This window comes from Melospiza melodia, chromosome 2 (assembly GCF_035770615.1).
Source record: "Melospiza melodia melodia isolate bMelMel2 chromosome 2, bMelMel2.pri, whole genome shotgun sequence".
Classification (NCBI taxonomy): Eukaryota; Metazoa; Chordata; class Aves; order Passeriformes; family Passerellidae; genus Melospiza; species Melospiza melodia.
The window spans coordinates 62755610-62817257 of record NC_086195.1 but is presented as its reverse complement, the minus strand read 5'-3'; the positions used below and the strand labels follow the sequence as shown (position 1 = coordinate 62817257).

Below are 61648 nucleotides of genomic sequence, written 5' to 3'. Positions count from 1 at the left end.
CATTAGGGAATGGAAGGAGGCAATAGGGCTGAACAGAGATCAGGGATATATTTCCCTTTCAGACACGCCCTGTACACTGACCCCCTGTGTGATCCCTGACTCAGGGATCACCTTCAGCATCTGACCCAGACCTCCAGCCTTTGCCCAGGTCTCAGAGGGAAGGCTGGACACCAATCTCTGTGCTGTTGCCCCATCTCTGACAGATGTGCTGCTGGGCGAATTGAGAGCCCGGCAGTCATGTTCCCTGGGGGCAGCCAGGCTTCCAGCACCAGCGAGGTGAAAGGCAGCTGCCATTCGTCCCAGCACCAGCTGGAGAAGCCACAGCAATGTGCAGAGTGCCAGCAGTGGGAGCCTCGGGGGAGAAGAGGGAAAGAAACGACGTCACTGTAATGGAACCCTTCTCTGACTGACTGTCTGTCTGTCTGTCAGCAAGGATTTCTGAGTCAATAAATACCAGTCAAAATGCACAATTCTGGCTGACCTGCAGTCCTCCCTTCATCTCTGGAGAAAATAAACATGGGCTCTGGGTGCTGAGCTCCTCTGTTTTCTTCAGAGCCTCCATTGTACTTGTGTTTGCAACATTTCAGCCAGCAGCGCTGGGCAAGGTTCACTCGGTACTCCCAGGAACTTGGAGGAACTCCCTGGTTATTATGAGATTACCCTTCACTGCAAAACAAACAGTTCCTTAAAGATACCCTCTCAGGGGTGTTCCCTTACAGATGTCTAGGAGTCAGGAGGGGTCAAGACAGGAGGGATTTGACATGGTGTATAAATCCTCTCGGTGCAAGCTGCAACCCCCAGAACAATGCCATTCACTGTCCAAAACATCCACAGGAACAGGAGCTGCTTCTGGAAAGCCTAAAGGAGGCACCCTGTCTCACACCTCAGCCCACAGCAGCACCTTACATGTCTGCAGGCAGCTCAAAATCAGATGCAGAAGGGAGCTCCTGATCACTCACCTCTCAACAGAAACACCAGTTGCCATATCCCAGTTTTCCCTCTTCCTAGGGGATATCCTGGGTTTGGGATTCTCTTATTCTCTTATTCCACATCTTCATTTTCCTTGCTATTAGTCAATGTTCACAGTGTAGTTGTCAAACTACTGATTCTAAAACAGAAGGCCCAGCATCCCTCCTGTTTGCTTTTCTTTTGAGGATGAAGGATGGGACAGAAATGTCTTTGCTTCTCATTGCAAGCAGAAGCAGCAGCTTGCCATTTCATATCTGGCCTGGCCATTAAAGGAAGTGAGGTGTACTTCATCTGTGGACTTCACAGTCCTGATGACTGTGTCCTGATGACAGGACATCACACCTGATGACAACTGAGTGATTCAAATGCTCTCTGCATTATGTTCCCCATACTCCAAACTGAACCCTGGTGCTTATAGGTCCCTCCAGACATATTCTCCAGGACCATGATGCTACTTGCTACTAGCTTCATCCTACTCCCAATTTCCAATTCCAGAATTTCTTTACCCTTTGTTTGACACTGTAAGAACACTAAGGAAATTACTATTTTACATACAGCTGCAACATTTAGTATTGTACATATACCTGGAAAACATCTGACACATCAAGACACTCCATCAGCAATTCAAACACTTGGAAAAGAAAAAGATTTAAAGATATTTAAATCTGTCAAGGAAGGTGTAGGCTTATTTGTTGCTTTGAAATAAAAAGAAGAGATCATATCACTCAATTTTTGACTACAGAGAAAAAGAGAGGATATTCTTCAGCAAAACCAGACTGTATAAACATTCTAACATGTTTCAGGTCACTTATGTCCTGAGCTAATGGGTCATTCTGAAAGCCAAGGCTGGTTGACAGTGTGCAGAAGCTGCTTTCTGGTTTTTCACCTTGAGCACTGTGGTTAACAATGCAGTCCTATAAGCCTGAGAACCCCTCCAAACACCACACCACAGCCCTGAGCAGGCAGCAAAGTGAGCCATGCTTCACCTAACATTAGACAAAAGACTGGCCCAACAGGACACAAGGGTGGAGAATTTATCTCACAGGGGGCATACACAACCATGTGTGGCATAAGGCGTTCAACAGAAATGTCCCAGAGGAAAAGGCAGAACAGCAATAATCCTGTGTGGTGTGAGCTGCTCTGGGGGCACAGCCTGCTCTGCTGCACACTCAGAGACTCTGCTTCCCAAGCTCTGCAGCCATGGACAACCCACCTACCATAAACCATGCTCTAGAAATTGTAGCTTTGATTTTAAGAAAAAACCTCTGACTATTGTAGTTACAGAAATAACTGTGAGAACCTGAACCAGGGGCAAACCATTGCAGCAGCACAGAGCTGCCTTGGAGCTGGAAACAACAGTTCTCTCCTCACCTTCTGGAAGCATTGCCACATTTACTCCACAGCAATGGAATCTGGCACATTCCTCTAACTCATAAACACAGAATTTTACCAATATCTGTAGTAAGGTACCCAACGTGAGTTTCTGGCCAGTTTGCAAACCAAATGCATGCAAAGCCAGGGCAAAACAGGTCACAGGTCTTTGTGGCAAGGGAAGCAGTTGGCACATGGCAGCAGCAAGGCTGAGGACTGTGATCTGATACACTGCTTAAGCCATCTACAAATTAACTCCTTCCCAGGCACATACCAGGAAAAAAAAAAGTCCTGGGCTATGCTTCTTGAAACAATACTTCACAAAACAAGGCCCTGACAATGGAGATAGATTGCCTGGAGACATTGTGAGGCCAAGAAAAGATAAAAGCTTTCTTAAAAGAATGGTTGAAAATATTCATTGCCATATTGTGGTGATGACTATTTTCAGCAGATATGGGCCACAGCTGCACATGTTTGTGTGAAGAAAGGAAGACAAGAATGAAAGGATTTTTTTATATCATTACCATTTGGTCCGATCTCATTGCAGAAAACACAGAATCTGGCTGTGCAAAGGATGTGTTCTTTTGAATCCTTGCAGCTTGAGACCAGAGCTAAGGTAGTTAATTAATTTAATTTAAGCTGTTAATGAGATAAAGAACCTAACTCACTTTGCAGCAGTGAGTTCCTAGCCTACAGGCTATACCAGGTCAATGTACTTTATGAATAATAATGTGCTGATAAACTATTAATGTTGCAAAGTCAAACACTCAGATGTCAAGGATCAAGCTTGACCTTATGTCAGCTCTATCTGTGAGCTACCTTACCATGTTCGATTCCATAACCACACAATTTTCCATTGGACCACAGCTGAAGATTCTGGGTATTCAAAGTCTTCTTTTATACTCATTGTTCAATATGTGCCTCATGTCTTACTCTGCATATTATCCAAAAACTGCTCTGAAGCCTGAACCATTAATTTTCTAGTTCTAGTTCTGGGTGGGTTTTCCCCTCTTATATTGATGAAATTCCAACATGTGGAAATTTCTGTTCTGTTTCCAGAGCCAAGTATCTGAGGTCCATGCCTCTCCCTCATCACGCTGTAAGCCTCCCACCCCTTTCTCAGAACATCAAGGCATTGAGCTCAGCAGCTTTTTGTCCCAATGCCTTCATTCACAGTGCTTCAGCCCCAGGTCCCTACCTTTTGCAGTCTTGTCAGGAAGGTTCCTTCTCTTCTCCCAGGGTCTGTCAGACAAACATTGAAAGCACAGTGGAGGGAGCAGCGCTGTTCATCTCCCCTGACCTGAGACAGCATGGGCACAGCATGTAGCCCGCTGCTCAGCTGGGAGAGAAGATTGCCATCCACCTCTGGGGCTGAGAACAGGCCAAAATCCTTCCAATCCTTCCTTCCTTGCATTTCTAATGTCTTTGTGTGAAGTGGGACTTCCTGAGGCTCACAACTTGACTAAATGTGGGATTTTTTTTGTGGAAATGGGCAAGAATACATTCCTGACATCAGAGGGACCTTCCACACCATCTACTGATCAAAAGACAACTCTTTCATCCAAATTAGGTAGGGATTATTAATTGTTACCGGCATCCCTTTCATGTTTTTGCAGCATATGTGAAAATAGTCTCCTAAAATATTTTCTGAAAACTCAGTTATTTATTTTTCCTCCATTTTTCACAGAAGGGGGAAAAGAAGGATGCAAGATACAGAGATTAATCCCTGATATGGGAAATGTCACTCCAGTTATTTCAAATGCAGCAAAGATGATACAAAACAGAAAACAAGGTGTTACAGTGATGTGGCATAAATTTTCCACATGCATTATTAGAAACATTTCTTTATATGTTGGTTATACCAATGAGTTTTCAGGACTATTACTGTTAAATTCAATACAAAAATCTGGTTGGATTAAAACATGTCTCATATGGATAAAAAGGTGTCCTAAGATCTTGCAAATCTCAATTCAAAAACTCATTAGTAGCCCTTCCAACATTGTATTGAAAATTTTTGGTTCGGTCTGAGCAATCTCTTCAACTCCATTCCCACAGCCAACCCACAGACATCATAATCCAGAATTTTACTTTCCTGTACACAAGACATGGATGAAAACAGAGCATTGCAGCAGGGTGTCCAACAGAGATCATTAAGGACTCTGAACTACCAGCCTGGGGACTCGCCTTCCTCTTTTTCTGCCAGTAGTCCACCTGCCTTCCCAAATCCCACGGCCATTTTCCTTTAACTCTTTGTCCCTCCACTAACACACCTTGACTCTACCTGGGGTGGACATTTGTTCACAGCCCATGCTATGCAGGTCACATGGAAAATAGTCTGGAGAACAAAAGGAAACCATTTCTTGTGCTAAAGAGTGCAGAAATCAGAAGCAGGCCAGCAAAATGCTTGTGCCCCTCATTCCTGTGACACTGTGGTCAGAGTGAGCTCCAGCTCAGTTTTTTATCACTCTTAGCATCAGGGTTGAGTACTGATTAGAAAATTGAATTGCCTTCTTTCCACAAAGGCCAGAGGAGAAGGCAATTTTTCTGAAAGGGGATCCCCATGAACACTAGTAGGGGAGCCAGCAGCTCTGCTGCTTCAGTGGTACCCGTTTTGTGGACAAACAAATTACTTCAGTTTCCAATGCTGTCAATCTGGAATACCTCATCATCACCAAATTAATAAAAATGTCTTTAAAAAGTGAATAAAAAGCATGTAAAAAGCGCTAAGTAGCCAGTTGTCTGGCGCTTGAAGGCCAAGATTGGATGCTAGTGAGGGAGCAGGGGGTCTCTTTCTCACCTAGGTAATGATTATACGAGCCCCATAAGGACATAGTTAAATCAAGTATTAAGAAGACTGCACTTAAGAGGGGGAAAATATGTCAATCACACTTCGCCTTTGACAAAAGGAAATTCCTTGAAACTGAGAATGGGGAGAGAGCGGGAGGGAGAGTGTCTCGTCATGTGGGTGGCCAGGAAACTGGAGGCCAGAAAAGTACGAGTGAGAGAAGGAGTAAGAGACGGGGGCGGGGGGGAAACCCACCAGACTGAATTCTAATCCAAATGCTGTGAGGCGTTCACACCAGGCCTTGTGAGAATATTAACAAGGTTACAGGAGAGGGGCCTTTAGCCTCGGGAATTATTAGTGAATATGGAATTATATTTGCGCAAACACAACCAGATGCAAGCAGCTAAATGCTCTGCAGATGTGAAAGGAGACAGAGTCTGTTCCAAATGGGCAGCAGCTTCATTTTTTTTAGCCCTCCATCATGATGCCTGGCTGCCTGTCAGGCAGAGAAGGCTGCTTTTCTGAAATAGCAAAAGGGTGGGAGGCACAGGCTCTTTTTTATCATAAATTTGAACATGGGTGCACTTTAGGGTTTACTCTTTCCCCCAGACATTAGCATCTCTTGGTTGACTGACTATCATGCTGGAGATTACATCCTGACTTCATTCTTTTATATCTCTGTGCCCTTGGTTAATTTCCTGCAAGTTTTCATTTCTCCCACTTTGGCATGCCTTTTTCTAAAATCTCCCTCTGTCTCTTTCCCTGTTTTTCTTCATTGTTTGCCCTTTCTGATTTTAGTGTCTAACTCCATCATGGCCTGAGCAGTTCGCCTGCATGCACAATATAGCAGGCTGTTTCCATTAGAATGAGAAATTGGTTACAAGAGCCAGGTATTTCTTTGAAGTAATCTTGTTTTGCTACAAAAAAAGTCCCACTTCTTGAAATAACTATAAGATTGAACAAGAATGTGTTGCTTTGCTCATGATCCCAGATCTGCTTGCCGTCAGGGCTCTGCTCAAAAAACTCGTTTCCTTGGCGTTCTTTCAAGGCCATTGTGCATTCACTTCATTTCTTGTATCACGATTTTTGGGTTTGCTCCCTTCCTGCTTCCTCCAGCTTTCCATTGTTTCAATCACTCTCATCGATCCTCCGACCCTGCATTCAATGCCTATGTTGGGGTAACAGATTCAATTTTTTAAGCTTTTGCTAAACACTCTCTTAGTCAGTGTGGAAGGCAAGCAGCACACCTAGCACCCTGAGTGGGATTTGTGGTGATTCAAAACCAAAACTCTGCCTTTCAGCTCCCAAAGTCACATTAATAATTGTACAGTACCAGTAAATACTTACTGTCTCTGTTGAGAATGTGGCTTCTTCACAATTCTAGAACAATTGCTACTTTCAAAATAAAATTACTGTCCCTATTTTGCAGAGCAGAGAGCATATGCTAAACCTTTACAGATCAACTGAATTACAAGGACACTCAGATGGCCACGGGCGATAATCATAAAGCATCACTCTGTGGCAGGGTTAAGACTTCTGCTCAAGAAGAAAATTTAAGCTACAAAGAATAATGGCAGCAAGTGACTGTTCATCCTACAGAACTGTAAATGTACAAGAATGGAGATCTGGAGGCTTATGTACAAGGCATTTTAACAGATTATAGTTTGACTTGGTTGAGTATGCTAATTGTGATTTTAATTATCTGAACAGTTTGAATTCCTGTTAAGAGAGGTCTTCCAATTTCTTTCCGTCACTCACAATGCTTATTTTCAAAAATAATCACAACGTTCCTACAGTATGGTTTGTGCAAAATTGTTGATGATGTTTGCTCTCAAATTTTTCATATTTTGAAATATTTTCTCTCACTAAATTCATGTGTCAGAGGCAACAAAATATTCTAGAGTTAGATAGAATTTTCAGACTCAGGCATGCTTTCTGGATTCCTTACTCTCCGTTAAAAAGATGCAATGTACTCTCCTTAGCAGCACAATGCATACAGTTTGGTTACATATTTTACAGTGACTTGAAAGACATATTTGAATATATTGATTTACTTAGAGATTGAAAATGAACCACCCATTATTTGACCTTTCTTTATCTCCAATCTTGTTTAGAAAATAATACATAGTCCATAGAGCCAAGAGTTTATGAGGAAGAAGGCTGTCCAGTGAAAAGGGAGTAAGGGTGGAAAAATATAATATTTTCATAGACAAAATGCTTATTATTCTGTGACAAAAATTGTTGCCTATTAAAACTGTCAAATGAGAATTTTGTTCACTTAGTTTTTAAGAGAGAGTTAAGGCAATCAAAAGAGAAAGCGGCAAAAAGAATTTCAACCTCCCCTACAAAACTGGCGAAGAGCTCTGCTAGCTCACACAGAAGTAGAACTCTTTGTAACCTTGCACAAGGACTTTATTTCACTTGCTTCTTGTAATTAAGCTGGTTTGGTTTGGATGTTTTTCCTGTTGCATGTAATCTAATTTTCCCTCAGGCAGGGCCAAGAGGAGGCTCCGTGGTGGACAGCTGCCTCCCCTCAGCGTGGCTGCTGCTCCCCAGGGCCCAGCATGGGCCTCAGCTGGTGGCCACGTTGAGAAGGCTTTTCCCCATTGTTCCCAACGGGATCTGTGTTTTATGATGCCTCACAGTATAGGCAGCCACCATCTCCCCCGAGGGCAAAGGCAGTTTCTGTTTCATGGAGAACAATGGATGATGGTGGCCAGTACAAAAGGGAACAACTCTGCATGGGGGGAAAAACAACAACAACAACAACAACCAAACAACTTTTAGTTACAAAAACCAACAGCAAGTATGGCCATTCATATGAAGCCTCTGGGAGGAAAGCACCTATTGTGCCAGGCCCTCTTTTCAGGCAGGCTGAGAGGAAGGTGGGAGGCACCATGCTTGTCTTCTGCACCAAAGGGGAAACCAGGAGCCCTCTCCCCGGAGGAGTGATGAAGAGGAAAGTGGACATGTGCATTCTCTGCACAAGATAAGAAGGTGGCAGAGCAGGGAGGTTTTGCTATCACCCCTAACAAATCTAGTGCCCTCAGCAGCTGGTCACTCCACCAGAATTAAGTACCAGTTTGGCATACAAGGGGAGAAGAATCATGTGAGCCAGGGGAATTCCTAATATTTGCAGATAAAGCCAAGATAAGGGAATGCAAACAAGGAGGTATGAAGAATAATTGATGATGAGGGGTGACAAATCAGGAAGGATTTGGAGTTCAGAAAGGAAAGGGTGCTAGAATCTCTTTCAGCAGCCTTTCATTGCTCTGATGAAACAAAGCAGCTGCATACCCAGTCAAAGTGTCCCATAAACCATAGGTGGTTTGTGTTCCCCAGAAGGGAACACAATAGTCAGAGCATAGCCACAAAAGTGCGTATAAAAGGTAAAATAAGAACCAGAACAAGTTTGAAAAACTTTGTCTAGGAATGCTATTAAATATTCACATGACAGTGATCTTTTTAGAGATAATTATAACAACTCTGCATTTTACGTACTTCATTCTTTCTAGAAATACACTTGGCTGTGCCATAGCTACATTTTTTGAGAAGAGTTTATTTTGGTACTTCATTATAGCCTTATTTTTTAGATTAATATGAAATAATCAATAAAGTGTATATGGAACTATACATTAGCTGGATGTTAAATCTTTACCAGGTCTACAGGTGTTAAGCTTCTGATCTCATTTTAGCAATCTGCATTTTTATTAACCACAAGGGAAAAAACAGGAAAGTGCTGCTAATAAAGTTTGCAGATGATACACAGCTTAGTGGAATGATAAACTGCATTGTGCTAGTTATACACAGCTGGATTATTTGGTAGGAAGAGGAACTCATTAAAGCAATGAGTCTGAAGACACATAAATGGGGAAGGTCACACACCTGGAAATTAAAATACCTGTCACCCTTACAAATTGAGGGATTGTGGAAAACAATGACACTGAAATTGGCAGATATCAGATTTAAAAAACTGAGCTCAGTTCGGTGCAGCAGCTAACCTTATTCTCAAACACATAAATGCTATTTATTGTTCTATCAATCTGTGCATCATCTGCAAACTTTCTCAGTAAAGCTTCTATTTTTATTTTTTTCTTAGCATATTGTTGAGAAGAAGCAGATGAATGATAATGAAAATAGCAATAGTATTGCAGCACATTTTGGTGCTAACTGTGAACAGAAGAGCTTAAAAAGCTGAAAAGATGAAGGAGTCACAATTGCATTTTAAAATATGTAAAACCTATTTTACAACAGTTGTGGGAGGGGAAAAAGAAGTCTGTGCTGTTTCTTTAAGAAACAAAAGTAAAAACATTCTTTGATTATAAAGGGAGAAGATTTCTTAAACTAAAAAGTGTTTTAGCTTAAAAGGCAATGAGGTTACACAATCTAAAATTGGAAAGCAGACTAATTTATATTGGAAATAGGGTATATTTAACAGAAACTGGAACTATTTATAAAAATAAGTAATAGGGTTTACATCAATGTCTTTACATAAGTGTCTGGTGCCTAACGACCCCCAATTTAAATGCATATTAGACAAGCAGATCTCCCTGTACCCTCCTCTCACATCTTAAGGATCCTTATTCCAACAAGCAGGATGAAGGATTCACTTCCATATTCTTTCTAGATTGTCTTCTGAGTATCTTGGATAACCATGTAAGTCATGGGCAGATGTTCACACTGTAATATATCCTCTAGAGAAGGTGAGAGAGATGTCATATTAATTACCACTGTAAACAGCCAACTGCCAGTTCTCTTACTAAACTAAACAACCAGAGTTACAAAGCACAGATTCAGACTGTGAATTCCTATCCATTCCCGAATTTTCCAAATCTGTTGGCTTACAAGAATTTTCTAACAAGTTCTTAACTTCGCCGACCTGGTTTTGAAACTTTAAAGCTTTACATTTTCTTTGTTTTTTTCAATTAATTCTAATATTGATATTTGAAGCCTTGAGTTTTGATTATGTTCACAGATATGGAAATATCACCATCAGTTGTGTATACATGAAGGAGATTTGGCAGATGAGGGAAATAATTAGGAGACAGAAGACCATCCTCACTAGTAATGTTGCCCAAAGTGAAACTGTTACTTGAAGATGTGCTTCCACTTTGGAAAGGAAAAAAATCACAGCTGCATACCAGCACAAGACTCCTCACTGCCCGAGACAATTACAAATTAAGAACCAACCCAGATGATGATTCTATTAAATTGTGTCCCAAATTTGTTCCAGTTTTGCAAACAACAGATCTCTGGGTTCAAAGGGGTGAGGGAGTACATTAATCTAGTGCAATATATTTTGGGTGATATTTGTACTGATGGATGTTCGTATATTGAAGTTTTAAAAGGAGGGCATTTATGTAGGGGATAGGAAGGTCTCAGTGTCGCTTCTAAACAAATAAATTTCCTCCTTTCCAGGGCTAAATTCCTGTAAGAATACCAAAAAGTATGAGAAAGTACCAAATATCTGGTCCCAAGTGTTTCTTACATCTTTTCTCTCATTTTCCAGTCTTGTGTTATTTAAAAGGAGAAGATATGGACGATACATCAGCGTCATTTTTTTTTCTTTTTGAAGTCTTTTGACACTGTAGTTTTGGGCTTCTTTTTAGATTTCATTGACTTCCATGGAGTATGTCCATTCACCATTTCTAATGACACTCCCTAACACTTATCTGGACAACCATATTTGCATATAAAATGCAGTTTCAGATACAAAAGACGGGAGTTATTAAAAGCATTGCTCATGTCACACCCAAAAAATTGTCAACCATTTTAAAGATAGACAATAAGATAGCTCTCTGCTGGGAATAATTCAAGGTCTCTTCAGACATCCAGGCTGTATTACTCACCGGAAATACAGAAATGGGTTTTCTATTTACTGTAGTAAAGCAACCTTGTCTATAAACTCCTTATTGCTGCAAACCAAAGGTGTGTGTCTGGGGAGGGCAAGGTTTTCCCCTTGATGTTCCAGGACATGGAAATACAATCCTTTTTCAGAAACAGATGTTTGCAATAGAAAACTTTCACTCCACTGTCTTCTGTTTTTAATCTGCTCATGACAGGAAACACAGATTCAAAATGAATGTAAAAGAACACAGTCACCATAGCTGATGATAATACAAAAGAACACGTAGGAAAGATTTCTTTTTCCCAGCATATTATAGGAAGAAAAGGTTTACAGATTTCAGAGAAATTTACGTATTTTTATTTCTCAGTGGCTACCAACACTGTTTTTCCATTAACTTCAGAGGATACAGCTCTCAGCAATGCTTTGATACTACCAACAGTTTCAGCATACAAGAGACAGTACAACTCCTCTTCCTGCTCTCTGCCACATCTTCAGCACTTCCAAGTGACTGCCCTCCTAAAGCTTCACTGAACAGACAGATGTATAAAAGTGGCCAAAAGATTCTTCCATAGCATGTGTAAAATACAAAATGAAACAGGTAAGAGTAATTGATTCACCCTCTTCAGCCAGTCTTGCTGCTAACCTCTAGGCTCTCAAGCATTTGAAGATGTGCTTTTTAAACGACACCAAACTACACATCTCAAGTGAAGTTCTTTATGTATGACAGTGTGAAGGGTTTGACTGGGCTCTTTCCCATGCTGTTTGGCTGCCTGTTCAAACTTCTCCTCTCACTTTTCTTCACATCACAGCCTCCCTGGTCTCCCTTCTCCAGCTTGCCTAAATCTCCTTTCCTTGCTCTTTCATTCAAGTATTACCTTGCTAATGACAACCTTCACTTGAAAAACAACAATATTTGTATATTGATTTCTGCAAATTCATTTACCACTCTGTGTGTCATGCACTCTTTGATCTGTGTTCACTTTTTTTTAACTGAGAGATATTTGGGGCAGGGGCTGTCATCTGGTGTGTGCTTGAGTAATGCACAGCACAAAGGCATCCTATTTTAGACAGTATTTGAGAAATGATGTAGCAAACAATAAAAACAATTATAATTACCCCTCCCACAAGCTACATTAAAATACATGATCACTCAGATATTGAGAAATGACAGCAACAATCCCGTGACGTAATTTAATTAATTTCCCTCTCTTCTTTTGTGTATGATGATACTGTGTCTAGCTATATCATAGTATACTACTTTTTCTGCAAATGTCTTGCTTCATTGAGTTTAATTTTTTAAAATATTTTTTTTATCCAAAATGGTGCCCAAATCTTTCTTACCATAGGATTTCCTGTCATAATCTCTTCATTGAGTAGAAAGTTACTAATTTTCTTCTATATTTTTTTGTTATTTTTATCAGAGGATGTGAATGATTCAAGAGTATTAGTGAAATTATTTTGGCAATGCTGACTTGAAGACTTGTCATTCTATCTTAAAGATGGGAGATAAAGTAAGCAGATAGAGTAAGCATAAAACATAAATCATACATGTTAAATTAACAAGATATCTTCCAATATTTTATATTGTTTCATGTTTCTAGCATATGGTACATTGGAAGCATAGTGACCAAAAAAAAAGCTTTTAGCTTGGAGTGCATAGAATTTCTGATATTTTTTCAGGTGAGGAACAAAAAATACTTTAGCACACATGATATTTCACAGCGGAAAGAAACAAAGCCAATTTTTCAAAATTTATTCAGCTTCTTGAACAATTCTTCCATTTTACACTCTGCTGTTAAACTTCTATGTTAGGTAAGACAAGAAGGCTGTGCATAAAATCTCTCTACACAGCCCTAGCTGATCCCCAGAAGCCTGTTCACATCACAGAATGTTACACGCTCCTATGTAAAGCACTGTCTCTTGAAGGTTTCATGAAAATAAAAGTTTTGTGGGCTGTAGCCCAGCCACAGAGGTCTTCCTACCTGGAAAAAAGGAATCAGTCTTTCTGTTCTGCTTCTAGGACTTCCTGTATCTTCACTAATTATTCAACTGTGTATGTACCTAGTGTTTTCTTAAATAATTTTACAGCTATCATGTGTAGTTATTTCCCTGATTTTGCAAATATCTTTTTTTAGGCATGGAAACCCAAAGTGGACTTAGCAATTTCTAACTGGTACCCCAGTACTAAAAACTGGACTATATGAGCTACAGGGCAGCATTAGAAATAGATTTACTTGTCCAACAAAATCTCTAGGTCTCTTGCAAAATCACCATGTCCCACGAGACACACATTGATCTGGAAGACTTTGTATAAAACTCTTGTTTTTAAGCCCACTGTCAGTCTGGTAGTATTAAAACCAGCAAAATGCACTGGTGATATTTTGACTGAGTTCTGGTCTACCAAATTTTCCTAATTTGAGCTCTGTAGCAAATTCCTCACATCTCAACAGTCATGAATGTCTTCATAACGTGCATTGGGGTAATAAGGGTAGGGGGAAAGTGTTTAGGAACGATACATGAGAGAGGCCAGAGGTGTTTTAGCAGCAGTGGGAGATTTCAGAGGACAATAAACACTAGCAGGGAATCCTTCTCGCCTAACCTGACTATCTCTCAGGATGCAAGCTGTCATCTCCTCTGGGATTCTCAAGCCAACCTCGTCCTCATCTCACCTGCCTTACACGTTCACACCACTCTCCCTCTCTGCCTGCACCAAGAACATCCCATGCTTATTCTTCTACCCCTGCCTAGATTTCTGCCATAGCAGTGGGCTCTTCTTGTGTTAAAGAGCTGTTGTAAATATTGTATTGATTTTTTTTTTGTTTGGGTTAAATAAAGAACTAAAAGTAATAACACAGGCTCAGTTCTTGTTAAAGAAAAAAATCCAACTTTAATTCAACCTATTACTTCAGCTTCAATTTGATTTCAGAACACGCTTTGCTTTAATAGATTTTTATTATCTGTTTGATCATGGTGTTTTTAGTGTTATTTACAAGTCTGTCAATATTTGTGACAACAGCACATTTCAACATAAATTATTCAGAATCTATTTCCAGATTTCCAGCAGCAGTACTGAGCAGGAAAAAGCACAGCTCACCATACAACTCTACTATAACAGGTAAAAAGACTTGTCATCTAATCAGCCCTTAGCCACTTCATGTATGTTTATCAGAATTCTCTGCGATACTAAGTCAAAGGCATTACAAAAGTCTCAAAAACTTCACCTTTTATTGTTCCATTTATTAACTCAAATTCCAATAACCTTGAAAATCAGCACTAATGCTTTTTTTGAAGTATTAACTTCATCTTCATTCTTTAGGTTTTTATTGCTGAATTCTACATAGCTTTTTTCTTCATCATTTTGACTCAAACCAATGCTTAACTTACGGTTTTATAACCACATTGTAATATTGATATTCATTAGATGCTGAAAGCTTTCTCCCTGGTAAATATACTGGAAAAGATTTTTGGTTTGAATTATCTGCAACTGAAAATTTGTCTTAATGTTTTCTTATCACATTACATCAATTTTCTTCACAACTTTTTGAAGGTAAGTTTACATTCCATTTGTCTCATCGTGCTCTTCATGGCATCAGTTTAAGACAGCTCTACCTGCTCCATTTAGTCTCCAAAAGGGAATAGTTCTAGTTGGGAGACGGGGTAGGGCAGCTGCCCACCCCTCCCACTATCAGGGATACTGCCTAATGCTCCACTCAGATCATATCTTCAGTCTCACATTAGTGGAGCAGCAATGGGCTTTTGTCCCATCATTTTTTGGTCTTAGAACTAGAAAATTTCAAAACATTTGATTTTTCAGCTTCTTCCCTAATAACTTCACTGAGTTTCACATCATTTTTGTCTAGTTATGTTCTCAAAAAACGCTGACACATTTTTGCTGAAACACTGAATAAAAACTTCAAAGATGAACATCACACACAGAAGCTTTCAGCTCGAATTATGCAAAATATTTAGTGATGATGCAAATTATTTTAAAAAATTATTTATACAATTTCTGCATTCAAATAAAAGTTCGTAAAAACCAAAGTCAATATTTTACAATTTGTATCAGAGCAGTGCCTGGGAAAGTACATGAAGATTATGCTCTTATGTACTAAGCACTCTTCACATAGGGTTTTAAAATATAAAAATTGTCACTAACCAATGCATCAAAGTGAAAATAAATAAACAGTTATGTAAATTTACAGAGGTTTAACTACTAAACCCAGATTTTAGAGTTGGGAATTTTCCATAATAATATCCCCAGTGACAGGGCTGGAGTGGGCTACTGGAAATAATCACCAGTCCAATGCACGGTGCCACTGAAAACCTACACGTGCACTTTCCTGATGGCTGGTTTGCTTTCCCAGAGCCTGCAATACATTCCCACTGTCCCACATGTTTGCAGACTGCAGAAGAGCTTGGGTTCACATCACCCGGACACTGGCAACAAGCCTTTTGTTGCTCCCCAGCGTGGGCATTGAACGGGGGAGAAATGCACTGAGGAGAAACCAGGCACCTTTTGCACAGGAGCTGACAGGAGGGGTTGATGCACAACTTCTTCAGGAGCTTTCGAAACCTCATTAGTAATTTCGGTGCTTCTCTCTTTGGTTACCGGGCACAATGGAAGTGACATGGCACAATGACTGGATCTGGGGACACGCTGCTCGGCTTTCGGGCAGAGCAGAGCAGACTGAGGGCAGAAAGCAGCTTTCGGGGGGTTTCTGCGGGGGCTGACTTTAGTTAGTTTGACAGGACAGGCACGGCCGCGCACTTTCCAGCAGCGGCCTGGCTGCGAATCTCTCCGTGGAAGAGCGGCCGTGGGCAAGGCCAGGCAGCCGGAGGGATGCAGGGATGGAGGAGGCCTCGGACCGGGCGCGCTGTTGAGAGGAGCCGTTCCAAGGGCACCCCGCAGGTGAGGCAGGAGCCATGGAAACCGGAAAGCGATGACCTTCACTCCCACACGGGCCCGTGCCCACGTCGCTGCCAGCGCCGCCCCTTCCCGGTAACCGCGCCCCGCCAGGGGCCGCTCCCGCACCGCGCCTGCGGGACATGCGCGGACCCTGCCCGGCTCCTGCCCCGTGTCCCTCCCCCCCGCCTCTTCCTTCCCGCCTTTGCCATGGCGACACCGAGTGGCCTGATCCGGGCCCTACACCGCGGGACCCTCGGCCAGGTAACCGGCCTGGGGCATCTCCCCCGCCGCCTCCCGGTGTGCCCGGCCTGGGACGAGCCCCGCGCTCCGGCCGCGGCCGCCATCCCGCCCCGTGCCGCGGGCCGGCCCCGCGCATGCGCAGAGCGGGGGGCGCGGGGCGGGGCCGGGCCGGCTCTGCCGCCCCTCAGGGTGCCGCGCTCCCCGCCGGCATTCCCGGTTGTCTGTCTGTCCCTCCCGTTCCTCGGCTCGTCCCTCCCGCTTCCCGGCTGGTTCTCGCTGGCTCCGCTCAGCCGCAGGGCCTTTGACTCCGCGGGGCGCTCGGGGAGCGGGAGAGAGGGAGGCCTGAGCCGGCAAGAGCCGGCGTTGTGGGGGTCGCTCAAGCGCTGAGGTGCTGCTGGGGTTGTGCGCGGTTTCAGCCTTGGTCTTTGCTTCTTGCCTTTCGGTTTTAAATGCACCTACTGGCTACAAACTCCTGTCTTCTGCAGCAGAAAACTTCATAAGTTTTTGAATGGATTGAATTTCTTTAATACATTTGGGATTTTCATTGTAACCCATAAGGAGCCTCCCCTCTTCTCATTTCCCCACATTCTGTTAGAAAATTTAAATAAATGGGCGGCTGATTGCTTTGATTGTGTTTTGTAAGATAACTCCAAGCAATCAGCCAGGTCTGGTAAGTATATATTCAGTGTCATCTTTGTAGGCAGCCTCCTTCATAGTTTTACATCTATGAATGGCTTGCCTTAGAAATCTAAATTTTTCTGTAGCTTGTAGCCTTGTTTTTAAAATAAGCGGAAGAATGCGATGACAGTAATACTAACATTGCATCATTTTAGAGAATGTTTCCCCTAGTTGGACAACTGGCTTTTTCATTAAAATCTTGCTTTTGGCACGCCATCCAAATCCTGAATGGTATGGTATGTTTCAATAATGGAACACATTATTCAGAATGGTTGTCAGGGTAGATATGTCTCATGTTACTTGTGAGAAGAAATAGGGTAAGCAGAAGATCAAAGTTTCCTTTCTGTTTCATGGTGTAATCTGTACTGTCTGTGATTTTGCAGCAAATGGGTTCTGTGACTCTCAGCCATGGAGTTGATATTTTGAGCACATCAAGCTGTAACACGCACTAATGCACAAAAAGTTGGTGTATATGGTAGTGAACGGGGTAAACTACACATTTGCAGGACTATTTCAGAACTAGGATTCTTAAAATTAAAAAGTCAAGGCATATTTCATTATGTTCTAGAACAGGTGATGACCTTGATTCTGCCCTTTCTATTGAGGAGGTAGAGTGAAAGCAAAAGAGGAAGAACCTGTTATGCCATATGAAGCTCTGATAACTGATATTTCACTTAGCAGCTGTGTTCTTCCTATTAGTTGTTAGTGTGAGGCAGAAGTAAGGTTTCTGCTTAAATGAATTCTGAACCAAAAAATATATGTTTAAGACTGTGTTGAATTGTAGCAATATAGAAGAGCTAAAGAATCTCAATGTGGCATCCTCAATAAGCTTGTTGGGTGTTTGCATGTCTTGAGGTGCTTTGATTTAATTTCATTTACATGTGCCTAAATCTTCTTCGGTTTCTCACACTTAAAATTTGAGTAGTTACTCTGCCCCTATAATATGCAAAGCAGGTCTGCCAAAGATACCTCAAACCACTCATTATTTTTAGAACTCAAAAGTTCCTTGAAAAATATTGAAGGGATTTGAATATACTTATCTTTCCTGATGCAAATGGTGACTCTTTTGGCTCTGTTCAGTATCACAACAGATGCCCTCCCCTGCTTTCATTCCTCCAGCAAAGAAATCTCAATTGTCTTGCATAATAAAGAAATCTGCTCTGAGTGAATACAGCTCATGTTGTATTTTAATATTTACTCTGATGTGCATTTCTTTGCCACCTCTGAGTCACCTATAAGGTCTAGATTACTTACCAGGTGCTTTATGGCCTGGTTGCTGTTGCCATGATGTCTTAAAGGTGTGATGGGTCTGAGAATGTAACTCCTTCCTGTTATTCTTAAAATGTTTAAATGTAAAATTAAAAAAAAAAAAAAAAAAAAAAAAAAAAAAAAAAAAAAAAAAACCACAAAGTTAGTGTTGGCTCACAGATTCACGGAATATTCTGGGTTGGAAGGGACCCACATGGATCATCCAGTTCAGCTCTTAGGTAAAACCCCACGTGGGGATTGAGGCTACAACCCTGGTGTTATTTGCACAGTGTTCTGACCAATTTTGTGTAGCTCAGGTCACCCACACTCAAGTAACAGCAGTAATTTAAGTTGTTCCTTTGGTGCTAAATTTGCAAGTCCAGTGTGCCGTGGGATTTTGTCCCTTTTCTCTCTCGCTTGAAGTGCCCTCTTATGTCTATCTGGAAAGAATTGTACTGGACTTGAACTAGTACTTACACTGCATCTTCTAAAGAATTGAGGAGGAAAAATGGCTTCCTTATTTGTGCTGTTCCTGTTGCCAGGTTGGACTCAGGAGTGGTTCAGCTACTACGGTAGACACTTTGGAACAGATCATGTATTTGCTGCCTGCTGATGAGGAATATTCAAATTTCAAGCTGGAAAAGTGTTTGCCTTCAAGCTTGAGCAGTGTGTCTACTGTCACCCTTATAGTTTGATGTTTAAGTGTTCAATAATGCAGTCATAGTCACCAGAAGACATAATTTATGTGGCTTCAGCTTTGTTTCACTGTAGTGCACAGTTCATCCCTGTGCTGGATTTACCATGCTGTGGAAAAGTTGCTGTGTACATTTTGTTTTACATATCTCTAGCACACAAATATGTATGCATAATAAATGTGGCTAAGAAGAAAGTAATGTTTTCCTGGGGAGATTAATTACATTTGGGGTATCTTATTATTGTTGCTAAGCTGTACATTTTGATGCCCTACAACCTTCATCTCTTGTCAACTTTCACAAGAGTGATGCATCAGAAAGTGGATTCTCTGTTAGCATTATGTGGTACAGAACTGCATCTTCCAGCCATAAGGGTTGATGTTTTTTAACATCAAAATCCTTTCCTCTTTGGTGCTATAATTTAGTCTTTTTTTTTTTTTTTTCTGGCACTCCAAGTTGGATTTGCTGTAATGAAACTCAGGACACTGACTCTAGTGCATGCAGGTCGTATAAAGAGAAAATTGGTTTGAGTCCCACTCTTCCAAGGATGTTGTTTCTACCTTTTGGTGAGTGTTGCACAGAAAATATCTCTGGTGAATGTTTAGTCAGGACCGCTACAAGTGCAGGATCTTCAAATCCAAGGAAGCCAATATAGTGGTAGTCTTAGCAGCTCATTTAGGAATGTATCTGCTCCTTTACCTGGGTCAATATCTATTAAAAAATACCACAGTATAGATCCCTGAATGTAGTTTCTCTGGTTTGCTTTACCGTTCATGACCAAAGGTGGTGCTAAAATCAAGAGGCCTTTACTGCGTTTTCCCCTGCTGTGGCAGCCTAATGAGTCTCAAGGCCAGTTAGACTAATCTGGCATGCCTTGCTCCTAACAAATCCACATTTGCTGTTCTTTTTCTCTAGTTATCTTCTAGGAAATTGCAAAAGATGGATTGTGTTCACTGAGTATTGATGCTAAGCAGACTACTTCACGGACTGCTCCTCTTTTCCTGTGTTTTTGAGGATGGGAATGCCATTTTTCCTTTTTTGGTTTTCTGATACTTTGCTGGGCTTCTGTGAACCTCAGTGATTCTGGCCAGTACTGTCAGTAGTTTAAGAGGAGATCTTCAGATTGTTTGGGTCTGGTGAAATTTGATTTACTTTTTTTGAGGAAGTGTTGTTCCTTCTGTATTCAGGTCACCTGATCACTGTTACTGTGCTAGTCATGTTAATGACTGGTCACGTTTCATATTTTTTAACAAAGATGGCTGTGAAAAAGGCAGTTAGGTAAAACTTGAAGGGTTGTTTTGGAGAAGACCATTAAAATGCTTTTTTCCCAGATTGCAAATAAAATCTTCAAAATTTTTAGCTATGGTTACCATATGGGGCTCCAGAGAAAGGAAGTAACTGAAATTACCATACCCTAATCCTTAAGGATTTCAAAGATTGTAGTTAAAACTACAGTGGGAGAGAGAGCTCAGTTTTCAGAATCGTTCAGGTGTGTTATGAATGAAATGCAAACAATTTAAATGCATCCCTGTTCCCATATTGAATTTGTTGCTGTCACATAGGGGTCACTTTGTTAACCATTAATGAAATGGGTCCCCAGGTGCATGTAACAAGCTGCACACATACACAGGTTACTGCAGCAGGTCAACTTCAGAATGCCTGTCCAGATACTTGTAGGCTGAAATTGATGGATGAACAGGCAGATTTTTAAGTGCTTGCTCTGGATTTATGATTGTGACAATCCCCTGTGTTACATCTCTTTCTTCTAGAGAGCATTAAGGTTGGAAGTAGCAAAATGCTTTTGACTGAGGGGAAAAAAGCTGGAAATGGAAATACCCTGATGTCTCCTGGTGTCCAGTATGGACTAGTTAAATATATTGTAATATACAGGAGCTTTAGGAAAGATCTAAGTGATTTGAGAAATTCTTTCCAAGTAAAGTAGCCTCTATGTGGATTCATTTGTAGAAATTGGTGCCTTTTATTTTTTATTTCCTATTTTCCTGAATTTTAACAGTTTTTACTATTGTTATTGGGCACAGATACTAAAAGATATTTAGTTACTCAGATCCTTATGAAATCAACTAGATTTAGCAACATATTCCAGCCTTTGTATTAGAACTCTGGTGTCTTCTGTTCGGTTTGGAGTGGAAGTTTTCCCTAATCAGTCATTTGTTTTTATTCTAATCACTAATAAGCTAAATAAATAAATAGGTAAACAATAGCTAAATAATATAAAAATATTTAATCCTCTAGGGAGACTGGCTTGACTTTCAGATAAAGCAGTGGAATAGTTCTTTATGCAAGAATGAAATCATGAGCTTTTGTATAATTTTCAGAATGGAAGGCAAGTTAGTATACAGTGGCAATATACGTTTCTTGTATTTTCACTGAATTTGAGATATCTCAGGTTTCCACACAGATTTATTAGACTTGCAGCTGTAGAGACACTTCTTGTGATCTGCCTTGCTTAGTGCCTTGTCAATACTGGATTTTGACCGCTGTTGTAGCTGCACAGAGAGAGCCCCACTGTAAACAGACATGAAGGATCTTTGAGGCGTGAACGGGTCCTATTCATTTCAGAATGCAGTTCTAACAATAAAGTCTGGCAAATATAGATTGTTTTAGCAGGAAACAGCCCTTTATTCTGGCATCTTGTCAGGGCTTGGGTAGAGTCCCTCCATTCTTTCCCCCTCTGGCCCTTGCTTTTAGTGTCTTGACTAAGCCTGTTCTTTCTCTTGAGGAACTTCTGAGTTTATTAACATGTTTTTGTACAGGGAGTTTAATGAAAGATGCTACTCTGGCCATTGTGGATGTTGAAGTTTGGTGTGAATTTCTCCAGTGCATATGCTGAAAAATCATTGTGAATCAGTCTGCAGCAGATCACCTCTGTCTCTAGACAGCAGACTGGGGTCCCATTTTAATGCTGGCTCATTGGCAGATAGAATTTCCATTTGCTAGTACAGCAAGTGCTATTCTAGACACTTAACAATTACTTTTTCCATGACACAAGTTGTGGTTTATGCTGTGACTCTAGGGTTAGATGAACAAACATTTTGTGGAGTTGACTCAAATTGCAGCAGGATCAGAAGCTGAAGTGAAGAAAAACCCCAAGTCAGTTAAGTCACCTTAGATCATATTTTTTTTTAGTTTTGCTGTGTTTGTACTCAGTGAATTGAAATTGTTTTCCATTTGATTATTTGAGCCCTTGACTAGCAGTATCATTCTTGGAAGCCCCAACTCAGAAAAATCACATAGCAGATTTTATCATTTTCTGCTGTATCGGGCAAATCTATATATCTACTGGATCGGATTAAATATATTTTTGCCCCTGAGATAGATACCCACCTTGAGAGTGCACTGAAATTCTTGCTGCATGGGAGAGGAAATAGATACATATTTGTATATATGTATATATACATATACATATGTATACACGCAAAAATAGATGATAAAATATATATACTTACTTTTTCATTTCCCTCATTCTTGTGCTGAAATGTGATGATTGCTACCAGAAATGAAATATCTGCTTTTACTTTTAACTTCAAGTTCTTTGAATTATGCTAGGGCCTGCATCTGTTCCTTGGAGCTGGCTGAAGCAATAGAGTGGTGAAGTTTACCCAATTGCTTCAGTGATGTCTGCACAATAACTGAATGAAGAATAAGTGTTGTGTGAAGTTTAAAAATAAGGGTTTCCTCAGTTTTCATGGTGTTGCATGTAGTTCATGTTATAAGCCCTTCTATGCTTCATTTGTATTTGGATTACACTTTCATAACTCTTCAGACTAGGAATTTATTTTTGTTTAGACTACCTGTATTGTTTATGGATAAGTGGTTTGGAGCTTTACAGTACAGATTAGAGGGTGAATTAAATGTTTCTTATTGGTATTACAAAGTGTGGTAAACCCATCTCATTCACTTACATAGGTGGGTGTCAATATTTACATTTCTTTGCAGAAAGATCCTAGGGTTGGATAGGGCTATATTTCCATTTTTGAAGTGCAGATTTTCTGTAAGATTCTTCCAATTCCCAAAAGTATTCGGAAGCTGAAAGGAGATGAAATTGCATGCATTCTCCATTCTGACAGATGGAACATGTGTTGTTCTGAATCCCATCATTGTTGTTTCTGATTGCATACACTCTGTGACAATTAATTATTGTATATTGGTCTGCATAGTGTTGTCCTCAGTCTGGCTGACCTGTTAATCTCATTTGAAGGTTGTTGGAGAGCATTAAAAAAGAAAGTAAACTGCAAAAGTCTTCACAACTTCCTAGTCTCACCATCATCTTTTCCTTTTGCCAGGTGCATAGTTCTGACTTTGAAATCTGCTTGTGATAGCTGTGCCTTGGGGAAGATATAGTAGTGTTTCCATGTTAATAAAAGATTCCAGGCTTCCTGATGATCTCACCTAAGATTCACATAGCAACTGTTGCTGTCATTTGCTTTCACACTTGTGGATGCTCCAATGTCCTTTGGCAGTGAGATTGCTAAATGGCTTGTTTTGTCTTTATACATTAGTTGGGGGCAGTTCTTTTCAGAGATTCTGCCTTAATCCTATGTCTCATGGACATTCACTTCTCTGCTTACCAGCATTGCTTTTTACATGAAGAACAGCAAAGGAATACAGGGAGGTACAAACTTGTAACAACAGAACCACGTTATGCTATCCTTCCTAAATATAATCTTTTTATAGCCACATCAAAGTTACTTTCAAAGGTGGTCTTTGACTTGTCCTTGAATTGGGTTATCCATTTGCAAATATTTTTCTTGAAATCACATACTTGCCAAGATGTGGAAAGACTTTACTTAATAGGCATCCATAGGGTGCTTTCCGTTTGCATGGAAGAACAAAACAGTTTCAAACATTTCAAAGCCTCTTTGTTGCTTATGTAAAGGGAATGAGAGGTCCAGCCCTCTGAATTCCTGACTGAATCTCATTTTGCATCTCTGCTGGCAACAAATTAGCCCATGTAATTTCTGCAGTCAAGTTCACATTCTGCTCTTCATGCACTGGAGTGTTTTGTTGGGTACTTTTTTTACGATATCTACATTTTAGATCTTTGCAGAGTTAAAGCAATGTCAGCACTCTGACTCTTGTTCATCAAGCATTAAGCCAGGTCACAACAGCCAGAGGTGCTGTCACTCCCTCCAGAGGGATGTTTTCACAGTTGACCATGAAACATTGTAAGTCTCCAGTATTCAGAATGCTTGCCAGTACCCAAAGAAAATGAAGTATTGTACATCTCTGGGATACTAACAGTAAAAGCAATTGGGTTTTTTGACACTGATTTACTCCATGGGATGCATCCAAACTGGGAGTTGGTGATTTTCCTGGCTTTCTGTGGGCCAGTTTGAATAATACAGGTAAGTTAGCAAGGAACATATCTCATCTCATCTCATCTCATCTCATCTCATCTCATCTCATCTCATCTCATCTCATCTCATCTCATCTCATCTCATCTCATCTCATCTCATCATCTCCTCTTTAGGACCAGCAAAACAGTGAGTGTCACACACTAACTAGGGAACTTTTCATTTGATGTTTCTAGCCTCAAGCTGTCTAATAAGCGAGTCACAGCTTGATGTCACCATTCTCATGTCACTTGGCTACATTCTCTTGACCTGAGCACAGATGAACCATTGTACCCCTCATCCATTGCTCATCTGATGTTTGTCCTTTCTGTGGAAACAGCCCAGCCTGATGATTTCAGGACCAACCTGTGCTGTTAACAACAGTTTAAATGTAGTCTGTGAGTATTGTCTAGCTCCAGAAAACGTTTTTTAAATTCTCTAGAAGTCCCTTATGCAAGTGTGATTATTGTCTAAAAAACTTAAATTCATGGAATTCTCTCCAGCATAGACAAGGAGGATCAGCTGTAGCATTTTCTTGGTGCATGTGTGCTTCATTTGGGAATTTACTGGGATTTCCACATTCTAAGGCCTCTCAACATCCATCAGGTGGTTTTAAAACTTTTCTATTCACCTGAGATAAATTTCATGCTGTGACCACGAGGTGAAAGTTTTTGAACAGCTGTGTTAATTTTGGCCCCATGTGAAACAAAGCCAACTTTTCCGTGCTACAGGAAATTGCCAAATAAAATAATGGAGAGGAAATGAACTACTCTTTGAGTTTCTAGGACAATATTCTGAAGAAACATAGTAATTCCAAACAAAAAGTATTTTTTAAAAAATATCCTTCTAGATGTAAGTTGATATTCTTTGTTTATGTCCCACAGGGCAATCTTAGTAGCAAGCTGACTCCTCACTTAAAGAAAATATATTAAAAAATGCAATAAAATCTCTTTCAGCTAGAGGTCAGAGAAAGAGCAAGAGCAATCAGATGATTTTAAGAGATTTGGATACTACTGTGATCAAAAACATAAAACTTCTCTAATTTCTCTGTGAGGGAAGTATTTAGTTGGGGGGGCATTCTTTAGCCTTTGTTTTGCTTCAAGATTGTTAACGTTTTGGTACTTAGAAGAGTGTAATATATTAAAATCACAGCAACCTTTCATATATCAATTAGTCTATAATTTATAAATATATTACACTTTTCACTGCATTTTGATAGTTCCACATGTATTTTGTAGCAAAATAAATGCTAATTGTTCACTTGTTGCTATTACATTTATTCTGTTGAGCAATGTATACTTCTAATTGTGGCCATGTACCAGTTTACAGGTGTTAAATGTTAACTTGTATTTCCCATCTTTCAACAACATGGAATGGTTTTTCAAAGCTTGTCAGTGTTCAGCAGCCGTCAGTGTTCAGCTGCTATCGGTGAAAAGGCCTCAATTCTTGCATTTTTGTTGAATGCAGTTAGAAGGACTTGAAATGCCATGAGATCTAATCTATCTAAATAAAATTCCAATTCCTTTTCCATCCTTTTTGATCATCTCACTTTGACTTTAATCATGCCTATGTAACATTATGGGCTCAGAGGGCTAGAACAGACCCTGTTTGGGGTGATCTGGTGTTTCCCCTGGCCCAAAATAAAAATTAAGTGCCCATACATCTTTATCAACATACAACATATTTATTTATTTATTTATTTATAACAAAAAACCTCTCTAAGCATTCATCTGAAATGCTTTGTTTTTTCTTACTCTTGGAAACTTTTTTTACATTTGGTCTGAATCTTTCTTACTTCATCTTAAGCTCATTGTTTAATACCTTTTACTTTCACGGTCTTCCTTCCACTAGACTAAAAACACTTTGGACTTTCCTCTGTAGTCTTTTTTATTCAGGTCATTCATTGGACTTGATTGAACTTCTGTGGCCTCTTTTTACCACTCTTTTGAAGACAGGACCTAAAACTATCCAACTTCTGCGTCTTGAGGCCATCCTCATCCTGAGTAAAATGAGCAAATTGTTTTCTGTCTCCTGGATTTTCATCCTATTCATATATTCCTGTGCAATTTTTGGTGTAGTTTATAAATGTGGTGGTTTTGCAGCTGCATGATATTGATTCATGCTCACCTTTTAAAATATTACAAACCTCAGACCCTGTTCTGTAGTTGCCTTGACAGCTGTTCTCCTTCCTCTGTTTGTGTGGTTGAGTAGACTTTTCTGTATAAATCTGTGAACTTTTGCCTGGTAAATAGCATACTGTTTTTTCAGACCATTTCTTTGCTTTGTAAAGATTATTTTGAGCCCTTATCATCCTTCTAATTTTGTTTTGTCTGCAAATTTAATGAATGCTCCATTTCATCATCTAGATTTTGTATTTTGAGATACAAAGATATCAAATTTACCAGCACAAAACCCTGAAAAACTGTATTTGATATATCTTTCCCCAACCACTGTAAGCCATCCATAGGTGCTGTTTTCAGGATATTTTTTTCTCCCCAGTTTCACTCCCAGCACATAATATTGTATTCAAGGTGCTATTTCTCTATCTTGTTGGAAACTGAGATAGTATTGGAATTAAATGAAAAGTAGGATATAACCTTTAGTATTTCATTTCCATTCTAGCATCTCTTGTGCTGTTGCAGGCTATCAGTGTTTTTGAGAGGCACCAGTTCTTGAGAAATACCACTGTCTTCTGTTATTTCTGTAATTTCTTCGCAGTTCATTATTTGTTCCTGTATCTTTCCAGGGACTGAAGTTGAGCTGACTGATACAGAGTAACTCCATGAGGTTGCAGAGTGGAACACGAGGTTCTCTGTGAGCTCCCAGGCCTGGTGCTTCCATGCCAGTGTGCTGTGTGGGGCTGTATATGGATCAGAAAAATACCAGACCTGATGGGTGCTTTGAGCAGCTGTTTCCAGGAAGCACCTGTGCCTGAAAACTTTAGTTGTTACTGGTTCAACCACATTGTTCAATGAACTTTTTATATGGATTTGTATTTTAAGGGTGTTCTTCACTGTGTAGCAAAGGTAGGCCTGCTTATCCCTTTCCTTTTCCCTGGCACCATCTCTTCCAAGCAATGCCTGCAGTACTGGAACTGTCAAATTTTCAGCTTTTGAGCATTGAGTGTATCATCTGATGGTTTTGGAAGCAGCATGTATCAATCTGACCTTACTTTCCTGCCTTGCCTGTCTGGCCAGAATGTTCCTGCTGATGGTTCAGGCTAAGCTCCTGCTGCAGCTTCCTGTCAGTGAGGCACTAATTACCTTCCTTATGTCATAATTGTTAATAAATATTATTATAAATTCTTTTAGCCTTTCACCTACCCTAGGTGAAATGAACTCATAAGATCTGCAGTTAATGTCTATGTTTAGATAGTTTGATTGAAGAAACTTCATTGCTCCAGCTTTAAAAAGGCAAGTAAATGGTTTGAGAATCATCAATCAGGGTTAAGGTTGCATCAGGCACCATGTGAGGCCATTAATTGGAGTTCTGTGCACACCCTTGAAACCCAGGAGGTGCAGAAGTAGTGCATGTTTCAGTGTGTGTTGGACCTGCTCTGTAGCTGGGTTATGGCTCAGCTCTGAACAGGAGCTCTAACATGCTGTCCTTCAAGTTGATGCGGAGAACTGTAAGGAGCGCAGCAGGAAAAATGAAAACCACCAGGCTGTGTCCTTGCTCAGGAAGGCATTGTGGTTTAGGGTAAGGTTGGTGGCCACTGTTGGCTGCGTGCAGACCCAGTGCTTGGTTCCTCCACCAGCTCTGCACGAATGTTAGCACAGGTTCTTGTCCCAGCCCCTGCAGAGCACTGGAGCCAGCTCTTCTGAGCCAGGAGGCTGCTGGCTGCCTCCAGGCCCCTCACCAGAGGTTATTCCCTGTTCCACTCCCCACGGTGGGGAGGGTCCGTGGCTGCCTCAGGTCTGGAGGAGCCCTGTGGTGTGTGGCGGCAGAGCCGTGGCAGCCTGGCTGTAGATAATGCTGGGGTCTGTCAGTGCAGCTGTCATTAGCACCCCGAGTGGCGCGTGGGGCTCATAAAGCAAATGAGAGAATCCACTTGCGGGATGCAGCGAGCCACATGAAAGGAGCCATTTGCTGAGTCATCTGTACCAAGGCAGCGTGAGAGGGCAGCCTAACCCAGCCGCAGCTTCGTTGAGTTCTTTTGCTAGCCCTAGAGGGCAGAGTTAAATTTATAGGGTGGGGCTAGTATGTGCTGTAAATGTTCCTCCTTCCAATGTGTTTTTCATTTGAAATATAAATATTAAAGTCCTACTGAAGTTTGAGTGCATTTGACATTCAAGAAAGGGATACTAGGCAGTTCTGTTTAAATCTTAATTTAGTTCAGTTTCTGGGCAATGGGTTAATCTTTACTCAGAAGCTATTTACCTGAAAACTTGCTCTGGTATAAATATGTTCCTTTCTAATTTAATGTTAGATCTTTAGTCTCTCATTTTAAGAATTAAGCGTGTTGAAATAGCATTTGCACCAGATGAATTTGACATATTAAATTATCAGATCAAAATAAGCATGTTTAAAAGTTTCTACAGCAAGTTTGCAGAGAAGTAATTGCATTAAAAACAATAAAGGAAACAAAGTATGTAATACATATGCTGCTCCTAAGTTTCCCTTTTCCTTCATGTTTTCTTCTTTCTGTAACAACATTAATACTTAAATTGTCCCAATTAGGCTTTAAAATTTATGCTTTAGCTTGTAAAATGTGACTCGTCTGGCTTCCCTTCATTTTGCTGCTTAATAACTGTCTCAAGACATGTTTTGCTAAGCCAGTGTTAACAGATGAGCATATTATTTTAGCAACCAGAGCTTTGAAGTTGCAAAGTATTAATAAGGGAAATAAAAAAATTGTAGACAGATGCAAAAGATGCAGTAGTTGGTGACTTTTGTCAGCCAAAGAATTTCTTTTGTCTCTGAGGCTGGAGCAAGGTTTTGGTTGTGTTGTTTTCGTTTTATTTTTCTTCCCTTTTTGATGCCTGTTGAGAGGATCTTCATGTTAGAATTTTCAAATTTTCCAGTTTTTGTGTTCTATGCATGTCTGTGTTTGCTTATGCTGCTCTTTCTTCCCTTTGACTTCCACATTTTCTTTTCATCTGGCAAATTTGAACTCGCTTCAGCTTGGGACAGCTGGGGCAAAATGAATCCCCACGAATAAAATTATAACAAGAAGAGCAAAGTCTGTGAATGATCCTTTGCTGTTTCCTGAGCCATTCCAGCGTCATTAATCAGCGCTGGTGCTGTGGAGCCTTGTGATGTGTTATGTCGCCAGCACAGCAGCTTCTCCGTCCCTTTCCCCCACCCCCTGCGTGCCTACACAGTGGGGAAAACTAGAGAGGGAAGCCATCAATCTTCCCTGTCCTACATGTCAGCAGTGATTCTCCTGTCGACTTCCTGCTCTCTCTGTCGTGCCCACCACCTGTGTTTAGAATTAGCTCTGATGCTGTGGATCTCACTTGGCTCTTCACCTGTTCTGCCCCGAGTAAATGGCTGTTCAAATAAAGCAGAGCAGCTAAATGCTGTGGCATGTGAATGTAACCATCGCTGTGGCTTGGGAGGTGATTTCTGTTGCAGCTGCTCTTGTAGTACTGTCATAATTTTCTGTAACATTGTGAGGTTTGGGTCTAAAATCTCCTGCTTTTGTTTCAGCCCAGGGTGAGTTTGTGAGTCAGTATTATATAGAAATTAAAATATTTATAAGTTATATTATAGATGGAGGCATAAGCCTATCTCTCATCTGTTAGGCTGCTGATATAAAGTCATTAACAAAGTCCAAAGAAACTAGTTAGTCCAAAGCTTTGTCCTCACCTTCAGGCACTCCAAGGATATAATTGGCAAAAGCCTCCTTTGAATTTGATTTTGAAGATGTGTCTGTCTCCCTATGACTGGGTAGATGGAGAAGCTGACAGGCACCGCCTCTGTATTTCTAGAGCAGGATTAATATGATCATTTAATGGTTTGTTGTGTTAAACAATAGGTCTTAACTAGACTCCAACCAGCCACATTTTTATGTATGCTTTTATGTAATTTTATAACATGCCCGTGCCAAAATAAAAAGAGAAAACAATCCTGAGAATTGTTTGTTTACTGGCAGCTTTCTCATACCTCCTTGAATGGGCGCTACATTTCTCTGGTTTTAAAACCCAAAAGAGACTAAAGCATAGGCATAAGGTTACCCTATAATTGTAGCTTGTCTGCTGTCATTTCAAGTGTGTGATGGCAATATTTATGTGGAGTTGTAAAGAAGAGAGATTCTGAAAACCTAAGTTTTGTGAATGCTTTCACTTGATTTTATTTCTGTAACTCTTTGTGAAGGGGGAACTATTTTACAACTCATTTTACTACATATTTGAGATGCAGTTTTTTCTTGACTGTACCAGGCAAGTATGTGTATCCAACAGGTAAATAAATTCTTGTGTTCAGCAGTGTCAGAATTCGTAAAGCTAAACATGAAATGTATAGCCAGGATACCAAGAATTGTCTGTAACATGGGATGGTTGGATCTGCATGGATGTTTTCCTTTATCAGCTTCGGTGTATCTTCCAGTTCTGGCACATCTATCTCATGAGAGGGAATTATTGTGGTTTTGACTGCTGAATTGAGTCCTTGACAGTTGTAGCTCACCTTCCATACAGAGAAAAACTCTGCTTTGGTCCAAGAGAGCAGAATTGGACTTTTGGAAGCTGTCATCTTTTTTGTTTTGCATTGAAAATGGCTATCGCCATGCTACAGGATGGCAGGATGAGACTTTAGCCATCCTACTCTGGGATAAGGATGAAATGCTTATTCCTGATTATTTGTGAGCATTTGGATGTTGATATCTTTTCAGTACAAGGAATGGCAGTTGTTGATCTCATGACAAAAGGAAGGTTAGGTGAGAGAACACCTGAATCTTAACAGGTTTGGGACCAAGCTTCATTCGGTAATGCAGCTGAGAAATACACTGTGGTGTTTAGAACTGCCCTGCAGAGGTCTTTTAGAGAGAAAACAAAAGTAGTAGGTGCTAAGTCACCTGTCAGATGCAACACTCGTAGCAGGCATGAGAATTAACGTGCAGCACTGCTGGTGTAGGTGCACACACCACACAGAGTTAAACATACGAACAGCAGGCTCACACTCTGCTTACTACAGATGTCTGAATGAGTGAGTGCCTGTGGGCTGGAGCTGCATGTCTTGTGGCTTTCACTCTGCTCCATTGGGAAGTCTTCACTCCTTTTGTTTTTATCCTTTTCCAGCTCCAGTACTTTGGAGCACACAGCTCCCATCCCCTGACCTAACAGCTCCATTGAAGTGCATTCCAGCCCCATGATTTCATGGTACCAGGCAGAAGTCCCCTGCCACGCTGCTATGCTGCCCGCTGCTTCTCACGGAGTGAACAAACAGGGAACATAAACTCTCTCCAAAGGAGCAATGTTCTTTGTATATTTTTAGTGCAAGAAATCCAAGATTCATTTGAGGGTGTTTTGTGTGGGCTTTTTTTAATATAGACTTTTGCTAACACAATGGAATATTTCATGCCACCCTGTTTGCTGTAACTTCTCGTGCTTTATGTTGTTAAATGGAATCAAAGGAGTTAAAGATGAAAGACTCCTAGTCAACTGGTCCCTCAGCTGGGAGCCAGAATGGGTTTGTTCTTTGTAATGGATTTGCTAATGCTTTACTCAGGTTCAGCATAGCTCAGTTTTCATTATTGGAGTTACTTATTTCTGTGAATTCTCTACTTCAGGTTAAGTAATTGCTGTGCTTAAACTGAATATAATACTGCTACTGTTTGCTTCTAATGTTTCACTTGCTATTTATTGACCTTATACTGAACAAACCTTTTGTATTTGTTTACCATTTGAACGTACAAAGCACCATTAAAGATATCATGCTTGCCTTCACAGGTATTCTCTTTAATGGATAGAGAACTTGATTCTTTCTTTATATGAAACTGTGTCCATTTGACATTGTACATTGTGTATTTTCTTTTCAACACGTAGTGTGTCACCAGATGCTAACTTATGTAGTACTGCAACAAACCTACCTTTCATTAGCTCATTGTTAGCCTTTGAATATTTGGAGTAAGTACAGTATTTGAACATACAGTTTATGCTGAGACACTGATGTCTTATATTTTCTTGGTGAAAGACATTCTCAGACTGCCTGTTTAAATGTCACTATTGCATTTTTATGTATTGAGTGTATTATACTCACATTAAGGGACACAATTTTGCCAATACATCCAATATGCTCATAATAACATTATCTACAAACTGGACAGTGATCTGAGAAGTTGAAAAGGCAGATAATGAACCTATTATGGGACACATCCAAAGCAAGCACTGCAGCTGCAAGGGAACTGAGTCTGCCTGACTTGGGGACCAATAAAATTTCTAGACAGAACTGTTCTCCAAGGGCTCAGGGTGTTGGCACTTCTTGGGTCAAGGTACCGGCATATGAGCTGATCTCTGCTGAGTGCACAGAAATTCCTGTGCCCTGGTATGACACACAGTTACCCCAGGGGGTAGAGCTGCTCCTGCACTGAAGTAGCACCAGCTTCGAGTCCCAGGGAAAAGAAGCAGTAACATCAGGAGACATGACATGTCAGGTGATGCTGTCTTTTACTAGACTGAAGTTGGAAGATGTGCAAGTTTCTGTACTATGTTTTAATTTATCATCCTAAGATACTGTAATTGATGTGGGTCTGTAGTGGATTTCTGGCACGATGACATTTCTTAGCTTTTATAACTGTGCAGGTAGAAAACATATTTTGTATGAAGTGACTGGAGTCAAGGCAGTAATAGCTTAATTAGTAATAATAGTAATCATCTTAACATGGCATTCTCTGTGCCTTCTTACAGTAAGAGCTGTATATCAAGAGCTGTATATAAGAGCTCTTTGGGGAAGCAAGGGGTGTAAAGCACAAGTGGAGGAAGAAATGAATGCAGGAGGGATGAAATAAGAAAATGGAGAGACGGGCTCTAAGAATTATGGTCTGTGAAGAAGAGTGTTGTTAAACAAGCATATAAATGGGCACCAGAAAACAACCAGTTCTGTGGGGAGAAGTGATTATGGGAAGGAGCATCAGGATTTGAACTTAGTGAGCGGAGATACAGACGTGAAGGAAGGTTATGTGCTCTGACAAACAACCAACTGTTCTGGGACCCCAGCAGGGGTAGAACACCATGTTGCTGGTCAACTATTTCCTCCCTGACTTCTTATTATCTTAGTTAAGAAACATAGGAAGCAAAAAACAAATGTTATGCCTGTGAAGTACCCATTGCGTTTCCTAGCAGCTGCTCTGGGCCTGTAGTAATAGAAGTACAGCTCTGAAGTCTAGTGAATCCCAAGTTTCTATAAGACTTCATCTCATTTATACACATTGGAATGTTGAATGCCTCCTTCTGCAAGAGAGCACCTGGCCCTTCTCAGTGTTAACAGGAAGCTGGCTGCAGTCCTGGGCCAGGTAGTGGCTTAGTGGGAGGCGAGTGGATTCTGTGAGGGATGAGAAGTTCTCTGATATAGGTTCCTAGGAAAACAAGGAATCAAATGCCAAGTGAGAGATTGAGTATCATAACTCCATTTTTGTGTAATGAAGAAAATAAACATATGGGTGGGTGGTCAAGGACTGAAACACAAGGACTGGAAGCTGGAATTGCTGTTGGAAGAAGTGGTGTGCTTTTCGTTGCTTCAAGTGACTACCTTGAAGCTCCTGTGCTGGAGCTTCAAAATACTTAAAAACTGAGTCAAGAATATACTGGAAGTCAAGAAGATATTTGGGATTGGGTGAAGGGTTGCTATCAAGACTTAAATGTGTAGGCATTTATGTGAGCAGAGGAAGTTAGCATGACAGCTAGCCCAAAGCTGCTCTTGGTATGTCAGCACAAACACTTAAACATTGGGTAAGAAAATTGTTTTGATTTGAAAAACAAGCTTACTTTAGAAGAAAAGAGATTTTTCCAGCAAATTTAGAAAGAAATAGTCTAGGCTTTTCTGAGCGATACATCATGCTTAAAATTGGAAAAGTCCTATTCCACTTGGAAATACTTTCTCATTAATATTTCTCAAGTCTGAGTCAAAATGAATTAAGTCAATTCAAAGTCCTTTTTTTAATAGTTAAAAGTAATGGTACTTGGTCTTGACTTTTACTGCCATTTTGTGTGGTTTAATAGTTGTGTGACTTTTTTTTGTCCCACACATTTGTAAGAGATTCACAGAAAAGAAAACAGACTACATCAGTAAATAAATGCTTCCTGCTAAGTTATAGATGTTGCTCATAAAACTTAGCAGGAAAAAAAACGTGCAGCCACAGGCACAATGAAGTTGATGATCCTGCCACACAACTGAGTCTGAGGATTTGTATTGTATTTGCTGTGATGGGGAGGGACCCGCATTTATAAATTGAGCGGTCTTGCACGCTCTTGCAACTTGGCATGTTGCAAGCATTTTCACATAAAACATTGCTGAGCTACTTCTGAATATGGTGGAATTCTTTGGGAAGGTCAGGGAGGTAATTGATCATATGCTGACAGCTCAGGGCTCTGAGAAAATGGTCAGATGGAGGGCTGGGATGCAGGAAAACAAACTTTCTAAGATGGTAACTGTCACTTAGCCAAGCTATACATGTTTCAAGCCTTTTAATCTTTGCTCACAACCTCAGCTTCTTAGTCTTTTTTTTGTTTTTGCTGTTTCTCTGTGAACTCTTTTCCAGTGTTGGTCCTGATGCATGAACAGTATTCCAAGTGCAATCTTGAGCTGTAGCCGTGTTTCTTTGTAGAGATCTTTTAGAAATTCTATTGCTACCAAAATGGGGAGTTTCAGAACTTTGATGATCTCTTTCATTATTCTTTGACCTTTGGGTCAAGAAGTAGGTTTCTTTCAGGAGCTGCTCAAAATGTTCTTTGCAGCTAGAAAAATAAGACTTCAATATTCATGGGAGTTAAGATGGCAATCTACTGGGACATTGCATGAGTTTACAACACAAGTATTTGAATTTCTCTGCTCTGTGACCCTAAGTTTCTGTATCAGAGTGGATATAGAAACTGAAGTGTGGATATAGAAACTAAAGAGAAACATACAGCTTTGGTGCAAAAGAAATGGAAGAATCTACCTCTTGCTTTCTGAGACCAGCTTTTCACTAATCTTGTTTACAGCTGTTTTTTTTTTTTTTTTTGCATATGCAATCTGACAGATTAAAATTGTGGTAGTTGTTAATCTCTTTGCTGTAAGATAGAGTATTTAACTGACTTACTGCAATTATTGATTGTGAGGTCATTTATACATTAATACACTGAGAGGTGGGGAGAAGAGACAGGCATAAATGAGGCTTTTAAAATTACTTTAAAATACAAAAGAATCTGTCAAAAAAATGTGTGTGGTAATCTTGCCAATGCTTTGTCACAGAACATGGTCATGGATCGGATTTTCTCTGGTATCCAGCCGACTGGGACCCCTCATCTGGGTAACTACCTTGGAGCCATTCAGAACTGGGTGAATCTGCAGGAAGAGTGCAGCTCAGTGCTCTATAGCATTATGGACATGCACTCTTTCACCATGCCCAAGGAGCCAGCTGTCCTGCGCCAGAACATCCTGGACACCACTGCTGCCATCCTTGCCTGTGGGATTGACCCCAACAAGTGTCTCCTCTTCCGGCAGTCACTGGTGAGTGCTCCTGTTGTGTTGGATTTGTTTCTGATTAAGTGGCTTTCCACAGGTCTTAATGAATGAGTGTAGGATTGCTGAACTCCTTAATCATGTTTGTGTTGGTGGACCTAGAAAATGTTAGCAGTGTTGGATTTTAAAGTTATCCCTTGCTGCAGTTTTGAAATTGTGAATGCTGCAACCGTGACTGAGAAGCCCATTTAGGGATAAGTACACTAAATTTCTGAAGCAGAGCTAGGAGTTTGTACAGATTATGAGTAATATACTTCAAAGACCTCTTAGAAGACCACTAATTTGTCTCTGCGTCACTTTAATCACAAAAGGTTAACTCATAAACACATAAACACGGCCTGTGTTTATGTGGAACCATAAAGGTAAGGAAAACATGTTTCTATGCTTTTTTATCAGCCATTGCCACTTACTCTGCCAGCTGCACAGTAATCACAAAGTAACAGGTGATTAACATGGTAAGTTTTGTATCAGTTCCACCATGATCATCAGGAGGTTACATCTTCTCTGGGGCTTACTTTCCCTTCTTTGCTATAACCTCCTTTTCATGCGGACGCTTTTCTATCTGATCTGGTAATTCATGTATGTAAACCATGTGCTTCTCTGGACTACCCCAAGGGGTACTGGGCTTACCTTCCCACTTGGCATATAGCTATCACATGTTACATTTTCCTGGAACCCAACTTAGTTTCTTGCTTAATGAACTTTCTGTTACTGACTCTAAACTGGCAACGTTCTGTAATTTCCACAGACACAGATGTGTCATAGCTTCTGCTCTTGTGAGGACACCCACAAGTATCTTTGCAACAGAACTGCAAAGATGATGTGCACACAGGATCTGAATTTTATCAATGCAAGCTGAAATGGTATTGTATTCTCCCTTTCAACATGATTCTTTACAGGCAGAGTTTCCTGGGGTTGTTAAACTGTAAATGGCAATCATAGCTCTATATCCCTGGTGAATCATGAATTGATGAAGACAGATACACTTCCTGCTTCACTTTTCCTCTATATTAAAAAACCAGTCTAAATAGATGAGCTCAGAATTCTAGTGGAAATATGTTTCAATAAATTCACCCCGTTTTTTCAAATTTGTTTATAATTTTAAATATGTTACCAGCTTGGGTTTTAATTTTCCTGTACTCTAACTTGTCAGCTCAAAATGATGAAGTCATTAGCTGGAATAATCGCAAGGTGAGTTCCAAGCCAATGATGCAGTAAAAACCAGTCTAGAGAGGTTTTTTTCTTGTTTTCAAGCAAGTGAACAATTCAATTAGTTACAACACAGGATCAGTGACTAGATACACAGAGAAAACTCTTCAGCATGAAGGATAAATGCTTTGCAGGTTATGGTTAGAGAGGAATAAAGTGAAGGTTTATGAAACTGCAAGTGATATGTAGAAATTGTTTTGTCCACTGAAGGATGTGAACTGACAAATATCGAAAAAAGTTAAAACGTGGAAGATTCAACACAAGCATAGCAATGCATCTCACAAAATCCACAACTGGGTTACAAAACCCCATGACACAGGATACAATGCATGCTGAAATTTATATGAATTCAGAAAGGGACTCAACAAATTAATCTGAAAAATTGCTTTGGGACTGTTGCATATCTGAGCAGTCACCTCTACAGGAAGTGGTGAAACCACAGATGGGAGAGTATCCATGCTTTTCTGTACTTACATTCTTTTTTTTTTGTTGATTTCTGTCAGAGGTGGATATTTGATCTGTCCAGTGTTGCTTTTCTTATATTCCTATTGGTCTAAAAGCTAAACTTGTGCTGTTCAAGGTCTTGCTAAAAGCAACACTCAGGCTTCCCTTGAAGCCAGCAGATTATCTGTGAGGATCTTACATTGCACTCAGCCACAGAAAGTATGTTGTATCTTTCAAAATATAATAATGCAGAGATTGAATCTTTGAACCCCCAAAGAGAAAGTGTCAGACTCAGGAAATGATGGATCTTTGTGCAGTGCTTCTATAGTACCAATACAGTCAAAAAACAATGAAAACCTAAAATAGCTAAACTTGAACATGTTTTGCTTTATCAAACAAGTTTCCACCAAATATGATTCAGATTTTCCTTATGGTGGTTAGGCTGGCCTCAGTTAAATAGACTTTAATTTGCCTTTTTACCTTAATTTTTCTGTGTCCTTATCTGTCCAGATCTAATGGTCATTGTTCTTACTAAATCTAAACCATTAGATTTAAACATTTGAGCCATGTCTGATGTCTTGAATATTATTACCAATACTTACCACACAAGTATCCATACAACTTTCAGAAATTACTGATTCTAGCATATTTTTGAAAGCTCATTGTCATACTGCAATCAGAAGAACTGTTCAGTTGTTTGTGAATATAGACTGTTTCAGGACTGGTTCAGGCTGAAGTCTGCTTCCCCAAACCAAGTCTGTGCAAGCTGTATGAAGTGGTCAGGTATACCCAGAGATGCACTGTGATCTGTTACATTTACATAGGCAGCACCAGATGTTTCTCTGGAAGCAATTAAAAGGAGTATCTGCATGCAGCTCTTGATGTGAGGAAAGGAGACAGGAACCTTGCTAATGTGATTATTGTTTTAGCATGATAATGAAATAGTACGTTACGGAATGTCATAATATCGAGATGATTGTTCCTAAAAATGAAGGTGTAAGATGGATTACAGCTATTGCTAATCAAGAAAGTTTATTGCTGGATTTTGATTGGAAATTTCTCAGATTTCCAAAAAAAAAAAAAAAAAAAAAGGAGCTGACCTCCTTTTCAGCCACTGTAGCAGTCTCCAGGGGTGGTCTAAAAGAGTCCCACTTTTGTTTACAAACATTTGGCTGAGGTGTAAAGCAAAGTGACCAAAACTGATTGTGTGCTGAAATAGGGTGTGTGTACTTCCAGAGATAGCAGGAAAGCAGTGAAAATCCAGCCACAAATAGAAAACTGGATTAGGTATTTAATTATGGACAGAGCAGTTTTTTTCAATAGCAGATCAAACTGCTGAATGAGAATTCTCAGTAGCTTAGCATGCTGTAATTTTTATTGTATTTTGAGTTCTATCTAGAAAATTACCTAATTTGTAGATCACAGAAATACTTCTTTAATTACTCCTGAATGACATTTCCGTTCTTTTTTTTTAAACAAACTTCATGCAAAAAAATGTATTGTTTAGAAACTTCTAGTTTTAATCACCAAAACCCACCACAACTAATGACTTTTTCTGTACCCTGATTCTGTAGCATTAAAGCAGAATTAAATTCTTGCACTACAGAAGTATGCTAGTAGTGGTAAGCCCCACTAAGGGAATTGCTCATGCATTCATTCATGTAAATGCTGTTGTGTCCTCTCACTTTCTCTAGATTACACTGGCTATGAGTAGTCTAGAATTGTTGAAAAAGGCTTGGGTTTTATTGTTCTTTGCTTGTTTGTTTGGCTTTCTCTGTCTGTATTTTGCTGTTTGTGTTGCTTCTCTGGAATATGTTGGCCATATGTGAAAAAATATAATGCTACTTGGTTTCTCAAAAGGCCTGTGCCTTTTGGTAAGGGTTTCATTTATTTTACTTACTTAGGCTTTTCTTTCAAATCTCTAATCCAGTGATATCTGAAATACCTGCCTCCAAAGTTTTCACACACTTTATCATCCTTTTCAATACAAGCAAGGGGCAAAAAGCTGAACAATAGGAATCACAGACTGACTGCTGGGAGAAAGTGTGGTGAGAACAGATCCCTCTCATGCCTATACTAGGTCCAAAAGGTGCTGTTATGATAAGGATACAGGTGAAGTTCACTTGGAATCCCAGAACAGATTTCAGTGATGTCCTTGCCTTTCAATTAGAATTATATAAAAGTGACAAATTTTGCATAGGCAAGTTCTTTATTGTGTTGTTTAGAGAGCATATGGTTTATGTTCTTTTGTATTGGATTTACAGCTAAATTACCTATAAATGGAAAGTGCTAGTAATTGGATGAAAATTAGTTTTGTATGCTTCAGAATTTACCATTTATAGATTATATTGTTTTAAAGCATGTACAAACAGTAAGTTAATGGCTGGCTGTATGTTTGGTCTTAATACATTGCAGTTCAACAAATATCTCCCACACTTCCATTACCATATAAAAAACTTGAATTCCAGCCTAGGGAAGTAGTGGCTACAAAGAACGAGCGATGATAACTTGAAAATATTTAGAAGCAAGAAGGATGGTGATGAATAATTAGGGTAGTGTTTGGAACCACATTGTCTGTGAAGGGTTATAAACAAGCACATTTAATTAGAATATCTAGAAAAACAATTGTGGTGTATGTTGGACAGTAAAATGGCCTCCCAGTGAGAGAAGCTCTTTCATTACAGCTTGTTTAATTATATTTTCTCAAGTAGGAAGTTATAGAAAAGTGACAATTCTAGTAAGAATGAAAAATAAAAATAAATGCATATTTCAAAATAGTGCATTTTTATTTGGAGTACAGCTGCAAGATGTATGAAACCCTCTTAGAGAAAATAATGTCAAGATATGCTTTAAGTGGCTGCCTTTGCCTAGGGGGCATAAAAAAGAAGTTATGGAATAATGACTTATACAACATATCGTGACAGTATTACAAGAAACAGAAAATATATTCCTTAAATTGTACCATAACTGATAAAAGCTGTAAGAGTCATCTTTCATAAAACTTAGATCTTTTATTAAAACCAAAAAGGACTATGGGGGGGTAAATAAGGAAGACAGTATGCAATCTGCACACGTGGTAAACTTACATGATATAACCCATTTTCTCTGATTCGTGGTGGGTACACTACACATTTCAGTTCTTACCCATAACCATCTTGTATCTCATCTGCTTCACAGTCAAAACAATATTGGAAACTTATTTTGCTTTTATGTGGTCTCAGGCTGTTCTTCCTGTCCACCTATCTGTTGTAGCAGACACATGCTAAATGTCCCAAGGGAAACTAAAATTCCATCAGAGTTGATTCAGCAGGCAGTGCTTGATACGCTGCATGAGCACTTCTCTGAGGAGTCCTGTGAGTTTCTGGACAACATAATGTTCCGTTTCTGGGCGGAAAATTGCAGTTTTCATCCTTCTGGATAGGCTGATTTATTTTCTGAGTATAATCAGCTGCAGTATTCTCGCAGTGTGCAAGCAAATTGAGGCAGTAACTCTGGGAGGTGGGAATTTGCAAATTTGTCTTAGCCTTGACTCCAAAAGCCAAAATACAACAATATGAATGTGTGCACTGTTTCACTGCTGTTATTTTCCAGAAGTATCCATCTGCTTTGTTTTGTGGGCAGAGTTTGAATGGATTCACGCTACCCCTTGTCCAATTTTCAGAGGGGCTGAAAAGCTTCTATTGCATCATAGCTTATAAATTCATTAAAGTACATTAATTTAGCATGGTCCATTGAAAACTTCCTGTCATAAGAGGAAGTATGTGACTGTTTAATTTAGAAAATTATTCTGCTTCTCTCATTCCTCTGTTTTCTCTCTCATGGACTGGACTAGACATAACTAGAGCTCAGTGGGAAGGAAAGTCATGGTTCACTGGGATTTCTCTTTTTTTTTTTTTCTTTTCTGCCTTAATTTACCTTCTTCATCTCATACTATTATGTAGCTGTTATATTTTCCTCTCTTCACCAGTCTTCTGGACACACCAGACTAATTTTTCAAACAGTATTGTGAGTTATACTAGGAGAATGTTTCTGAAAATAAGTTAATTTCATAATAAATAAAGGAGAGGAAAGGGTGCTTTGGCCAAATTGCTGTGGTCTGTTGGGGTTTATAACCAGTAAAGCTTAGTTCCAGTAGGAATATTCTTGGTCAGGTTCTTCAAAAAGGAGAGGCAGGTCTTATTTCTGTATGTTTTAACCAAATATAAATAAGGATATGTGAGTAAATTGTTCCAAGGTAAAGGTGAGAGGGGTAGATACTAACACATTTACTGACAATAACTAGACAACCACCTCCCAATTCAATACGTTGCTTAACATGTTCTTTAAATCCCATATTGCCTTTGTAACCATAAATTTATTCTACCCAATCAATTATTTCTTTGAACACAAATTTGGGATACTCTGGCAAATTTTTTGTCATAAGAGTACCTGCACTGTGTGCATTTTTTTCAAGGGTAGTCTATTTTTTTGTCTTGTTATGGCCTTTTTTTTCTTTAGCTGTGTAATATAGAGACACATTGCTAAGTATCTTGAACATATTGCCTTCAACCTTACACATTAATAAAACCTTACCTTCAAGAAAAATGTGAGCATCATTTGCTTTTGAAAAGAGCCTCTTGAATTTTGCAGAAGCTCTTACTAGTACTTCTAGAAGACACCAAAGTCCTAAAAAATGGTTTAATTTCTTTTTAAATGTAGGACTTTTTCCCTTCTCTGTTTCAATTTCTTTTAGGACACAGCTATCCAAATTACCTCCTGAGACTTTGTTTGTACTCTGTTCTATCAAAATTAAATATTTAAAATTTACTGCCCCTTTAAAATGTAGCCCTTAATGAGGTTACTCTGCTGAGGAAAGCTGTTTCCTCATGATAGTTGTGCAGCAAATTGGCAGTGCCTTACAGAGAAGGGCTATAGGTTGCAACTTGAGGAAGTCCATCCTGCAAATAAAACTCTGCATCTCTTTTTGCAGAAAGCCACTTCAGCTGCCAACACACAACTTTGTATTATAACCTCAGAAAGCTGAGGCCCAGTGTTGCTGATTTGCCTGCTTTCAAATCTGCTTCCACTATTCATGCCTGTCCCACTGTTCTTGAATCTCACAGCTTGCTATCTTCCTCAGCTGTATGTTTAATCATAAAAAGTCATGTAGAATTATTTGGACTAAAAGTAGCTACTGCTTTTCCATATATATATATATATATATATATATATATATATATATATAATTGGCTGTGGCAAGGGAATATCAACAAGAATTTGGTAAGGAATAGCTAGGATCAAGGACAAAAAAATAGATTTACAGGAAGAAGGCCTGAGATTGTACTCCAGCATATAAAGCTCCAGAGATCCAAGTATGAAATGTGACCTGAGGTTAATAACTTCAAATGGCTGCACAAGTAAATAATGAAGAAGCTATTTGTCTTTAAAAAGGGAGGAGCAGGGTGCTCAGGTGAAGAAACAGAAGTGTTTGTGCCTTTTAGATAACTGCTCATTATCGTTTGGAAATGGTCACCTCTGTTGAATATGTGTGCTTTAAAAAAATTAAAGGAATCTGTGTAGGCAGCTTTAGCCTTGTCAGTCCACAGGGAAGGAATGTATGTAGTTTGCTCTGGAAATAACTCTTTGATTACTGATTAGTAAGCCAGGTTGTGGGGGATGCTTAATGTAATGGAGATTGAAGGAGGAAATGTGTCCCTGGTAATAGCATAGAGGTGGCCATCTCAACCCTTTGAGAAATGTTGATAGTTTTTACAGACTTGTGTGAGATTTGAAAACAAAAATTGTTAAAATAAGCAAGAGCACAGAGCAGGAAAAGAGAGAGAAACTTGCTATATTTACTGAGAAGAGCAAAGGGTAGGATTTGGGCTGCCTGAGAAGGGGAGATTGCTATAGGGATATGGGTAAGAAGTTTTGGAAAATTTTAAATGGGAAATAGTTGAATTTATAAAGGGAAACAATAAATAGAGCACTTAAAAACTGTTATTCCTGGAAATATTTTCAGCAAGGCTGCAAGAAATATTTCCCAAGAAAATAATGTTTATACTGAAAACAGACTATTATATTTTTTTCAGGACATGAAAGTAGCTGAAGTTGACCTGAAGGATTTAATTGATAGCTGATTTTCAGAATTACCAGTGATTGTGACATTCTTGGAGCTTGGTTTGACATACAGTTCAGCAACTGTCACTGGTTGTGAGTTTTGTTAATTGGAGATGTAATTCTGGTTTTCTACCATTTGTATTACTTTTATACTGATGTACTGGGAGGAGAGTGCACGCTGAGAAAATTATGTGTTCTTTGGAAAAGAGTTAAGTTTATTATTATCTGTTGTCTTTTGAAAAACTGGGTGATCCTGAAGTACATTGTAGCTCTAGACAGTGGTTTGTTGTCAGATTTTAAAACACAAATGAAATTGATTAAAGATTTTAAAATACAAATGAAATTGAGTTCTTCATTGGTTAAAGAGTAAACAGAATAACCTGAATTAATTGGAGCTCTTTGTACTTTTATTTCTTGAAATCCTAGTTGGATTATTGGGTAACCTCCTTTAAAAAATAAATTTAAAAAGCAAGCAGAACGCCTCTCTAACAGTCATACTCTTTTTAATGAAAATTGTGTGAAAAGTGATGTTTCTCTGACAAAGGTTTTCCTTGTGATGGCACAATAAACACTACCTAACACAATAGGAATCAACTGAAAAGCATTTTGTAGATTTATGCAAATATGAGATCTCTCTTCTCTGTTGAAAGACAAATCATATCGCTATTGAAAGCCACATAGGCTGTAATGCTCACTCATTTTTTTTGAATGGCACAGTCAGCAGTCATGTTGCTCAGGAATTCTTGCTGGAAGCAGTTCTAGTCAACATTTTCCTTCATGACCTGAAGAAAGTAGTGAACAGAAGTTCACTGACAGTATTAAGTCCTTATGTGTAGCCAAATGCTATGCCAAGGAAAGGAATTCCAAAAGAACTCATAAAACAGAGTGGACAGGCAAATAAGGGGTAGAAGATCTTTAAATACTTTAAAACATCTGGGTAAAAGTATTCTAAACCTTCTTCACAAAATCCAGGAAAGAACGTCCTGGAGTCATCATTGGCAGTTCTCTGAAATCATTGGCTCAGCACAAGCAATTTTCAGAAGAGCCAATGATAAGTCATCATCACCACATCACCAGAAAGGGTGTTGTGAGTAAGACAGAGATGATGTTTTGTCACCATGCAAACCTTAATGTGCCCATTTTTTGAATACTGGGTGAAGGCTTAGAGTCTCCAGAATGAACTAATGATTTATATATGATACAAAGGAGAGGAATTCATGCCGCAGGGGATAGAGTAGCTGCCTTAAGGAGGAAAAAATCAGAAGTCAGGGTTGCTTCAGTTTGAAGAGGAGAAGGCTGAGGCATATATGCAATCACAGTTTTGAAAATCAGAAATACACTGAATAAGGTGGATGTGGAATTGTTCACCAAATTGTGCAATATAAGAAACAGGTGGTATTCAAAAAACAGTAAATAAACATAGATACATTAGTGGCTAAATTATTTCTTTACACATCAGGTTTAAGGCTCTGGAGCTTGCTGCTCCATGGGGTTGTGAAGTGGGCACTATCAGCTGGTTCAGAAAACAATTAGACATATTCCTGGGGAATCTGGGCACATTACCAGGGCCGGGCCAGGGATAATTCTAATATTCCTTCTGATATTCCCTAGTGCAACAATTATGGATGCTGGAGAAGTTTCCTGGGGAATCTGGGTACATTACCAGGACTGAGCCAGGGATAATTCTAATATTCCTTCTGATATTCCCTAGTGCAACAATTATGGATGCTGGAGAAGTATGAGGGGAAGATACTGTAGGAAGCAGTAGCCTCCTGTGTTTGCCCCAAATACTACTCCTGGAAATAGGGCACAAGGCTGCATTGCCTTTGTTGTGATCCAGTACAGTGTTATTTCTCACATTCTTGTGTTTTGGTTGTTTAATGAAGACATTTGCCTGCAGTTTTAAATGGACCTGCAGCAAGAAGCGGATGGAGTTTGTCTGGGAGAATGGCTTCTCCTGATTGTGATCCATGGATATTACTCAGTGAAAGGAAGAACAGACTGAGACATTAGTCTTCTGGTGTCATATGCATCATCATATACGTCTTCCAGTTTCATTGTATCAAATTTGTGCAATCAGTGTGATGAAATACTAAAATAGCTAAATGAGTAATATTTGAGCAGATGCCCCATGACCAACCAAAGGCTGCAATTACCTGCCCCTCTTGCCAAGTAAAACACAGTAGCTTAAACTGTGATTTAGTCTGACAAATGATTTGTGGTTTAAGCCTAGAACCTCCTGATTCACACACCAATACACAGTCAGTTACTTCAATTTGGATGATGAATGCTGACTCATTAGCCTCCAGTACTGAATTTTATTCCAGCTGAAACCTCTACCCTTTGGTATACTTCTACATATTTTGTCCCCATTTTATCAGGCTTTTTCTTCAGCATATTCAGCACTTTAGTAATATTTAGGAGAGGACTGTTTGTTTCAAGGTAGGAAGTGAGTATGACTTGGTAGGACCAAGAACCGTGTATTCAACCCAACAAATACTGTTTAGATCACTTGGTGTTTTGGTAACTGATGTAATGTCAAATCCACTGATCCAGTGAAACGCACGTGCAGTCTTGGCTGCAAAAGCAACATCTGACAGGGCTGAATCAATGACTGCATAGCTTTTAAAGAGGGTTCTTGTCAACACAAGTGCAACAGAGCACCATCTCCTCTCTGTCCGTGACTAGAAGAAAGAAATGAGAAACCACTTTCAACCAGATGGTGATTCCTTCTAGATGAAGTAGGAGTCTTGTGCTCAGTATTTTCCGTGAAGTTCATTTTACTCCAGTATTTTGTTGCACTTTGTCTTGTGCACAGAAGATTATAGGTCAAATAAGCATGAGGGAATTAATAAAAACCCTGAATCTGTGGGAAAGGCAGAAAGAAGGGAAAGAATCAACCTAAAATATTTCTAACCACTGAGCTGTAGTCTGGAGGTTGGATACTTTTACACATTGGTCAACAAAGTAGTCCAATGACTGCTAGCTAGGAAATTACTGTATTTAAAATGTGACAACAAAAGAATTGCAATTAATAATCCTAGTAGTTCTTACTTATCAAGAAACACTTTTTACTGCCTTCTGTATGAGTTGTTATATTATATTGCAGGCATGAAGCTTTGAACATCTTTGAGACAGTTAGCATCCTCTTAAAGATTCAAACCTGCCAATATTGCAAAGAGTGAATCAAGTACTCAAGCAAAGGAGTTTACATGTGTGCTCAACTCTGCTATTGCTAAAGCATTTTCTTCCTTGTTTAGAATATGGGTGGATAGGATCAAGAACCTTGCTATACTATTTTGATATAGGGTATTCAATCCTGGTAGTGTCCAAAACTTTCCATTAGCTTGTCACTTGACCTTACTGAAAAAGTAATGTACAGAAATAAATGGTTTTCTCATCTTTGATGTAATTTATTCTTACAGACTTTGAGAAAATATGCATATAAAGGAGGAAGATTTAAATAGATTCTAACTTCATACTTTCAGGTTCCTGAGCATGCAGAACTTGCCTGGATTCTTGGGTGCTTAACTAATGTGCCACGTCTGCTACGTTTGCCCCAGTGGAAGGTATGGACAGTTTGGTAAATTTAAAAGAAATTTATGGGAATTGAGTAGAAATGTTATCCTGGAAATACTTGTCATGTATGAAGTACCAACTTTACCTTGGTTGTTCTTGCTTTAAGCAATTCTGTAGTCTTGTGGTGGAAGGGGTAAAACATACCTCTCCAGTTCTGTTCTTCTTAGTGAACATTTTCCTGCTGGAAGCTACAGAATTGTGGTTTTGGCAGAGATTTGCAGAAAAACTGTGCTAAAAAGGAGGTTTGTTTGCTGTTATTAAACTGCTAGAACATTCAGTGTTATTTCAGTGCTTGTTTAATAATGCAGGAGTAATGGAAGATATTGCAGTGGAAACCTTGGGCCTTGCCGATTAAGGAGTTCCATAAACAGCTTTTTATTTTCCACTATAAAGAGTGGCTGCTCTGTAGATTTTATGGAAGAGTGTTCAAAAGAGGCATATGTTTGAAGAGGAGTATAGAAATTATAAATATTAAAAATGTGCTGAGTGATATTGTATCTTAAATGTTTGCCTCTATGAGTGTCAAATGTTCATCTTCTTAATTTTGGTGTTGCATTATCCTGACTGCATCAATAGAGTTCTTACATTTAATTTCCTTGTATTTTATTTTGACATTTAGTAAGCAGAAAAAGACAGGAGAGAGAAGTATCTGAAAAAGGAAAAAAAAAAAAACCCAACAGCTTAAGAGCAGTTTGGGCTTGCAGAGTTCAGAGCAGCCTTAAATACCTCCAGATGTTTTCTTTTTTCCTGTTTTCCTTCTTAATTAAATAAAACCAGTAAAACTTAAATACAGCAACCAGTGTTAATGCATGGCATAGATTAAAGCAAACCTTTTCAAACCTGAGGTTCTAAAGTTAAGCTCCTAAATCCTACTTTGACTGGATTGACTTTCCAGACCTACAGATAGGTGTTACAGGTGCTAGGCTTTGCAAATTAGGTTCCCTGAACCCTAGGCACTTAAGATGGAGACAGAATTCAGGATCTGTTGGAGAGTGTGAGACAAGTTGAAATATATTTGATCAGTCCTAATGAAATAATTCAGATTTCAAGGGGGTTAGTATATTTAAATATTCCTAAAAGTAAAACACAGATATGTCATTGCTAGAACAGAGTTAGTGTTTGCACCCTGACTGTCTTGATCTAGGTGATCCATATCAGGGAGCAGTAGAGGACTTGAATGCATTAGGTAGATTGTGGGGAGCAGTGAGAACTGATGGAGACAGCACTGGACTCTGCCTGTGTAGGTCTGGCTTCTCCCAGCTGTCACTGGCTGTCCTGGTGACTGTGTGTGATCACTGTGTCTTGATCTCTAACACAGGTTAATACCTTTTAATATCTTTTTGTATCTCCATTATGAAGTGTTTCAAAAATTTATTGCTGAAGACACTATTTAAAAAGTAGGATTTATGTGTAATATCCAAGTTTAATAAATTAGCCTTATGGTTTTTCATTTGAAATCATTTCCATTAATATGGTTACAAACAGAAAACAAAAGAAACCCTATGTTCCCTTCTCACTAGAATATCAGAACAGTGTAGAGAAATTCATAAATGTAAGACATCAACCAGAATATATTCATAAGTAGTGGATTTTACTTGACACTGTCTTCTGTAGAGCTACATAATAAATTACTCAATTATTCAGAATTCTAATTCATTAAAATCACAGACCTTGATACCATTAGTCAAAAGTGTGATTCTTCTGTTTTTCTTTTCCAAACAGATGAAGCGTGCCAGCCAGAATAGCGAAGGAACTGTTGGTTTGTTGACTTACCCTGTGCTTCAAGCAGCAGATATTTTACTGTACAAGTAAGAGGCAGAATGTGAGCCCATGGGCAATGTCTGTTCAGCTACATTGGAATGAATGCCTGTCAGGTCAACATGCTAACTTATTGAGCAGGGGAGCTGGGTGTGATTAGATCAGAAGATTGGAAATGGATGACAGACAGACTCTTGAGTGGCTGGTTGAAATCTAGCCTGATTAAAAAGCTACTGACAGGGCTGTAAAGAGCACAATCTGGTCATGTGAGAATAATTATTAGGCAATTGTAACAGACTGATTTTTAATGATACATATTGCACATTCACACTGATACACTTTTTTTTTTTTTAAGTACTTATGCTTTATTTTATGCAGTGTACTGTACTTAAACTGTCTGTATGTAGCATACCAATATTAGTGGGGGATTCTGTGTAGGCCAGTTCATACTGGTGAAAAAGTGAAACTTATTGACTGCAGCTTGTAGTACCTGGCTAGTGCTGCAGTGGAAACAGCCCCTAGTGAGGGACTGGGGACTCAGCATGCCTGTAGCCTGGCTAATAGAACTTGTAGTGCATTGTAATCCCTGGTTGTATTTCATAATATGATTTAAGCTGTCTCAGTAAGTAAATGTTGAAGACAGTGCACCATATATGATTTTTTTTTTATGTTCAGAGCATATGTACTTTGTAGCATTGTTCTGAAGGAACTTGTGAGTATTGATTGGGACGGAGAATTAACACAGAACTGAGGACAAGGATGTCAGGTCAGACTAACCAAGATTAACCAGCTGTGAATTCAGAAAAATGTGTCTAGAGAAATTTCATGTTAATTGATCATAGTAGGGAAAACAGGACTGTTAAAAGACCAAGAGATGGTATTTCTAATTTACCTAAATTTTAACTAAAAATAACAGGAAGCAAGCAAAAGGCAGAATTATTTTGAATATCGTAATGATTTTATTTGAAGTGAGTCCCATTTGATTGTCAAATATTTGAGTGATTTGAGCATCAAGTATTTAAGGGTGAAATTTAGACAACTTTATCAGAAATCACGTTGTTTTGATTGAGCTCAACCATGTCTGTCTCTTCCATCTCTAATAAGATCAGGTGTTTCATCTTTCCGTAGCAAAGCCAGTGGTTTGTTGGCTACTATCTGTATTAACAGCAGGCTGTCCACCCAGAGCACAAAACAAGGAATTGAAAGAGAAACAATATCTCTTTGAAGAAACTTGACTTAATGTCTTTAATAAGAAATGTTTTAATGTAAGCAAAATAATATGAGGAACAAGAATTGGTGAGAAATGGAAACACAGGAAGGGAACAGCAGTCATGAAGTAGAATTTAGAGCTGGAGGAGGGGGAGAAACAGTACTAGCTCAGATGAACCAAGGATCAAAGAGACAGGAAAATGGACAGAAGGTAAATGCACGACAGAAAGAAGTAAAAATAGCACCAGAATAGAAGAAGTTTTTTTAAAAGCCAGCAAGGAAAAAGGCAAGGTATCGTGCAGAGGCTTTTATGGAGATAATATGTTTTCTGTTTAGTGGCAAACTTTGTGAATATGGAACCATTTTGGCATATGGAAACGTTTCTTTTGACCTGCTTAAAGTATATTGATTATGGTAACTGATTTTCTCTCACTTATAGGGCACTGTGCTTTCCTATTGATTCCTACTGTAACTGTTTTTAGGTTGCCTTGCTGGCTGGTTGAGAATAAAGGTGGACAAATTGATTCCTGGATGTCAGCCCAGTAATTCAGAATCGGAAGGAAAGCATACCATGTTGATCTGAAATTTTCTGGGAACTTAAAAGATGCATGGTGAACTTCCTTATTTTGGAACATGTCCAGTATTCATAGCTGAATACCCCGTAAGCCTTAGGAAAAAAATCTGCTGGGGGATGGGAGAGTAATCAAAAGCTGGCAAGATTTCAAGTCTGCCTCATCTAAAAGAATCATACATTTTTAGCAAGTATGATTAACTGTGGGAAAGAATCACCGGGGAAGTAATGGACTCTTCACCTCCTCATGTCCTCTGATGCAGATTGTGTTTCCCTCCAGAAGTGTATTCAAGCCATTGAGTTCAATACAGAAGATCAAGTTATCCTTTGAATCCTCTAATAACTCTTGTGACAATAGAGGCGCTGGACCACATGATTTATACAATTGTGATGAAGAAGAAACACTCTCTTCTTTCCTTCCCTTGATACATCCTCAGTACTAACTCCTCAACAGCAGTTATGTTTTCCTGAGACTTGACATGACAAGCTGCCTGCACTTTATGCCTTGCAGATCTTTCTTACTTTTTTTTTTACACTATAGCATGTGCTCTTTGATCTCTAAAGAGGCAACAGGAGATACTAAAGAAACCTTTCTTTGAGCTGAGTTTAATGAGTTGCTCTTACAGGTATCTTTGCCATATATGTCTTCACAAAGGGCTATTTTTGCCCTTGGTTATGTGCTTCAGTTCAGCACAAAAAGCAGAGTCATCCTTGAATATGTTCGGTTTGGGATCTTGCTCCCACAGCACCTTTATCTAGCTGGGACTGAGTGTTTGGCTCAGTCTGGCCCTCAATCATGGCAGAAGCTGTTACAGTCTTGAGTAACATTTCAGCAGAACCAGAGAGCTTTGCTGAGTTTCCTGTATCTGTCTTTTATTAAAAGGTCAACACGTGTTCCTGTTGGAGAAGATCAAGTCCTGCACCTGGAACTAGCCCAAGATATAGCACAACATTTCAACAAGAAATATGGAGAATTCTTTCCTGTGCCCAAAGCCATTTTAAGTGAGTTGGTTATTTTTTTTTCCCTTAACTGCACTTCGAAGTTGAAGATGGATTTAAACATTGTGGAAATAGTTTCAGGGACCAAGAAAAGGGGACAAACTGATATTAAGGGAGTGGAAAATTAAAACCTGGCAAAAAGAGCCTAGAGGCTGTGAAAATGAACTCCCAAGATAGATATAAGGCTTTAGAAATCCATGGTTGAGGAATGTACGTGACGTCTGGTATTCTAGTCCAGCGGGCCAGATGCACTCTGCTGCCAGTCAGCCTTGCTCTTCAAGCACTGGACTTTTTAAAAAGAGTAGGGTCTCTATTCCATGTTGCTCATTCAGGAGACATGTAAGCAACAAGGCCACAGACCTCTAGCAAGCAGAATTCTTCGGTGTCCAAGTCAGAGATGTTTACTTTAAGGTTGCTGAACAGCCTGTTGGGTTATATGTACAGTGCTCCAATTTTTTTTAAGGGTGTTTAATATATGCTTGAGTATTTCAATATGTGTCTGTCACAGAGCTTAAGACTTTACGGTTTTGATCTTAGTCTCAGGAAGACTTACAAGGAAAATCTTCTCAGCCATTTTTGAGCTGTAAGGTCATAGGCCGGGGGGTGAGGAGGAGTCAGATGGCGCAAATGGCATGTTTGCTAAGAAACGTGAAGAATTGGGCAAGGATGAAGCGCTGCATCTTTGTTGTAAGTAATGTAGAGGAATGCACAGCAGAGACCTTCGCCCCCAAAAGGGCAAGGAGCTCTCACCTTAGAAAAGACAGGCAGTAATAAAGCTTTCTCAATTTTCAAGCCTCAGTGACAAAAATTATGTTAGACCTGGAGTGGTGTTTTGAGAATATCAGGGATTGCAAATGCTATAGTTTCTAATGGAGTACTAAACACTATAGAGAGGAGCTGAGTGTAGCCTCTGATGCAGGTGAGACTGTTTACCATTAAATAAAAAGCTCAATTTGGAAAAAAAAAAAGGAAAAAAACATTTCATTTTGCTCCCAAAAAGTATTCCTTCTTAAGTAGTACTTCTGAAGTACTACTTCATAAGTATATGCAAACCAACAAAACATCCTAGATGGATGGAGAAGGTAGGGGACCTATTCAGACTCACTAGCTGTAGACAATTGAATTACCTGGACTCTTTCAAATTTGCAGAAGAAACTCTTCCAAAAAGTGATTTCAGAACAAAGCACTTTCTGGGGCAGTCTGAATTGTATGCTGGAAGAACCCTTATCCTTTCACTGAGTACATAGGCCATCTATGAGCAGTATGCAGGTAATTTTGTTGGCTGTATTAGGTGTGTAAAAACAACTGGTATTAGTACTCTGTAGATAAGTGATACTTTAGGTACTTCATGAATGATATTTCTTGGTGAAAAACTGAAGCAGTGTGGATTGATGCTGTTAAAGTACTTTGCAATATTCTCCTAATGCCATTTATCTGTTTCATGTACATGCATGTATCTTAGCAGTTTGTACAACACCCACACCTTTCTTATCTAAACAGTACTTTACATCTAACAGAGCTGGTCAGTGTTGAGTTAGAGAATTTTAATAACTGTTTTACTGAGATTTAGGAGAATTTGCAAGAGATTTTGAGTGGAAGAGTTTCCTGAAATAAGGAGATTAGCTGTTATGGGATTCTATTTTTTTTTTTTTACCAGTGGAGTTAACCTGTTTCTCCGCTGCTCAAAACCATTCAGTAAAGTGCAGTGATAGATGAGGGAAAATTTTGGGGGCAAATCAGCATGTAAGCCACATAAAATATTAGAAGTAGCTCCAGCAGAATTTCCTGCTTCTTGAGGATGGGAGAAATGGAATGGGCTTCATTCAGCTTATGAGAGGAGAAAGGTGGCTTCTTAGAAGGACAGGAAGGATGCAAGGACTAAACAGAACATACATGATTGTGCTCACAGTTCATTTTCGAGCAAGAATAAACAGCTTCATCATATAGCTGCACACTGTTCTTGGCAATTGTCATAAGAAACCATTGTCTGTGCTCATAACTTTTTGTTTTTAAAGGTACAACAAAGAGAATAAAATCCCTCAGAGATCCATCAGCCAAGATGTCCAAGTCAGACCCGCAGAAGTTAGCCACCGTTACCATAGCAGACAGCCCAGATGAAATAGTGCTGAAGTTCCGCAAGGCTGTGACTGACTTCACCTCGGAGGTGACCTACGAGCCCGCCGCCCGCCCCGGTGTCTCCAACCTGGTGTCCATCCACGCCGCAGTGACGGGGCTGAGCATCAAAGACGTGCTGCACCAAGCCACTGGTCTCGACACTGCTCACTACAAAATGGTGGTGGCAGAGGCCGTTATCCAAAAATTTGCACCTATCAGGAGTGAAATCAAGAAACTCCAGGAAGACAAGTCTCATCTGATAAAGGTTTTAGAGGATGGAGCAGAGAAAGCCAAAGAACTGGCTGCTCCTATCTATCAAGAGATAAGGAGATTGGTGGGATTTCAATAGAAGCTGCTGAGTAGTTGCAAGGACTTTTGTATCATGGGACAGAGATTTTGTTATTTATAACAAAATCATTTATTAATTATTAATCATTTTTGTTTAAAACAAAAACTTTTTCTCCTGGATGACCCAAGGAGAATGTTGAAGGTGATTGCATTAAAAAATGTGCATGAAGCCAGGTATTTCCTGTGGGACCAGCATTAAGCTTGTCTGGCTAGGCAAAGAGGGAGGACAGAAGCAATCACAATTCACAAAGAAATTGTGCAAAAGCAGATTATAAGGTTGCCTGTGTGGGTTTTTGGATTTTTCCACTGACCACTGCAAGAAGCTGAAGTGTAGGTAAGGTGATCAGAATCTAGCAGAAGGATTTGTAATCCCCTCAAGAACATGCTTAGCTGTGTATGTGCTGTTGTTACAGAGGGACAATTTATCCTACTGGGGGTTATTCAGCTTTGATATAGTGATTGAACATGTTCTTGGATAACCACAATAAAAGCAGAGACTTAAAAATAAATGCTCAGGATGACGAAGAGGGAACTTACTTCTTCTTCTTATAGTTTCTTCAAATTCAGTGTGAATTATTTTTTTTGTATCTATGTAGTTGGTATGAAGTGAATTTCACTTCTGCCATTTGTGCCATCCTGCTGGTCAGGTCTAAGGTGCTTCAGTGAAAAATGACATGTGCTTCAGCTGCTCCTGTTTCACCTGCTGTTCTGTTTAACAGGCAGCTCCAGGATTTTCAGTTCAGCATCAAGTCTAGAATTGCTTTAAAAAAGGTGTAGAAGAGGAGATGTAGTCCTGAATCAAAGAAATCTTGGGTTGAGAATCAGAGAACTTTCTGTAAAGTTTACAAAATTGCTTCTTTAGAAAATTGTGCTAAGGTCAGAGCCAGAACAGAGTTAAATAGATCCTTTTGGACTCTTCACTACTGAGCCTTGAGAAAGTGTAGTGATGGGAAAGCAGTGTTAACCTGCCCTGATCTTGGGCCTCCCAAGATCCACAGACTTGCACTCATGGATTGTGGCACCTGTTGGGGAATGTGTGGCAAAAGGGGATTGCCAAAAGGAGGCACCATGTTCTGAAGAGGGGTAGTAGTACATGTTAAAAGATAATGAAAGCCCTACTGATCCTGTGCCGGCATATTTAGCTGTGTCATTACACTTCATGGTGCTGTGTATGAAGTTGCTGTACTGTAAACTGAGTTAATCCTGTGCTCTGGCAGCTCATAATCATGCTATGCCTGTGGCATTGGTCATGAAGGATTGCAGTCTTACATGACTGAGTTAGTAAAACCTGGGAAGGGGGTTCTACACTGTGCAGTTGGTTAGTTGGTTGTTTTGGGGTTTTCTAAATAGCAGTATTTAGTTAATTATAGTGAGTTAATTCAGAAAGAAATATTTAATGTTCCAAAACATAAAGCTGAGGACTGAGAGTCTCCAGATTTGTGCTGAGACCTGTATTTATTTGTTAGGGATCTGAAGAAGAGAACTGCCATGCAAGAGCTTGATGATGACAGATTTTCTAAAATTAGTCAAGACTAGAGAAGCAGAGTGGATGGAGACAGACTGATTGGAACCAAACTCAGTGTAGACAAGCCTAAGGTAATGTCCTCTGGAAAGAATAAGTATATTCAAAAATTGTCCCTGGTTTTAAATATACTGTAGTGGATAAGGAAAGAATATATTATAACTGTACATATTTATGTAGTTTTACAAAACTTTTTGTCAGTGTAACAGCTGCATTAGAGCACTAAGATGAAAAAGGTACACAATTACTGCTGCTTCCTGAGTTGGCATAAAATGTTTTCTGTGGCACTTTTTAAATAGATTGATTTCTGCAAAGGTCCCACAGTATGTACCTTGAGAGAAGCTAACACTGTCCTCATGAAGACTCTGAAAATCTTTATTACTTGCATATCTAGTTTCTACCTGTACCTCTTTTCCACTAGCAAAGATAGATGCATATATTCAAAAGACAACTCAGAGTTTCAAGGTCTCTTTACACTTCTGATACTCAAATCACCTAATATATAGAGTTGCCATTCAACACACCTTCTCTGCAGTGGAAGGAAAATAGGAGCATTCATGGGAGAAGTTGACACCAACAGGTGATTTTGGTTTGTTACTTAAACTGTTCTGAGCAATCTTTCCAAAACTGTTAGATTCTTTTTCAGAAAATCATGTAAGTAGAGCAAGAAAAAAAACTTCAATAGAGCCTTTTCTTGGAGGTGAGGATTTAAGGCGTTACATATTTAGCTGTGTTTCAAGCAAATTCACTATTTTGCCTCTTTTTCAACACTACATTGGGGGTTTTTCCTTTCCTTTCCCCTGTCAGTCAAACAAGTCTTATTTGCCTGAGCTATTTCCTACCAGTAAGGAAATATACATTTTTTTCATCTTCAGAAAAGTTAAACTTGTGTAAAATGAGTATATTAACCTACTGATGGTTGACTAAGCTTTTCATTTTAGTTGTTCCTGTAGAGGAATTCTCAAAATAACATGTGTTTGCCCAGTGAAATAATCTCGATTCCATTAACAAGCACGATCTTTAGAATCCCTTGAGAGAAGACAACAAATATAGATGTTTGCAGGTATCTGTTGCCTATTTCAGTTTTCTTAGAGCATGTTTTTTTCTGCAAAGTTAGCCATCTTGGCACTCAGGTGGTTTAGCTGAGTTTGAAGCAATGAGTTGATTCCAAGCTACTCTCTCCTCTTCTACCTCCCTGTTTCCCTTTGGGAATGTCTTATAAGCACCCATTCTGTATAGGGTTCTGTGGCAATGTTTACTAAGGAATGCAGTTGAGTTGGAATAGCTGTTTAGGGAAAAATTGTTGGAGAAGACATGATGCTTTATGTTTCATAGTTATTTGTTTCACAAAAATTTGTTTCACATAGTTATTTGTTTCACACAAACTCTAGTGCTGGGGATTTAATGTTTGTTTGCAGCAAAATAGGTGCACTCCTGAAACACATTTTCATCTTTGTTTTTTTCCGAATCACATCCACTAAGACTTCTCTGTGATGTCAGCTGAAGTGCAGTTGGTGGGGAGTTTCTGCAGAAGCACACTCCTCATCCCAGCTGCAGAGTGGTAGAGACATGCCCTGTGTTATTGTGGGAAGTCACTGTAAGGTGTTCTTCCAGGACAGAGTGAGAAAAAGATCCAAATATATATTTCCTAATTGAAGTAAAAAGAGTCAAAAGGTGGAGAGGTATCCTTACCCTGTGCTGTGTAGCTCACTGAAGAAAAGGAAGCAGAAACAATGATCCTTTATTTAGAAAGTATCAGTAATTTGTGCCTTAAACTCAAAATCTCCTCTTTTGCATTCCTGTATGTTAGTGCTCCTGGCCCACTGCAGATCCCAACCACTACATGTGTGTCAGACATAGCATCTCCTGGTAAGACTCACTCACCTTTAGAGATAAAACATCAACTCCGCAGTGAATTACTTGCAAAAATCTAACAAAAACATTTATACACTTGAGACATTCATTTTTCCAGCTGGTTGTTCCTAGGAAGTCATGATATCACATAGTGAGTCTCAGCTCTGTGCTTTCAGTTTAGAGCACAGGGTTTACTGAGAATTTTAGATTCAAGAACAACGTTTTCTGCAGCAGAGATTCCAAATGATGGTTGGCCCCATAAATTAACTCTGGGACTGCTCCAGCATACGTCCCTGCCTCAAATGGCTGAAGTGCGTGGATATTGTACATTATACTGGAATTTAATTGTAACTCTTAAAGATAATACTTAGTTTTCAAACACCATGACCTGGCTTCTCAGATTCCCCAGAAGGCTTTCTGCATAGTTCTGATTCAGTGTGTGTTTATCTACAACCAGTTCAAGCACAGCTCCTTTGCAGGATTATGGCTGCATCCATTAAAGGCTAGAGAATTTATCAAAATGAGCTGAAAGTCTAAGGAAGGACAGTGAAATGGGATCCTTGGGGACTGACCTGCATCTAAATGTTTTGGGAACCGTTGGTTAGCAAAGCAAGTGTTTTCTTATCCTTGGTTAGGGCCATTATGATCCTGCCAACAGTGTAGCAGTAAATACTGCTGATGAAAGTATGTTCTTTCAGCAGTCCAGCTTGGTTAGATTTACGTTCAGAACAAGGGGTGGATCTTTCACCATTTTGATCTATGCATTTAAGCTCCTGGATGCTGCCTACCTTTTTTTTTTATGACTGGTGGACTGCTGCACAGAGAAATAGTCTAGCAAGTTGGTGGAGGAAACCTAGTGGAAAAGGGGTTTTGTTCAGGAAATATATTGTCTGTTCTTGACAGGAAAACAAAACCCCTCTTTCTGCTGTGTTGGACTGTCTAATTTCCTTTTAATTATTTGATCTGTTCATTCTTTCTAGGTAAATTCGACAGTAGCTGCAAGAAGAATGTCAATGTATTGTGTAGTCAAAAGCCTTGAAAGGACCCATACATCTCTCATCTTTTCTAAAGTCTCTTACATAGTGGGGCTTTACTGTTAGCATCAGCCAGTTTTGCGAAAAATGCTGCAGCAAAACTGTAGTCATATGTGACATTAATTTATGTGCTTAAAGCTTTGGTGTTTTGGTTTGGATTTTTTTTTTTTGCTCACTCAGCTGTGACAGAAGACTTACTAAATATTGAATTCCCAATGAAGCTTTTTATCACACAGTTCTGTCCAGATGACAGCTGAAGTAATGGAAAATTCTCTTTAATATCACAAAAGATTCTGCTCTGATTCTGTCTTTTCTGTTGTTCTGTTGGTTGTGCTAATGGTCATATTGTGGAAAGTTTGACATGTAAGTATTTATTGTGTGTCAATAAGAAATAATTTTACCTGCAACAGTCCCATATTGTTATGAAAATGGAAGATTCACTGATCATTTCACTTGTAGGCAGCTGCCTCGGTGTCACAATTATTTTATATAAAACCAAATGCCAACCTCCTGCACAGGTGAAGTAAATAGTTTAACACCTGGGAAGATGTTCTGCCACTGTTGTAAATTCCTGTCACAGAACACCATGACTGAAGATGAGATTATCCACTGCAGGAGTGGGCTCGTGCTGCCTGTGGACATAAAATTAAGCACTGAGCTTAACGTCTGTTGTGCTGTCATGCTCTCAGCATTCCAGCATGGCTGTGAGATGGGAGCAGAGCAAATCTGTGCCACACCAGAAGGCTCAATCAGTTCCAGATGTGCTGCATTTGCTGTATGTGCAAGATGAAATGTCAAGACAAGAGCTGCAGAACAAAAATCCTTAAAAGTTATTAAATGTTTGGAAGTAACAGCATGCTTGTAAAGCTTGGCTTATAAAGCCTGTGATAGCATGGTCTTAGCCTCACTCATAGAGCTGACAGGAGCAGTCACACAGCTGAGTGTGATGGTGGCATAAGGTAAGCCATCTGCTTCCTCAGTACAATAGTGTAAAGACAGTGTGAGTCTAATTTGAGGGGTTACTGGATTAACCCTCACAGGTGGGAAATAATAGCTTATGGCAGAGCAAGGTAGTACCACATCTCTCTTGTGTCCTGAACCATTCTGAAACCAGATGCTCACAGCTCAGGTGGGGACGCAGAGCATGGAGAAGATGTTGTATGGACAGTGTCACTTGTCCCATGTGCTGTTGTATCTATGACTCTGCAATTCCTCCAGTTTCAGTTTGGCGTGACTTTATTGTCATCCACCAATGTGAAATGATGTTCACATGCTGATAAAATCAATGGAACTCTGGTTTAAACACTGGATGTATGTTCTCTACTATCTTTGGTGAAAAGTTCTTTCCTGATGCCCCAGGATTTATAGAAAGAAATCATTAAGGCAGATAAGAAGAAACTTACCAAAACAAGGCTACTTTCTGGCATTATCCAGAGTTTCTGGTGTAGGTGGTTTCTGGCTTCATTCACCCTGTTTACCTTCATGCTTCATCCCCTAAGCCACATCTTTCTCTGAGTAAAGTAAAACCTGTATGTTCAATGTTGTGAGACTGACTTTTTATTGTGACTGGAAACAGTTTGTCAAATATATTTGAAGAGTCTCTTCATTTGCTGAATGAATAACAAAGATTTCAATAAGTGCCTCTTGAGTGTTTAAGCCAAGAAATAAATATGAGTGGGTTGGGGTTTGCTCTGCCCACACTTACTCCTTCATGGCATGCCTGGCAGATGTTCCTACAGCAAGAATGGGAAAAAGAAATTTTCTCCTTAGGGTTGAAGGCCGAATGTAAACTGCGTGTGGCAGTGTGGCATCCATTATTTTTAGATAGTCCTTAACTTTCTCTTATATCTGGTATATCTGTTTGCACACCCCCAAAGCTGAAATTGTGTGAATATTCAGGGGGAAGAAGCCCTGGATGTGAATGACTAAACCCATTTCTGTCTCAGAGCTGCTGTCTTTGCTATGCATGAGCATTGGCACACAAGGAGGAAGGGCCTTGCTGCTTGAGAGAGGATTCCTGCTGTCACCATTGAGACAACTGATCCAAACTGTGACACTCCTACCATAAGTTTACCAACATGAACCCCCCCTAGAAGGAAGCTGTGAAGTGGATGAATTTACTGTGTACACTGCATGAGTGCTGCAGGCTCTGTAGTGTCAGTGTGACCTGTTAGGAAATTACCATTTTGGTGTTTAATAACCATTGCCAGAATGGCCCAAGGATGTGCTGGGATTCTGAAGATCTCAAATATCTATGGGGAAAAGCTGAAGGAGTTGAGCTTGTTCAGCCTTGAGAAGAGATGTCTGAGAGGGGGCCTCATCCATGTCTGTGACTATCTGCAGGGAGGCTGTCAAGAGGTTGGAGCCAGGCATCCAGTCACACCATTCTTGGTGGTGCCCAGCACTGGGATGAGAGGCAATGGACAGAAACTGATGCACAGGAAGCTCCACCTGAACACAAGAAAGAACTTCTTTACTGTTCAGGTGCACAGGAACAGATTGCCCAGAGGTGTTGTAGAGTCCCTCTCACGGAGGTGTTCCAGAACTGTCTGCACACAGTCCCTTGCCATGTGCTCTGGGATGAACCTGCTTCAGCAGGGAAACTGGAGGAGCTGACCTACTCTGCCAACCTGACCCATTCTGTGATTTTGTGAATTAGGATGTGTTGCTGATTTGTATGTGAGTTGTTCTGGCTCCCCTGAAGATTAAATGTGCTTTTTTGGGAGACTTATGTCTAATGGGCTTAATTTCTACAGAGTTATTGTTAAAATAAACTTTGGAGTTCCAAAATATCTGTGTAGCTTAGCAACAAAATTGAAGTGGTGAGCTTTGCTGCTGTTTTAATCCCCTTTGCTTACCAGCATCACACACTGACAGGAGTAGAAACTCCACTTTTTTTCTTCTTCAAGCCAACCAAGTTCTGACCCAAAGGGCTTCACTCTACTTTCTGCTTGCCTTTGAGGAGGTGGATTAGCTTGAGTGTAAATGTTGTCTTTATGGCTTATGAGGATATTTCAGTAGCTGACAAGTGGTTTGTCAAGTGAAATCTCTGGGTGGCCTGAGAAGATTTAATGGACGCTGCCAGATTTTGGGGAGAATGCTTTGCCTCTCTCCAGTTTAAAAAAAGAAAGAAAGTTTAATGTAGTTGCAGATGAGAA

General features: G+C 39.6%; 1 protein-coding gene across 7 annotated transcripts; it reads left to right on the top strand.

Moving 5' to 3' along the window:
* The first annotated feature begins 16018 nt into the window (after positions 1 to 16018).
* Positions 16019 to 60029, top strand: WARS2 (tryptophanyl tRNA synthetase 2, mitochondrial). Of its 7 annotated transcripts, XR_010026689.1 has the most exons (8): positions 16019 to 16140; positions 35480 to 35737; positions 46990 to 47070; positions 48803 to 48888; positions 51502 to 51620; positions 53633 to 54414; positions 55547 to 55676; positions 58437 to 60029. XR_010026689.1 is itself a non-coding variant. In XM_063148448.1 (7 exons), exons 3-7 carry the CDS (start codon positions 35483 to 35485, stop codon positions 54079 to 54081), a joined length of 990 nt encoding a protein of 329 aa, XP_063004518.1. In that variant the 5' UTR covers positions 16086 to 16140; positions 19194 to 19303; positions 35480 to 35482; the 3' UTR covers positions 54082 to 54598. The 7 variants fall into 7 exon arrangements, 5 of the variants coding, with proteins under 5 accessions (XP_063004514.1, XP_063004518.1, XP_063004519.1 ...); XR_010026690.1 differs by lacking the exon at positions 55547 to 55676; XM_063148448.1 differs by lacking the exons at positions 55547 to 55676; positions 58437 to 60029 and adding an exon at positions 19194 to 19303 and having other exon boundaries at positions 16086 to 16140; positions 53633 to 54598.
* The last annotated feature ends 1619 nt before the right edge of the window (positions 60030 to 61648 follow it).

Excerpts from the sequence above, each read along its gene's own strand:
- WARS2 (XM_063148444.1), top strand. The coding sequence starts at position 16,087 with ATGGCGACACCGAGTGGCCTGATCCGGGCCCTACACCGCGGGACCCTC. Across the intron at positions 35,738-46,989 it reads TCCTCTTCCGGCAGTCACTG|GTTCCTGAGCATGCAGAACT; the intron begins GTGAGTGCTCCT and ends TCATACTTTCAG. Across the intron at positions 47,071-48,802 it reads TACGTTTGCCCCAGTGGAAG|ATGAAGCGTGCCAGCCAGAA; the intron begins GTATGGACAGTT and ends TTTTCCAAACAG.